The sequence below is a fragment of the Lucilia sericata genome, unplaced genomic scaffold (assembly GCF_015586225.1).
Source record: "Lucilia sericata isolate MDLA Ls3-8-SP2 unplaced genomic scaffold, ASM1558622v1 Contig000711F_arrow, whole genome shotgun sequence".
NCBI classification, from domain to species: domain Eukaryota; kingdom Metazoa; phylum Arthropoda; class Insecta; order Diptera; family Calliphoridae; genus Lucilia; species Lucilia sericata.
Window position 1 is genome coordinate 108,399 of NW_023994714.1, and position 72,089 is coordinate 180,487.

The 72,089-nt window shown below is 31.2% G+C and overlaps 10 protein-coding genes across 10 annotated transcripts; 9 read left to right on the plus strand and 1 right to left on the minus strand.

The window, feature by feature from the left end:
• The first annotated feature begins 3,026 nt into the window (after window positions 1–3,026).
• Window positions 3,027–5,368, plus strand: LOC119607585 (UDP-glycosyltransferase UGT5-like). The gene is made up of 2 exons (XM_037961548.1): window positions 3,027–3,378; window positions 3,549–5,368. Exons 1-2 carry the CDS (start codon window positions 3,135–3,137, stop codon window positions 4,850–4,852), a joined length of 1,548 nt encoding a protein of 515 aa, XP_037817476.1. The 5' UTR covers window positions 3,027–3,134; the 3' UTR covers window positions 4,853–5,368.
• A 2,282-nt stretch (window positions 5,369–7,650) lies between these two features.
• LOC119607584 (UDP-glycosyltransferase UGT5-like) lies at window positions 7,651–11,186 on the plus strand. The gene is made up of 2 exons (XM_037961547.1): window positions 7,651–8,920; window positions 9,854–11,186. The coding sequence occupies exons 1-2, from the start codon at window positions 8,665–8,667 to the stop codon at window positions 11,155–11,157; spliced, it is 1,560 nt and encodes a 519-aa protein (XP_037817475.1). The 5' UTR covers window positions 7,651–8,664; the 3' UTR covers window positions 11,158–11,186.
• A 1,526-nt stretch (window positions 11,187–12,712) lies between these two features.
• LOC119607583 (UDP-glucosyltransferase 2-like) lies at window positions 12,713–16,548 on the plus strand. Its single transcript, XM_037961546.1, has 2 exons — window positions 12,713–13,073; window positions 15,181–16,548. Exons 1-2 carry the CDS (start codon window positions 12,818–12,820, stop codon window positions 16,482–16,484), a joined length of 1,560 nt encoding a protein of 519 aa, XP_037817474.1. The 5' UTR covers window positions 12,713–12,817; the 3' UTR covers window positions 16,485–16,548.
• Window positions 16,549–16,662: 114 nt separating this feature from the next.
• On the plus strand, window positions 16,663–18,899 carry LOC119607580 (UDP-glucosyltransferase 2-like). Its single transcript, XM_037961542.1, has 2 exons — window positions 16,663–17,439; window positions 17,506–18,899. The coding sequence occupies exons 1-2, from the start codon at window positions 17,184–17,186 to the stop codon at window positions 18,828–18,830; spliced, it is 1,581 nt and encodes a 526-aa protein (XP_037817470.1). The 5' UTR covers window positions 16,663–17,183; the 3' UTR covers window positions 18,831–18,899.
• A 3,824-nt stretch (window positions 18,900–22,723) lies between these two features.
• On the plus strand, window positions 22,724–24,494 carry LOC119607579 (UDP-glucosyltransferase 2-like). The gene is made up of 2 exons (XM_037961541.1): window positions 22,724–23,031; window positions 23,101–24,494. The coding sequence occupies exons 1-2, from the start codon at window positions 22,776–22,778 to the stop codon at window positions 24,429–24,431; spliced, it is 1,587 nt and encodes a 528-aa protein (XP_037817469.1). The 5' UTR covers window positions 22,724–22,775; the 3' UTR covers window positions 24,432–24,494.
• Window positions 24,495–26,172: 1,678 nt separating this feature from the next.
• Window positions 26,173–27,971, plus strand: LOC119607578 (UDP-glucosyltransferase 2-like). The gene is made up of 2 exons (XM_037961540.1): window positions 26,173–26,476; window positions 26,547–27,971. The coding sequence occupies exons 1-2, from the start codon at window positions 26,218–26,220 to the stop codon at window positions 27,875–27,877; spliced, it is 1,590 nt and encodes a 529-aa protein (XP_037817468.1). The 5' UTR covers window positions 26,173–26,217; the 3' UTR covers window positions 27,878–27,971.
• Window positions 27,972–29,794: 1,823 nt separating this feature from the next.
• Window positions 29,795–31,590, plus strand: LOC119607582 (UDP-glucosyltransferase 2-like). The gene is made up of 2 exons (XM_037961545.1): window positions 29,795–30,086; window positions 30,156–31,590. The coding sequence occupies exons 1-2, from the start codon at window positions 29,843–29,845 to the stop codon at window positions 31,475–31,477; spliced, it is 1,566 nt and encodes a 521-aa protein (XP_037817473.1). The 5' UTR covers window positions 29,795–29,842; the 3' UTR covers window positions 31,478–31,590.
• A 2,997-nt stretch (window positions 31,591–34,587) lies between these two features.
• On the plus strand, window positions 34,588–36,263 carry LOC119607576 (UDP-glucosyltransferase 2-like). The gene is made up of 2 exons (XM_037961538.1): window positions 34,588–34,887; window positions 34,945–36,263. Exons 1-2 carry the CDS (start codon window positions 34,629–34,631, stop codon window positions 36,261–36,263), a joined length of 1,578 nt encoding a protein of 525 aa, XP_037817466.1. The 5' UTR covers window positions 34,588–34,628.
• A 12,338-nt stretch (window positions 36,264–48,601) lies between these two features.
• On the minus strand, window positions 48,602–50,234 carry LOC119607581 (UDP-glycosyltransferase UGT4-like). Its single transcript, XM_037961544.1, has 2 exons — window positions 49,974–50,234; window positions 48,602–49,919 (listed from the first exon to the last, which is right to left on the minus strand). Exons 1-2 carry the CDS (start codon window positions 50,230–50,232, stop codon window positions 48,604–48,606), a joined length of 1,575 nt encoding a protein of 524 aa, XP_037817472.1. The 5' UTR covers window positions 50,233–50,234; the 3' UTR covers window positions 48,602–48,603.
• A 5,065-nt stretch (window positions 50,235–55,299) lies between these two features.
• On the plus strand, window positions 55,300–64,915 carry LOC119607577 (succinate dehydrogenase cytochrome b556 subunit-like). Its single transcript, XM_037961539.1, is given in 3 exon segments — window positions 55,300–55,308; window positions 64,224–64,483; window positions 64,485–64,915. Coding segments are annotated over 3 exon segments (495 nt in total). The 3' UTR covers window positions 64,711–64,915.
• The last annotated feature ends 7,174 nt before the right edge of the window (window positions 64,916–72,089 follow it).

Below are 72,089 nucleotides of genomic sequence, written 5' to 3' on the forward strand. Positions count from 1 at the left end.
TAAATAAGATTATCATAACATCGTAAACGTTATTAAATAATTTCTTAATAAAATAATTTATTTGCAACTACTAACAATTACATGATAATGACACTGCAAGTTTGTATATGTAGAAAGTGGACGCAGTATGTGATCAATTTTAGAAAATAATTAGACAAATAATACATGTCATTTTTTGTTTGTTTAATTTGCGGCATCTAAATTTTATTAACCCTCTAATAATGATAATTTTGAAATAAAACTGGTTAGTTTCATGACAGCCGCACAAATTTATAACAAGCTTTTACGCTACACTTAAAAGAAAGTGCAAACATGTGTTAGTAATGTTTGTAACAATTTAAGTGGATTTTATGAATTTTCTATTAAAAGTGTTTGAAAAAGATCAAATATGTTTGGTATAATTAAAAGCTTGATTTACATAACAGATAAATTAAATAGTAACTAGTTCTCTTGAATAAAATTTTGTTATTTCAAATAATATTGTGTTATTTTAAATCTTGTACGGCATTCTTTAGTCGTTGTTTATCTTACTTTCTACTTATTGTATGCAATTGTTTGTTTTCTTTTGTATTTGAGTTGATAAGTTGCCACCATGATAGACAATTTAATGAATATTTGTTTTGTTCTCCAGCAAACTGCGAACGAATGTTAAGGTTATTAACCTACTAAAAGTGATTAGGGGACAGAAATTTTAAACAAATTTTAAAATTGAAAACATTAATCTAATCTTAAATTAAATTAAGTACATACTATTTATAATATTTTTTAACTGTGTCACTGTGATGAAATCAAACACTTATATTTCACCTGTTCCTAAAATGATCTAATCTTAAACTAACTGTTTACTATAAAATGAAAGTCATATTAAATATAATAATTACCTTATCATTAAAATTTAAAATAGAAAAAACTTAGTTGATCGCTAACTATTATATTTAAAGTGATCTTTATGAACAAGAAAATACTGATGAGTTTCACACTTTCAAATTTAATTGATCATTGTTTGGCTAAACAAATGTCATACAACATTAAATTCAAAGATTACTATAGATTATTTGTAGAGAAACTTTTACGATCAGTGATATTTTTAACGATCATTGAACAATTTTTATAAAGAATTTTCGTATAAAAAATTAATCGTGGAAAAAAGAAGAGACAATTTTAAAGAGATTAATAAAATGTTATATATTGAGATCATTGCAAAATTTTCCATTTAGAGAAAATTCTAACAAGATCACTATTCAATTTTTATACCCACCATCAAAAAAGATGTGGGGGCATATTGATTTGGTCATTCCGTTTATAACACATCGCAATATTGGTCATAGACCCCCAAAAGTATATATACTCTGGGTCCTTATAAAATTCTAAGACGATCTAGCCATGTCCGTCCGTCTGTCCGTCCGTCCTGTCTCTCTGTCTATTGAAAGCACGATAGAGTCTGAACGGAATAAGCTAAAAATTTTCTACAAATCAATCTGCAAATATTGTCTATAGACAAGGTTTGTTTGGTATTGAAAGTGGGTAATATCGGTCTACGTTTTCGGATAGCTCCCATACAAGTGGATCCTATAGCGATGAAATTCTAAGTTTCCTATGAGCCAAAATCTCATTACCAAATTTAATGAGGATCGGTCCATAATTGACCATATAAGATCCCCTTCAGATCGGTCAATAATTGACCCTACCCCCCATATAAGGTCCCCTTTAAAAAATGGCATTAACCTCATTACTAGCTTAAAAATACGAGTATAGCTATGAAATGTTACACACATAAGTTCCATGCGAGCCAAAATCTCTCTATCAAATTTTATATAGATCGGTCCATAATTGATCCTATCCCCCATATAAGGTTCCCTTCAAAAAAGGACTTTAACGCTCAATACTGGCTTAAAAATACAAGTATAGCAATGAATTTTGATATAAGTCTCTTACGAGCAAAATTCTCTTTACTAAATTTTACATGGACTGGTCCATAATTGACCTTACACCCCATATAAGGTCCCTTTCATATATGTAATTACTTTTACGCTCAAAACTGGCCTTAAAGTACGACTATAAAGATGAAATATGAGTAAGTTTCTTACGAACCAAAACCTAAAAAACTTTTATAGGAACGTAAATCTTCCTACCGAATTTCATGCGGAAAGTATCGGGAAGTGATATTCGCTGTAAACATGTTTTATATAAACCAAAAACGGTCTAAAAAATTTTATGAAAATAAGTAAATAATTCACCCTACCTCTCATATAAGGTCCTCTTCAGTAAATTTGATGAGTAATATCACCCTTTTACGGCATACGGTTTAATGGTGGATATATGAGATTCGGCACAGCCGAATATAACACTCTCAATTGTTAGTTTTATAAAACTGATCTTCAATGTAATAAAATGTTCGAAAGCAAATTGAATAACTGTTAAATTTCTTAAGGAAAATTTTTACAATCAATAAATATAAATTTGTTTTTATTTTTGATTTGTTTATTGTTTTCATATCAATAATGTTCTAATAATGTTATCTAAATAAGTCCCTCAGTAGGTTAAACATTAATATTAGACACAAAAGAATAACATGCACAAAAATTAGTACATCCCAAACAGACATACATACACATGCATATAAAAATGCAAAATAAGTAAATGTGTTTCTAATTTAAAGCACGTAAGCGACAGCAGTCAGAGATGAGCGACTTACTTGCACTTTACATTAATCCCCACATCGCTATAGTAGTAGGAATGCTCTGTATAAAAGTTAACTTCAGCTTACTTTTTTAATTGCTTTAATTATAACATTTAGTTCATCTAAAACAAAACTTCCAAAAATCTCTTGTTGCTAGGCCTGTTACTAAACCAACCCTTTACATATAGTCGGCCATGCCTGACTATAATTTCTTAATTATTATTTTTTTTCCCATTACAAACGTCAGCTTAAACGTCTAGTATCCTAATCATCTATTATAATGGTGTGAGTAATAAATAGTTAATCTTTATTTGAGAAATTTTGAATAAAGATCAGTTACAAATATTAGATTGTATTGAGAACTTATCCAAAAGTATACAACGGAATAAATAAGAAGATTTTAATAAATTATTAAGAAAAAATAAATAAATAAATGAAATAAGCATAAAATAAAATGAATTTCCTTATAAAGCCTTTGTACTTGAGTTTATTATGTATTTTACCTTATATAGAAAGTGCTAATATTTTGGCTGTGTTTCCATTTCCGGGTCCTTCGCAGTACATTTTAGTGCAACCGTATTTAAAGGCTTTAATAGCCAAAGGTCATAGTCTAACAGTGATCAATGCTTTTCCTCAAAAACAACCAATTGCAAATTTTCGAGATGTAATTGTAACCGAAGTTCACGATAATTATGCGGGTAAATGTGAAAGGAAAATTTATTATAGAAAATTTTTAAATATTTTCAAAAAGTCAAGCCAATTAAGATCCTTAAAGGTCCTAAAAGTATTGAAAAAATAATTTTTATTCTTTTTAATTTGTAATCGATACTTTTCCTTTAAAAGTAAATTACTAAATCTTCTCTTTCAGATCTTATTCAAGGTGCCCAATATGAACGCAACAAATGGGATGAAATGACATTTCTATGTGATTTTTTCTCGAATGTCACTGAAACGGTTTTGAAAAACGCTCGAGTACAAAATTTGCTGAAAACCGAAAAATTCGATTTAGTTATATTAGAAGCTCTGCACACTGATGCATGGTATACATTTGGGCGACATTTCAAAGCACCCATGATTGGCCTATCCTCCTTCGGTACCGATCCCATAATAGATGAGCTAATGGGAAATATGTCGCCGTTATCATATGTACCCTTAGTAACTGCTGGCTTAACGGAACGCATGACCTATGGAGAACGTTTGAAGAATTCCCTCTATTCATTAATGGAACAATTACACGTTAGAGTGGTACATTTGCCACGTCATAGAGATCTGATTAAGAAATATATGCCTCATATGAAAGATGATATCTGGGATTTAAGAACAAATTTCTCTTTAATGTTATTAAATCAACATTTTAGCTTGAGTTTTCCACGTCCTTATGTACCCAGTATGATAGAAGTGGGAGGTTTTCAAATACACTATAAACCCCAGCCATTGCCCAAGGAAATGTTGGATTTTATTAATTCCTCCTCTGAAGATGTTATTTACTTTTCCATGGGTTCTAATGTAAAATCAAAAGATTTTCCTCCCGAACGTTTGCAAATGATTAATGAAGTTTTTGCCACTTTACCCTATAAAATAATGTGGAAATTTGAAAATCCCATTTTGCCAGGTAAACCCGATAATGTGTTCATCAGTCCCTGGTTTCCTCAACCCGATATTTTGGCACATCCTCGTGTTAAACTTTTCATTTCCCATGGTGGCCTGCTGAGTACCACAGAAGCTATATATCATGGCAAACCTATGTTGGGTTTACCCGTCTTCTACGATCAAGCCATGAACATAAGAAAAGCCATACAATCTGGTTTTGCTTTAGGCTTAAATTTTGAAACCCTACCAAGAGATGAATTTAAGTCTAGCATATTAGAAATGATGCATAACTCAAAATATATTAATAATGTTAAAACCATATCGCGCATTTATCATGATCAACCTATGAAACCCTTAGACGTGGCCATCTATTGGACGGAATATGTTTTAAGGCACAAGGGAGCTCTACACCTACAAAATCCTGCTCAAAAAATGAGTTTTATACAAAAACACAGCATAGATACGGTGGGAGTTTTGATAGCAGCTGTTATTTTGGTAGCTATTTCAGTGCTAATTGTGATAGTGAAAATTGTTCAAATAATTTTAGAGAAAAATTCAGTAAATAAAGAGAAAGTTAATTAAATGTGTTTAGGTGAAAAAAATTTAGTTGAATTTAAACAAATTCATGTTATTTTTATCATCTGAGGTAGTATTTTTTCCATATCTTGATATTAAATTATAACTTATGTAGATAAGGTTTGACTAAGATATTTATCACTTAAGACATTATTATTAGTTTATTTCAGACACTTCTCTCAAACACTCAATTTATAAAAATCTTCAAAAACATAATAAAATAAATACATACACAGAAATGTGTGTGAGATTTTTATGACCACAGAGAGATGGGGCTATGTATACTACTTTTGTCATGCCCTCTGTAACATTTAGAAGAGTACATCGTCGTATCCCCATTAGCAAGTATTTCTGTTATTGTGGAACTAAAGCTCTTTAACTCATAAATTACGCGGACTCGACTTATAACTGTAAATCTATACTAAAGTCAAGACCATGGCCCTGACTATAGTCGTGACCACACTTAAGACTATAGTCTATAATATAGTGAAGAATATAGTCTTTACTATAGTCAAGAATAAAGTCTATACTATAGTCAAGACTATAGTCTATGCTATAGTCAAGACTTTAGTCTATACTGTAGTCAAGACTATAGTCTATACTATAGTCAATACTATAGTCTATACTATAGTCAATACTATAGCCAATACTATAGTCATGACTGCAGTCAAAACTATAGTGTATACTATAGTCAAGACTACAGTCAAGACTATAGTCAAGACTGAAGTCTATACTATAGTCAAGACTAAAGTTTATACTATAGTCAATACTAAAGTATATATTATAGTCAAGACTAAAGTCTATACTATAGTCAAGACTAAAGTCTATACTATAGTCAAGATTAAAGTCTATACCATAGTCAAGACCAAAGTATACTATAGTTAAATCTAAAGTCAACACTAAAGTCAGGACTTTAGTCTATACTATAGTCCGGACTATAGTATATACTATAGTCAAGACAAAAGTCCATACTATAGTCAGGACTATAGTCAGGACTATAGTTAGGACTATAGTCTATACTATAGTCAGAACTATAGTCTATACTATAGTCAGGACTATAGTCTATACTATAGTCAGGACTATAGGCTATACTTTAGTCAGGACTATAGGCTATACTATAGTCAGGACTATAGTCTATACTGTAGTCAGGACTATAGTCTATACTGTAGTCAGGACTACAGTCTATACTGTAGACAGGACTATAGTCTATACTATAGTCAGGACTACAGTCTATACTATAGTCAGGACAATAGTCTATACTATAGTCAGGACAATAGTCTATACTATAGTCAGGACTACAGTCTATACTATAGTCAGGACTATAGTCTATACTATAGTCAGGACTATAGTCAGAACTATAGTCAAAAATATAGTCTATACTATAGTCAGGACTATAGTCAGGACTATAGTCTATACTATAGTCAGGACTATAGTCTATACTATAGTCAGGACTATAGTCTATACTATAGTCAGGACTATAGTCTATACTATAGTCAGGACTTTAGTCTATACTATAGTCAGGACTTTAGTCTATACTATAGTCAGGACTATAGTCTATACTATAGTCAGGACTATAGTCTATACTATAGTCAGGACTATAGTCTATACTATGGTCAGGACTATAGTCTATACTATAGTCAGGACTATAGTCTATACTATAGTCAGGACTATAGTCTATACTATAGTCAGGACTATAGTCTATACTATAGTCAGGACTATAGTCTATACTATAGTCAGGACTATAGTCTATACTATAGTCAGGACTATAGTCAGAACTATAGTCAGGACTATAGTCAGAACTATAGTCAAAAATATAGTCTATACTATAGTCAGGACTATAGTCAGGACTATAGTCTATACTATAGTCAGGACTATAGTCTATACTATAGTCAGGACTATAGTCTATACTATATTCAGGACTATAGTCTATACTATAGTCAGGACTTTAGTCTATACTATAGTCAGGACTATAGTCTATACTATAGTCAGGACTATAGTCTATACTATAGTCAGGACTATAGTCTATACTATAGTCAGGACTATAGTCTATACTATAGTCAGGACTATAGTCTATACTATAGTCAGGACTATAGTCTATACTATAGTCAGGACTATAGTCTATACTATAGTCAGGACTATAGTCTATACTATAGTCAGGACTATAGTCTATACTATAGTCAGGACTATAGTCTATACTATAGTCAGGACTATAGTCTATACTATAGTCAGGACTATAGTCTATACTATAGTCAGGACTATAGTCTATACTACAGTCAGGACTATAGTCTATACTATAGTCAGGACTATAGTCTATACTATAATCAGGACTACAGTCTGTACTATAGTCAGGACTACAGTCGATACTATTGTCAGGACTATAGTCTATACTATTGTCAGGACTATAGTCTATACTATAGTCAGGAACATAGTTTATACTATAGTCAGGATTATAGTCTATACTATAGTCAAGACTATAGTCCATACTATAGTCAAGACTATAGTCCATACTATAGTCAAGACTATAGTCCATACTATAGTCAAGACTATAGTCCATACTATAGTCTATACTATAGTCAGGACTATAGTCAGAACTATAGTCAGAACTATATTCAGAACTATAGTTAGGACTATAGTCAGAACTATAGTTAGGACTATAGTCAGAACTATAGTTAGGACTATAGTCAGAACTATAGTCAGCACTATAGTCAGAACTATAGTTAGCACTATAGTCTGTACTATAGTCAGGAACATAGTCTATACTATAGTCAGGATTATAGTCTATACTATAGTCCATACTATATTCAAGACTATAGTCTATACTATATTCAATTGTATACTATAGTCAAGACTATAGTCTACCCTATAGTCAAAACTATTGTCTATGTTATAGCCAAGACTAAAGTCTAGTTAATACTATAGTAATATACTACTATAAATGCTACAATCAGACTATAACCTATGCTGTTGAAGGACTGTAGTATAAGCTATAGTCAGACTTTAGTCTATGCCTTATCCAGGCGTTATGTTATAGTTAGAGAATAATCTATGCTATAGTCTAGTATAAGATATAGTCCGCTGTAATCTATAATATAGAAAAAATAATTAAAAATTAAAATTTAATTTTACAATAAAACTGGGTTTGATAGTTTGTCATAAACATTTTTTATTTACAAACAAATCGTAAAATCTCTTTGTATTATTTTGTTAATATTTCATTTAATACAATGTTTTATATTTGCGTTAGATTTAGATTTTCTCTTACCCTTTATATTATTAATATATTTTGTCATGTATAAAAGGTGTGTTAAACTTTTTTTCAAAAGTCGATATTATAAATCATTTAAATGTGTATATAAAAATTTTACAAACTTAAAAAGATTTAAATATAAATAAAAATGTAAAGTCAACAAATTAACACGTGATTAAAGTTTTTACAACAATTTAACTTGTGAAGGTCGGTTAAAGAAAATGCAAGCCAGTGAAGGGTTAGTATAGTAAGTAACTCGATAAACTTTTTACTGAATTACTAGTTAAAAAAGTAGGGTACTAGACAATTGAAATTTACCACATAATTTCTTCTACATTGTATTTACTTTTCTTATGTACTCTTATCTACAGTTCATCATAGTGGATAAATTATTAATAAAAATTAGTTGAATGAATTACATTCTCGATAACAAGTTGAAAAATCTTAAACTATAATTTTACGGAAGATCAGTTACAAAGATTAGATCGCCTTGAGAGCATCTTCAACCGCGTAAAAAAACCAAAATTTAAATAAATGACAAAGGATAAAAAAGCAGCCAAATAATATAAAAATGAAGTATTCTATAACGACTTTGGGCTTAAGTTTAGCGTTTATTTTATCATTTACTTTACAATTCGCTGAATGTGCCAAGATATTAGCTGTCTTTCCATTTCCTGGACCATCACAGTATATTCTAGTGCAACCATATTTAAAAGCTTTAGCCGCCAAAGGTCATGAGATGACAGTGATTAATGCTTTTCCTCAAAAAAAACCGATTGCTAATTTTCGAGATGTGCCCGTAATAGAAGTGCATGATAATTATGCGGGTAAATATAAGTTAAGATCATAGTCCATAATATAAGTAGTCAAGACTAATGTGTAAAATTTAGTATATAGATATATAAGTCTATAGTATAAGCAATATAGTCACTGTAGTCTATATTATAATCAAGACAATACAATACTATAGTTAATACTATAGCCTAAGTCAAGACTATAGACCATAATATAATCAAGATTATAGTTCAGACTATAAACTATATTAAAAATTATAGACTACATTATAGTCAAAACTATAAACTGTACTATAGACTAAATATTATAACATAAACTAGAGTTATTCTATTCTATAGTCTAAACTATGGCCTACACTATAGTCTTAACTAGAGTAAAAGCTATACCTATAGTATAGAATTTAGTTTATAAAAACTGTAGTCAAGACTATAGTTAATACTATATATACATATTATAGTCAATAATATAATGTAGTCAAGACTATTGTCTATACTATAGTCATAACTATTGCCCATACTATAGTCAAGACCCTTGCCGATACTCTAGGAAAGACTATAGTCTATACTATAGTTAAGACTATTGTCTAGATTCTAGCCAAGACTATAGTCTATTCTATAGTCAAATCCATTGTCTATACAATAGTCATGACTAACGACAATTGTATATACTATAGTCTATACTCTAGGCAATACTATAGTCATGACTATTGTATATACAATAGCCAAGACTATTGTCTATACTCTAGACAAGACTATAGTCTATACTATAACCAAGACTTTTGTCTATACTATAGTCATGACTATTGCCTATATTATAGTCAAGAATATTGTCTATACTCTAGGCAAGGATATAATCTATACTATAGTGAGATTATTGTATATTCTATAGCAAAGACTATTGTATATAAAGACTATATACAGTCATTAGTAAATTTGTTATTAAATACATTATTTATCTTCTTACAGAATTAGTAGAGTCAGCCAAAGTTAAACGTAACAAATGGGATGAAATGACATTTTTGGCTGGATTTCTTCTTAATCTCACCGAAACCGTTGTGAAAAATCCTGGTGTACAAAAATTACTCAATAATGAAAAATTCGATTTGGTTATAGTAGAAGCATTACACACAGATGCTTGGTATGCATTTGCTCGACATTTTAACGCACCTCTGATTGGTCTCTCTTCCTTCGGTACAGATCCCATTATTGATGAGCTAATGGGTAATATGTCACCACTTTCCTATTCGCCTCTAATAACAGCTGGCTTAACAGAACGCATGACCTATGGAGAACGTTTAAAGAATGTTATTTTATCATTTTTGGAAGTATTGCATGCACGAGTTCATACTATACCGCGTCAAAGAAAGCTAATAGAAACTTATTTGCCTCATATTAAGGAAGATATATGGGATTTGAGAACAAATTTTTCTCTAATGTTGCTGAATAATCATTTTAGTTTAAGTTTTCCCCGGCCTTATGTACCCAATATGGTGGAAGTTGGTGGTTTTCAAATATCCTATAAATCCAGGCCTTTGCCTCAAGATATTATGAATTTTATTAATTCCTCTGCAGAAGATGTAATCTATTTTTCCATGGGCTCTAATGTTAAATCAAAAGATTTTCCTCCTGAAAAATTGCAAATGTTAAATGAAGTCTTCAGTTCATTGCCCTATAAAATATTATGGAAATTTGAAAATCCCACTTTACCGGGCAAACCTAATAACGTGTTCATTAAATCCTGGTTTCCTCAACCCGATGTTTTGGCTCATCCCCGTGTTAAGCTGTTTATATCCCATGGTGGTTTACTAAGTACCTCAGAGGCTGTCTATCATGGCAAACCTATGTTGGGTTTGCCAGTATTCTACGATCAAAAGATGAATATTAAGAAAGCTGTACAATCTGGTTTTGCTTTGGACATCGATTTTCATACACTACCACGTGAGCAGTTTAAATCGAAGATTTTGGAAATGATGAATAATCCCAAATATTTGAATAACGCTAAAACTATATCGAACATTTTTCATGATCAACCCGTTAAACCTTTGGAATTGGCCATATATTGGACGGAATATGTTTTGAGACATAAGGGAGCAGTACATTTGAGAAATCCTGCACAAAAAATGAATTTTATACAAAAATATAGTATTGATACGGTGGGTGTTTTAGTGGGAGCCGTAATGTTGTGTGTTAGTTTTATTATAATTTCTGTGTTAAAAATTGTAAAATTAGTTTTCGGGAAAAAATCTGCTAAGAAAGTGAAAGTTAATTGAATAAAGAAAATAAAATTTATAGAAATTTATTTATTTGTTAGTTGTTTTATTTATTAGGTGAATGAAAGTAAGTTTTTTGATAAAAAAAATCCCCCGAAGTCTAAGTTTGAATTTAAATTCCCCAGTATATCAAACCAAAGCTGAAGTTTATACAATAAAAGACTATAAAAACTTTAGTCCATTTTATAGTCAAGTCTATTGTCTGTACTATAGTCGAGACCATAATCTATAATATAGGCCATACTATGGTCAGTTGGTTGGATTTACTGACGGACGGTATTGTACATTTTTGCTGATACTCAGAAATATTGGAATTGCCTTGAAAGCATTTTCTGAGTTCATTAAGTTATGGAAGATATGAACTTGGTCAAAGAGCAAAGTCCAATCAGTAGACTTAAAGCTAAAATTTTAAGCTCTTACACATCAAATATTTTTTCCGAAAAATAGTACAATTTTTAGTACATTTCAACTATGGCTAAAAAATCTGATACTCTGTTGAAAGCGCTTCTCAAAGACCTTTCACATGATATCAAAGTTTCATAATATTCTTGCGTTAAAGATGAAAAAATTAAAACCGTAAATTGTTCTTCAAATTTTTATGAGAATTGATCCGTATTAAACCCTAGACCCCATATAAAGACTTAATTGATATTGTGATACAATTTCATATACACAAATAAGTTTGGAATGACTTACATTGACAAGCAATGAGTTAAAAAGCTGTAAAGCAGTTTTTAACTGCTTCATTAGCATTAATAAAATAATTAATTAAATTTTAACACGGTGATGACATCGGAGTCAAATAACTACTTAAATAAGTGCTACAAATAAGGAGTTAATAATATATGAAAATAAAACTGTAAAACACATAATAAAGAACGTGCGTGCCTGATTATATGGAAGTTATTATGATAGTACTTAAAAGTAATACAGACGGTATGTAGTAGTCATTGAAAAGTGGTTGTGAAAGTATAAATCATTAACGAGTTTTTGCTTAGATATTATACCAAAAACAATTTTATAATGTGTAGGTTATTGTACGGCCGGGCATAACCGAATGTTGTATATGTGCTCATCTACATGTTTAAAAAATTTTTCTTTACCCCTTTTGTAATGTTGATATTTGTTGTAGTGAATAAAAGGCGTGTTGAATTTTTTTTAAAAAAGTCATCATTATAAAACATTTAAATTTTTTACAAGATTATATGCAAGTTGAATTAAATATAACTCAAATATAAAAATATAATAAAAATCAAAAACAAATAATACAATTGTTAACACGTGCTACAATTGACTGAACGAGTTAAGTTGTAAACTAAATGCAAGTCATCGAAGGAGTAACTCGATAACTGGGCTATAGTCTCCAGTAATAGAAATTATTTCTATTAAAGAAAGTAGTGTACCAAGCAGTTGAAATTTATTTTTAAAATTCCTTTACGTCGTATTTACTCTTATCTACTGTTAATTAATAAAAAATTACATTCTCAATAAAAGTGCATACTTGGCATACACAAACAAAAAACTGTAAATAAATATATTTAGTTAAAAAACTATTTTTACGGAAGATCAGTTACAAACACTAGATCGTCTAGAGAACATCTGAGGTAGCAGTAAACGGATATATCTTTAAATAAATTTGTCAGAATTAAAAGAAATAAAAATGAAGTGTTCAATTACATCTTTGTGCTTAAGTTTAGTAATTATTTTATCAATTACTTTAAAGTTTGTTGAATGTGCCAAAATTTTAGCTCTTTTTCCATTTCCTGGACCTTCGCAGTATATTCTAGTGCAACCGTATTTAAAAGCTTTAGCTGCTAAAGGTCATGAGCTGACAGTAATCAATGCTTTTCCACAAAAGCAACCAATCGTAAACTTTCGAGATGTGCTCGTAATGGAAGTGCATGCTAACTACGCGGGTAAGTATTTATTGATGTGACTATAGCCAGAACTATTGTCTATACTATACTCAAGACTAAAGCTTATGCTACAGTCATGACTATAGTCTATGCTATTGTCAAGACAATAGTCTGTTCTATAGTCAAGGCTAGAGTCTATACCATTGTCATTCTACTTATAGCCAGAACTATAGTCTATACTATACTCAAGACTATAGTTTATACGACAGTCACGAATATAGTCTATGCTATAGTCAAGACATTAGACTATACTATAGTCAAGACTATAGTCTATACTATAGTCAAAACTATAATCTACACTATAGTCAAGACTATAGTCTATACTATAATCTATACTATAGTCAAAACTATAATCTACACTATAGTCAAGACTATAGTCTATACTATAGTCAAGTCTATAGTCTATACTATAGTCAAGACTATAGTCTATACTACAGTCAAGACTATAGTCTATACTATAGTCAAGACTATAGTCTATACTATAGTCAAGACTAAAGTCTATACTATAGTCAAGACTATAGTCTATACTATAGACAAGATTATAGTCTATACTATAGTCAAGACTATAGTCTATACTATAGTCAAGACTATAGTCAAGGCTATAGTCAAGATAGTCTATACTACAGTCAAGACTATAGTCTATACTACAGTCAAGACTATAGTCTATACTACAGTCAAGACTATAGTCCATACTAAAGTCAAGACTATAGTCTATACTATAGTCAAGACTATAGTCTATACTATAGTCAAGACTATAGTCTATACTATAGTCTATACTATAGTCAAGACTATAATCTATACTGTAGTCAAGACCATAGTCTATACTATAGTCAAGACTATAGTCTATACTATAGTCAAGACTATAGTCAAGATTATAGTATATACTATAGTCAAGATTATAGTCTATAATATAGTCAAGACTATAGTCTATACTATAGTCAAAACTATAGTGTATACTATAGTCAAGACTATAGTCTATACTATAGTCAAGACTATAGTCCATACTAAAGTCAAGACTATAGTCTATACTAAAGTCAATACTATAGTGCATACTATAGTCTATACTATAGTCAAGACTATAGTCTATACTTTAGTCAAGACTATAGTGTATACTATAGTCAAGACTATAGTCTATACTATAGTCAAGACTATAGTCTATACTATAGTCAAGACTATAGTCTATACTATAGTCAGTACTATAGTCTATACTATGGTCAATACTATAGTCAAGACTATAGTCTATACTATAGTCTATACTATGGTCAATACTATAGTCAATACTATAGTCTATACTATAGTCAAGACTATAGTCTACACTACAGTCAAGACTACAGTCTATACTATAGTCAAGACTATAGTCTATACTGTAGTCAAGACTATAGTCTATACTATAGTCAAGACTATAGACTATACTATAGTCAAGACTATAGACTATACCATAGTCAAGACTATGGTCTGCACTATAGTCAAGACTATGGGCTATACTATAGTCAAGACTATAGTCTATACTATAGTCAAGACTATAATCTATACTATAGTCAATACTATAGTCTATACTATAGTCAATACTATAGTCTATACTATAGTCAATACTATAGTCTATACTATAGTCAATACTATAGTCTATACTATAGTCAAGACTATAGTCTATACTATAGTCAAGGCTATAGACTATACTATAGTCAAGACTATAGACTATACCATAGTCAAGACTATAGACTATACCATAGTCAAGACTATAGACTATACCATAGTCAGGACTATGGTCTGCACTATAGTGAAGACTATGGGCTATACTATAGTCAAGACTATAGTTTATTATTATGGTCAAAATTTTAATCTATTGTATAGTCAAAACTATAGTCTATTCTATAGTAATGATAATAGTCTACACTGTAGTGAGTTAGTCTATTCTATAGTCATGAATATAGTCAATGCTAGTTGCAGTCAAAACCGTTATGGTTTATACTATAGTTATAGTCAAGACTATAGCCAAGACTATATTAGTGACCAAACTATATATTTTATTCAATACTACTTTAATTATATTTTTTACAGCTTTTTGAATATTTAGGTCGACAGCTAATCTTAAACCATTTTCTTACAGAATTTGTTGAATCAGCCAAAACCAAACGTAACAAATGGGAAGAAATGACATTTTTGGCTGGATTTTTTCTTAATCTTACTGAAACCGTTATGAAAAATCCTGGTGTACAAAAATTACTCAATAATGAAAAATTCGATCTTGTTATAGTAGAAGCCCTTCATACTGATGGCTGGTATGCCTTTGGCAGACATTTTAATGCACCTTTGGTTGGTCTTTCCTCCTTCGGTACAGATCCCATTATTGATGAGCTAATGGGTAATATGTCACCACTGTCCTATTCGCCCCTAATAACTGCTGGATTAACAGAACGCATGACTTATGGAGAACGCTTAAAAAATGTTATTCTATCATTTTTGGAAGTATTACATGCACGAGTTCATACCATACCGCGGCAAAGAAAACTGGTACAAACTTATTTGCCTCATATTAAGGAAGATATATGGGATTTGAGAACAAATTTTTCTCTCATGTTGCTGAACAATCATTTTAGTTTAAGTTTTCCACGGCCTTATGTACCCAATATGGTGGAAGTGGGTGGTTTTCAAATATCCTATAAATCAAAGCCTTTGCCTCAAGATATTATGAATTTTATAAATTCCTCTACACAAGATGTGATCTATTTTTCCATGGGCTCTAATGTTAAATCAAAAGATTTTCCTCCTGAAAAATTGCAAATGTTAAATGAAGTCTTCAGTTCATTGCCCTATAAAATATTATGGAAATTTGAAAATCCCACTTTACCGGGCAAACCTAATAATGTGTTCATTAAATCCTGGTTTCCTCAACCCGATGTTTTGGCTCATCCCCGTGTTAAGCTGTTTATATCCCATGGTGGTTTACTAAGTACCGCAGAGGCTGTCTATCATGGCAAACCTATGTTGGGTTTGCCAGTTTTCTACGATCAACAAATGAATATTAGAAAATCCGTACAATCTGGTTTTGCTTTGGACATCGATTTTCATACTCTACCACGAGAGCAGTTTAAATCGAACATTTTGGAAATGATGAATAATCCCAAATATTTGAATAATGCTAAAACTATATCGAACATTTTTCATGATCAACCCGTTAAACCTTTGGATTTGGCTGTATATTGGACGGAGTATATTTTAAGGCATAACGGGGCTGTACATTTGAAGAATCCTGCTCAAACTATGAATTTTATTCAAAAATATAGTATTGATACGGTGGGTGTTTTAGTGGGCGCAGCAGTGTTGTGTGTTATTTTAGTGATTGTCGCGGTTTGGAAATTTGTTAAATTGATTTTAGAGAAAAAATCGATAAAGAAGGAGAAAGTTAATTAAATATATATTTACAGATGTTTTATATATTTTGTGTTTGATTTAAATAAATTCTTGCTAAAATTCAGTGAATAGTATTTTCCTATATTATGTCAGAATATTGCCTTGGAATAATTATGGACAGATTCTCATGATTTAAAAAATTATGAAATTTGTAAGAGTTTTTTCAAGGGTTTAGAGGTTTTAAAGAAGTTTTTTCAAGTTTAAGTTTTAGAAAATACGAGCAAACAGTAAGAATCTGTTAGAGGAAACATATAGATACACAGACAGACAGACAGACAGACAGACAGACGGACAGACGGACAGACAGACGGACAAACAGACGTACGATCATACAAAAAGACAAACATAAAGACATCTGAGTGTCAAACAAATAAACAGATGTACGTACGGACGGACATACAGAAAGACAGACGGACAGAACATATGTTTATGAATTTATGATGTTCTGCCGTAATTTGGACTTTAAAGTAAAAATTGTTCATACTGCTTTTTAAAACAAAGTACCATTAGTATATACATAGTTTGACCATCAGATTTCATATCTCACAATTGAATCATAAACTAATTTGTATATTATGAGATAAAGTACTTATTAAGTTATTATATGCATTCTTGAAGTCTTATCATTAGAGCCAAAATAATATGTTTAGTTAACAAAAAACTTTCCTGTTAAATACTACTAAATGTTTCGGTATTAAAATGAAAAAAAGTTTAATTTTCAAAACATTTCTCACTTACGCAACCTTAATATGCTTGATTTCTCCTACAAATGGAGCAAAAATTTTGTCTATATTTGGTCTACCAGGACCCTCCCAGTACATAATGGCTTCTGCTTTATTAAAGGGTTTAGCCGAAAGAGGCCATGAGGTTACCTCCATATCGACATTTCCACAAAAAACTCCAGTTAAAAATTTTCGAGATATAGCGGTAATGGAAAATTCTAAACTATTTGAGAGTAAGTAAAATAAAGTAAACAAATTTTCGAAAAAGTTTTGCCATAATTTTGTTTATCTTTATTAAGCCTTAATGACAGAAGCTGTGGAGGAAACTAATGAAAAAGGTTTCTTTAGAGAAATGCGTGAATTTGGCGAGACAGGCTATAAAATGGTCAGCAATGTCTTGGAACATCCAAAAGTTAAACATATTATGAAAACTGAAAAATTTGATTTGATCATAGTCGAGACCATACTAAGTGAAGCTCTCTATGGTTTGGGTGAATATTTTCAGGCTCCTATGGTGGGTGTTTCCACCTTTGGTACTATCAATTTTGTGGACTATTTAGTGGGCAATGTCTCGCCCATGTCGTATATACCACATATTTCTTTACCCTATGAAAATCGCATGAGTCTCAAGGAAAGAATCCGTAATGTGGTAACGCATATCGTAGATGATTTGCATTACAATTATATAATGCTACCACCCCAAGAGAAACTTTATAAGAAATATTTTCCCTCAGCCAAACTAACATTGGATGAGGCCCAAAGAAATTTTTCTTTAGTGCTGATAAATCAACATTTTACTTTGAGTTATCCCCGACCATATGTATCCAATATGATTGAGGTAGGAGGTTTGCATATAAAACAACAGCCAGATCCTTTACCTCAAGACCTGCAAGAATTTCTAGATAATGCTCAAGAGGGAGCCATATATTTCTCCATGGGTTCTAATTTGAAAAGTAAAGATATACCAGCTGAAACTTTAAAAGTATTTTTGGACACATTTAGAGAATTAAAAGTAAAAGTTTTATGGAAATTTGAAGCTGAATCATTAGCCCAGAAACCGGACAATGTTTTCATTAAAGCTTGGTATCCTCAGCCCTCGGTATTGGCTCATCCTAATGTTAAACTCTTCATTTCCCATGGTGGTTTCTTGAGTACAACTGAAACTATATTTCATGGTAAACCCATATTGGGTATACCCGTTTTTGGGGATCAACCCATGAATGTTAAAAATGCTGTTAAGGCAGGTTATGCTTTATCCTTGAAATTAGATGAAATCACTAAAGAATCTTTTAAATCGACTATAATGGAACTTTTAACAAACGAACGTTATACCAAGAGAGTACAACAGTTGTCTAGACAATATCGAGATCAACCGCTGACACCTTTAGAAACAGCTATATATTGGATTGAATATGTTTTGAGACATGAAGGTGCCGTACATATGCGTAATGCTGGTCAGGATTTGAACTATTGGCAACGTAATAGTATCGATGTATTTGTGATTTTGTGTGGCGGTTTAGTGATTGTTATTATAACTTTAGTAATTGTATTAAGATTGCTAATAAAACTATTGTGTGGTATTAATAAGTTTAGGAATGCTATACAGAAATCTAAATTAAATTAATTTTGTGTTAATAAAGCAATAAATAACACTTTTGTATTAGAGTTCTTACTTTTTATTATTTTCCTTGACTAGTAGTCTTATTATTGATCTATTTGTAATTTCATCAGAAATATTAATGGTTTCTTCCATTAGTTATAAATTTTTTATATAGATACTAAATATAGTAGTATAGTATAGTATTAAAAATTATCAAAACATAACTACTAAATTATAAAAGTGATAAGATTGTAAATAAATTGCTTGAGAGATTTTATTTATTTTAATTTGATAAGTAAAGTTTTTTTTGTAAACAGTTAATTACTAGCTATGAACAGTACTAATAAAGAGCTAAGCCGAAACTTAAATACCCTCCACCTCAAACAGATTAATTAAAATTATTTTAATATTATTAAAAAGAAATTAAAATTTTGGTTCATAATTTCTTATGGTAATGTTTTGGTAAAAACTTACTTTTCAATGACTACTGCATACCTTCTGCATTATTTATAAAAAGTGAATTAATCGTTTACAAATAACTACATACGTAAGTACATACTTTTTATACCCTACACCACTTTAGTGGGGAGGGTATATTGGGTTTGTGCTGATGTTTGTAACGCACAATAATATTGGTCCTATACCCACCTTAATATACCAATCGGCTCAGAATCATTTTCTGAGTCGATTTAGCTATGTCCGTCCGTCTGTCCGTCCGTCCATGTAAACCTTGTAATCAAACTACAGGTCGCAATTTTGAAGATAATTCAATGAAATATGGTACATGATCTTCTATTGTCCCAGGGACGAAGCCTATTGAAAATGGTTAAGATCGGTCTATTATTTCACCTAGCCCCCATACAACTGAACCCCCCAATAGGGCTTGTAATCCTTGTAATCTAACTACAGGTCGCAATTTTCGAGATAATTCAATGAAATTTGGCACATGATCTTTTATGGTATCGTAGACGAAGCCTATTGAAAATGGTTAACATCGGTCCATTATTTCACCTAGCCCCCATACAACTGAACCCCTCGAATAGGGCTTTTAAAACTTGTAATCAAATACAGGTCGCAATTTTGGAGATAATTCAATGAAATTTGGCACATGATCTTTTATGGTACCGTAGATGAAGCCTGTTGAAAATGGTTTACATCGGTCCATTATTTCACCTAGTCCCCATACAACTGAACCCGCCGAATAAGGCTTTTAAGTTCATAATTATGTTTAATATACTCATATCTCGACAAAAAGCTGCAATAACCAAGTTGTATACAAGACTTGATGACCCTCACGAATTCCATAATAATAGGTTCTCATATGACCCTAGCCCCTATGAAAAGTCCCCATCAAAATTTCACTTAAATGTCCACAATTTTATTCAACAATAAACGGCTTAAGTATGTATATCTAAGGCAAGGTACAATTCAACTTAAATGCTTTATTGTGGCAATTAAATCACATTATATTTTTGTCAAAGGTGTAGGGTATTATATGGTCGGCCTCGCCCGACTATAATTTCTTACTTGTTAGCATTTATATTTTGTTTTAGAATTTTATTATTTACTCAAACAGAACAAAATTGTAATTTTATGCCGTTATTAGCAAGCGATTGTATTAAGTACTTTGTAAGCCATCTCGTTAATTACTTGGCTCCACTGACATCACCGTATAAAAGTAATTACTGAAAGTGCTATATTGTGTAAGTAAATTTTAGCATTTTAGCCCTTTACTTGATAATGCAAATTTTTGATGTGTACAACTCAAGAGGTAAGCATATATGTATGTGTACATTAGGGCGGCCCCGTTTTTATGGTGAAAAATAAGGTGGGCTTTTGATTTCGGCGGAAATATCAGTGCCGAAATCAAAAGCCCACCATCAAAAGAAGACAACAGATACCCCACAGAGGAGTGACTGTGAGACTAAGCGTTGGAAATGAGTTGATGTTAATTTTATATGATACAGGATGAATTCGGGCCTTGCCCACTCGTATACCTAGAATAAGTGTGTTGTGTGTTGTTCTCTTATAAGTGTGTCGGATGAATGAGAAGTGTGATGGGTTGAATGATGATGGATGAAAGGTGATACTATTGAATTTTCCCTCCATTTCCAGGTATATTCAGAGTAAACTCTGTTCATGTCAGAATTATCACAGTGCGTCACTGTGAGTACTTCATACTTCGGTCTACCGGTTATGTCTCTAGGTGCTGTTGCCGACTCAACAGAGGCTATCCCATCTTCGTGGTTCTAAACGGAAGTGATGTTTTGTAACTCGGAATTAAGCAACGGAGCAGCAATGGTCAGAGATTAGATAGCTCAAGTACTTGAGCAAAGTGCACGTATACTGGACCGGAACATCCATATATAAATTGCCACCTGCGTGTAACAAGCGCAATGGGGCGGTGGTGAGTCGTCACAAAAGCTCACCCACTGGTTGAAAAAGACCACCGTGAAATAAGCCAACACGGCCGTAAAATAAAGAGCATTTCGTTAGGTTCCCCTTATTTTGGTTCATAATTGACTTCTTCACTCGTACTCGTATTTGTAGTAGGTAATAAATATTAAAACCATTTTCTAAAGTGGACTGGTATAGTTAACGACTGAACCTTCTCAAATTTTAATGTTTAAGCCAGTAATGATTATTAAAATCATTTTGAGAAGGGAACTTTATATGGGAGATAGGGTCAATGGTGGACCGAAAACTTTGGTAGGAAGATTTCAAGTTTTATAAGCTTGATTATGTAGAATTGTATCGCTGTACTAGTAATAATAGACAGTAATGAACTAAGTTAAACTTATTTTCTGAAGAATGAAATAATGAACTTTGTTCTTATTTTCTGAAGAACAAAGTTTTCTGTAAAAACTTGCTCATGTCTAGAGCAAAGCGTTCTATTAAAACTAGCGGTAGTCTAAAGCTAAGTTTTCTAAAAAAAATTTGCTTTAGTCTAGAGCAAAGTTTTTTGTAAAAACTTGCCCTAGTATAGAGCAAAGATTTGTATAAAAACTTGTTCTAGTCTAAAGCAAAGTTTTTTATAAAAACTCGCTCTAGTCTAAAGCAAAGTTTTCTATATAAACTTGCTGTCGTCTAGATCAAAGTTTTCTATAAAAACTAGCTCTAGTCTAGAGCTAATTTTCTATAAAATCTTGCTATAGTCTAGAGCAAAGTTTTCTATAAAAACGTGCTCTAGTCTAGAGCAAAGCGTTTTATTAAAACTTGCTGTAGTCTAAAGCTAAGTTTTCTAAAAAAATAGCTTTAGTCTAGAGCAAAGTTTTCTGTAAAAACTTGTTCTAGTCTAGAGCAAAGTTTTCTATATAAACTTCCTGTGGTCTAGAGCAAAGTTAGTTATAAAAACTTGCTTTAGTCTAGAGCAAAGTTTTCTATAAAAACTTTCTCTAGTCTAAAGCAAAGTTTTCTATAGAAACTTGTAGTTTAGAGAAAAGTTTTGTAGAAAAAAGACTCAATAGACTTAGTACTTGGTCCAAAAATGTCGTATGCAGCTTGTGCACAAGGTGGTGTAGGGTATTATATTGATGGGTTTTACCGAATATACTATTTTAATTGCTTTTATTAAACTTCAAAGACTTAAACCGTTTATGGTTGAATGGTTTCGGTTTTGTATGCTAGACACATTTTTGGATGCACTATTGTTAGGCAATTTTTTCTTTTAAAATAACGTCATTTAATACAAAGTATATTATTAAACATGCAATTCAATTTAGTACCATTTATGGTGCAAAAGTACTTTAGGCTCTTGAACCTAGTACCATATATTGCGTAAAAGTACCTTTTTCGTGAGTAATTATTTCTACCTTTTTATTACACTTAGATTAGAACAACAATCTTTAGTTTGTTAAGATAAGAAAATAAATGTTTAGTATATTTACCGGCTTGCAACTTGTATACATTTACTCAGTTTATATTTAACCTTACACATAAACACATCAGACTAATTATAAGGGCGCTGAAATGAAGTTGTTTTTAGTTTTTAAAATATTACTATTTTGCACTATATTTACAATACTTTTATGCGAAACAAATGGAGCAAAAATATTATCAATATTTGGATTTCCAGGACCCTCACAATATATAATGGCTTCAGCTTTATTAAAAGGTTTAGCTGAACGAGGCCATGAGGTTACCTCCATATCAACATTTCCACAAAAAATGCCAGTGAAAAATTTTAGAGATATAGCGGTAATGGAAAATGCTAAACTGTTTGATGGTAAGTTATATTGATTTACAAAACAGAAAAACTTAGTTAATTTTATTAAATTTCTTTTCAACAATAAAGCTTTCACTAATGAGGCGGTGTGCGAGGAAAAGAAAGAAACTAATTTCTTTGAAGAGTTTGCAGAATTTTCTGAAATTGGTGTTCAAATGGTGCAAAATGTTCTAGAAAATCCAAAAGTTAAGGATATAATGAAACATGAAAAATTCGATTTGATAATTGTGGAAGCTTTATGTGATGCTTTATATGGTTTTGGTCAACATTTCAATGCCCCTATGGTGGGTGTATCCACGTTCGGTACAGTTAACTTTATAGATGTTTTAGTAAATAATATATCACCCATGTCGTATATACCACACATGGGTTTACTTTATGACAATCATATGAGCCTAACTGAGAGACTGTGGAATGTTATTTTCCATATAATAGATGATTTACATTTCAATTATATAAGGCTGCCACCTCAAGAGAAACTTTTCCATAAATATTTCCCAGAATCCAAACATACTTTCGATGAAGCGCGAAAAAATGTCTCTTTGGTTTTGTTAAATCAACATTTTACCTTAAGTTATCCCAGACCATATGTTACTAATATGGTTGAGGTGGGAGGTTTACATATAAAACAAAAACCTGATCCTTTGCCTCAAGATCTACAAGAATTTCTAGACAATGCCACCGAAGGGGCTATATATTTCTCTATGGGTTCTAATTTGAAAAGTAAAGATATTCCAGCTGAAACTTTAAAGGTATTTTTGGACACTTTTAGAGAATTAAAATTAAAGGTTCTATGGAAATTTGAAGCTGAGACATTACCCAATAAACCGGACAATGTTTTTATTAAAGCCTGGTATCCCCAACCCTCCGTGTTGGCTCATCCTAATGTTAAGCTGTTTATTTCTCATGGCGGTTTCTTGAGTACCACCGAAACTATATTCCATGCTAAACCCATATTGGGTATACCCGTTTTTGGTGATCAACCTATGAATGTTAATAATGCTGTAAAATCCGGTTATGCTTTATCTTTGAAATTGCATGAAATTACCAAAGAATCATTTAAGTCTAGCATAATGGAACTTTTAAGTAACGATCGTTATACTAAACGTGTTCAACAATTATCGAAACGTTATAGAGATCAACCGCAAACTCCTTTGGAAAAGGCCATTTACTGGATTGAGTACGTTTTGAGACATGAAGGCGCAGTTCATATGCGTAATCCCGGTGTGGATTTGAATTATTTCCAGCAATATAATATTGATGTTTTTGCCATCTTAGTTGGAGGTTTAGTGCTTATAGTTATGGTTATTGTTATTGTCATACGTTTTGTGGTGAAATTGTTGGGTGGTAAGAAAAAATCAAAGAAAAGTTCGAGTAAAAATAAGCCTAAACGTAGTTAATTTTATAAATAATACTTGTGTGATTTTATACATTTAATAAAATAAAGAATTTTTTTAAATACATGATTTAATTGTTTTCATTTGTGATCACGTAATATTTGTTTATTTGTTTTACCATGAGATCTAGGGCGGTATCTTAATGTTATCATTTTGTTTGTAACATATTGTAATATTGAGCGATCAGTAAGTAAATCATTTAAATTTTATGCCGCCCGTCAATATAATGACATATACATACATATGTACATACATATGTTTCTCAGTCTGTTTGTCTGTTTATCTGTATGTGTATTGGTTTGTATTTCAGTTTTACTGTCGGCCTATTGAAATCACAATAGATTCTAAACAGTAGAAGCTGGAAATCTGAAATATATATTTTCTCATTTGATATTGTTTGTTTATTGTCTGTCTGTCTGTCTGTCTGTCTGTCTGTCTGTCTGTCTGTCTGTCTGTCTGTCTGTCTGTCTGTCTGTCTGTCTATCTGTCTGTCTGTCTGCTTTTCTCTCTGTCTGTCTGCCTTCCTCTCAATTGTATATTTCTTTTGTCTTTTTATTTACTCATTGAAAATATGACAGATTTGATATATTTGATATATTCTCTCAATTTATAAGATTTGTTTGCTACAGAGAATATAGAAAAATTACAACCTAATAGCTGAACTTTGGAATAGCAAAAACATTTTGTATTTAAATTATAGACTAATGAAAATTTCAAACAAGTTCTCTTTGCATTAGTAAACAAATGATGACATTGTAAAATTATAAACAAAAATACATATGTACATACTTGGAAAAAAATATATATTTTGTTTGTTTTGTTTTTAATCGTTAGAAACCGGGGTTGTTTATATATAAGGGGTCTGATTCATGAACATTTATCAAAGGTTTATAAAGAAATTATCATACAAAATTGATAAATTGTTATCAATAAATCTCAAAATATATACATACAAGTATTTGTTTGAGATGCTTGATTTGTGATTCTGTTTTAAAAGAGTTTAAAAATATTATCGAATAATCTAATCAACTCGAGAATTTTAAATTTAATTTGAGATTTACAAAAAAATATATAAATGCATCTGGTTTAGTTGGGTAAGCAATTTTCTATTGAAAGAAATCCAATTTGTACATATAATTCTTAGCATTCATGCATACATACATATATTTTTGTATGTACATAAGTATATGTATGCATATCTCTTGAGTTGTACCCGGCATAAACTTTCATTACCAATTAAAGTGATAAAATTAGAATATAGAATTTTATGACATTATTTCAACACGGTGACGACATTAGAGGCAAGTACTAAGCACGCTCGCTTACAAATAGGTAGTTAAATAAGTACATACTACGATCGCTTTCTGAGAAGGACTTAAGTAAGTAGTTTTGTTGAAACTACAAACAAAATTTCAAGGCTAAAAAGGAAGTACATACTTACAGTCATAGTTATCTGTAAGTTATTCCTAGACTCATTCGAAGTAATGCACAAGGTATGTAGAAGCCAATGACAAGTAAGTTGTTGGGTAAGTGCAAGTTTTTGCTGGGTATGTATTGTACATATTAATTTAAAAAGTATAAACGCACCGAAAAGTAGCATTTCTCTGAGTAAAAGTTGTATTTTTTTGTTTGCTTTGTTTAATAAAAAAATCTAAATAAATTTAAGCACAAAGTAAATTTCTATTAAACAATTTATTAAATTTGGTCTGATGGCGCATACATTTTTGAAAACATTTTTAGTTTGTTCAAACAATTGCATTCGTTCGCACTTAACTCGCGCGTTAGTAAAATGAAATTATTTTTATTTATTAAATTATTTACTATATCTACAATAATATCTACGACATTGATAATACAAACAAATGGAGCAAAAATATTATCAATATTTGGTTATCCCGGACCATCACAATATATAATGGCTTCAGCTTTACTAAAAGGTTTAGCTGAACGAGGTCATGAGATCACTTCTATATCAACATTTCCCCAAAAAACTCCAGTGAAAAATTTTCGGGATATAGCAGTTATGGAAAATTCTAAATTATTTGAGTGTAAGCTTTAAAATTAAGCGAATTATATAAATTAATTCTATAACATAATAATTAATCTTATTTCGTTTAGCTTTAATGTCTACTGCAGTTGGTGAGAAGAAGGAGAAAACTTTCTTTCAAGAATTATTTGAATTTTCTGAATTTGGTTACCAAATGGTACAGAACATAATGGAAAACTCTCAAGTTAAAGATATTTTGAAAAATGAAAAGTTCGATTTAATTATATTGGAAGCTCTCTACTGTGATGCCTTATATGGTTTGGGTCAACATTTTAATGCTCCTATGGTGGGTGTATCCACTTTTGGTACTATAAATTTTGTTGATGTCTTGGTAAATAATATATCACCCATGTCCTATATACCACACATGTCTTTGTCCTATGACAATCATATGAATCTTCAAGAGCGATTGACTAATGTAATCGCCAGTATTACAGATGATTTTCTTCATAATTTTCTAATGCTGCCTCAACAAAAGAAACTTTTCGAAAAATATTTTCCCTCCTCGAAGCTGACATTCGAAGAAGCTCGTAAGAATTTCTCTTTAGTTTTGTTAAATCAACATTTTACTTTGGGTTTCCACAGACCTCTGGTACCCAATATGATTGATGTAGGTGGTTTGCATATAAAGCAAAAACCTGATCCTTTACCACAAGATCTACAAGAATTTCTAGATAATGCCTCAGAAGGAGCTATATATTTCTCAATGGGTTCAAATTTAAAGAGCAAGGATATACCAGCTGAAACCTTAAAAGTTATACTAGACACTTTTAGGGAATTAAAAGTAAAGGTGCTATGGAAATTTGAAAATGAGTCACTAGCCAATAAGCCAGATAATGTTTTCATAAAATCCTGGTATCCCCAGCCCTCAGTATTAGCTCATCCTAATGTTAAACTATTCATATCTCATGGCGGCTTCTTGAGTACCACAGAAACTATATTTTATGGCAAACCCATACTAGGCATACCCGTTTTTGGCGACCAACCTATGAATGTTAAAAATGCTGTTAAAGCTGGTTATGCTCTGTCCTTAAAGTTGGATGAGTTAACTAAGGAGTCCTTTAAATCCACCATTGTAGAACTTTTAACAAATGATCGTTACACTAAGAGGGTCCAGCAGTTATCGAGACGTTATAGAGATCAGCCTCAAACTCCCCTGGAAACGGGCATTTATTGGATTGAATATGTTTTAAGGCATGATGGTGCTCCTCATTTAAGGAATGCTGGAATGGACTTAAATTATTTGCAGCAATATAATATTGATGTGTTTGCTATATTAGGTGTAGTTTTCCTTGTGATTATTATAGTTTTTGTAATTTTTGTACGTTTATTGTTTAAGTGTCTCTGTGGCAGTGGTAAATTAAAGAAAACTACTGGCACAAATAAAGTGAAACGTAATTAATAAACTAGATTATAAATGATGAGATTGATTTTTAAAATTTGCTGATATATGTAATTAAAATAAAAACATTGTGTAATTTGAAATTTTGTTAAAATTTAAATGTTTTTTTGTGCGCAAATTGTTGAATTAAACATAAAATCCTAAAGAAACCATATCTTTGAAAATATGTTAACTAACTAACTAACTAACTAACTAACTAACTAACTAACTAACTAACTAACTAACTAACTAACTAACTAACTAACTAACTAACTAACTAACTAACTAACTAACTAACTAACTAACTAACTAACTAACTAACTAACTAACTAACTAACTAACTAACTAACTAACTAACTAACTAACTAACTAACTAACTAACTAACTAACTACTAACTAACTAACTAACTAACTAACTAACTAACTAACTAACTAACTAACTAACTAACTAACTACTAACTAACTAACTAACTAACTAACTAACTAACTAACTAACTAACTAACTAACTAACTAACTAACTAACTAACTAACTAACTACTAACTAACTAACTAACTAACTAACTAACTAACTAACTACTAACTAACTAACTACTAACTAACTAACTACTAACTAACTAACTAACTAACTAACTAACTAACTAACTAACTAACTAACTAACTAACTAACTAACTAACTAACTAACTAACTAACTAACTAACTAACTAACTAACTAACTAACTAACTAACTAACTAACTAACTAACTAACTAACTAACTAACTACTAACTAACTAACTAACTAACTAACTAACTAACTACTAACTAACTAACTAACTACTAACTAACTAACTAACTAACTAACTAACTAACTAACTAACTAACTAACTAACTAACTAACTAACTAACTAACTAACTAACTAACTAACTAACTACTAACTAACTAACTAACTAACTAACTAACTAACTAACTAACTAACTAACTACTAACTAACTAACTAACTAACTAACTAACTAACTAACTAACTAACTAACTAACTAACTAACTAACTACTAACTAACTAACTAACTAACTAACTAACTAACTAACTAACTAACTAACTACTAACTAACTAACTAACTAACTACTAACTAACTAACTAACTAACTAACTAACTAACTAACTAACTACTAACTAACTAACTAACTAACTACTAACTAACTAACTAACTAACTAACTAACTAACTACTAACTAACTAACTAACTAACTAACTAACTAACTAACTAACTAACTAACTAACTAACTAACTAACTAACTAACTAACTAACTACTACTAACTAACTAACTTACTACTAACTAACTAACTTACTTACTTACTAACTAACTAACTAACTAACTAACCAACTAACTAACCAACTAACTAACTAACTAACTAACTAACTAATTAACTTTCTTGTTGTAGAATTTTTAATTGTAATGTAATGAACTTTCATAACATTGGAAAACATAATGTTTCGTATTATTGAATAAATTATCGTAAATATTACGAAAAATGTAGTTACGAAATTTTTTTGTAAAGTTAAGCATGGATTGTTTTCAGTGTAATAAAAGTGCATTGTTGATGGAATCTGATCTAATTAAAAACGTTTTGATAATGTAATATTAAAACTTACAAATATTCAGGAAGAGTCTATCTTTCGAATCGAAACGCATTGTTCTCAAATAGTTAATAATCTTTTACCTAGTTTTCAGATATTGTATATAATGAGTGCTACTTTAAATCTTTGTTTTGCTTGCTTTCATTAAAAAGTTCTCTACTATCGCGACAATGTTTCTAAATATTTCATCACTAAATGTCTGAATATATTTACTATAAAATGATTAGAAATTAACTTTATAGATTTCAAGATAAGACAAATATAAAAAGCTTTTCGAACAAGTAGGTACCTATCTACCTCACAATATTTTTACTTTGTGTAATAAGTATTTATTTAGTTCCTACTAAGTGCTGCCCTTAAACGGTTGTGAAATGAAATTAAATATATTTCTCATTTGTGGCATTTTTACTTTATTTTTAACTCAAACAAATGGAGCAAAAATATTATCAATATTTGGCTATCCAGGACCCTCACAATATATAATGGCTTCGGCTTTATTAAAGGGTTTAGCTGAACGAGGCCATGAGGTTACCTCCATATCAACTTTTCCCCAAAAAACGCCAGTGAAAAATTTTAGAGATATAGCAGTAATGGAAAATTCTAAACTCTATGAGGGTATGAAGTTTACTAAAATTTTATTTGTAAGGGTAATTGATGATATTTTATTCATACTTTTAATTCCAGCTACAATGACAGAAGCGGTTGGTGGTGAGGAGAAAAAGAAAAGTTTTTTCGAAGAGTTATTTGAATTCACTGATTTTGGCGTACAAATGGTAACGAATGTGCTGGAACATCCAAAAGTAAAGGATATTATGAAAAATGAAAAATTCGATTTAATAATTGTAGAGGCTTTATTATGTGATGCTCTATATGGTTTGGGACAACATTTCAATGCTCCCGTGGTGGGTGTATCCACTTTTGGTACCATCAATTTTGTTGATGTTTTAGTGAATAATATATCGCCCATGTCGTATATACCTCATATATCGCTGCCTTATGATAATCGCATGAATCTTCAAGAAAGACTGGTCAATGTTGTCTCCACTGTTTTTGATGACTTTTTGTATAATTTCCTAATGTTGCCGCCACAGGAAAAACTTTTTCATAAATATTTTCCCTCCTCTCAAATGACATTTGATGAGGTGCGTAAAAATGTTTCTTTGGTTTTGTTAAATCAACATTTTACCTTAAGTTATCCCCGACCATATGTTACCAATATGATTGAAGTGGGAGGTTTACATATAAAGCAAAAACCTGATCCTTTGCCTCAAGATTTACAAGAATTTCTGGATAATGCTACTGAAGGGGCCATTTATTTCTCTATGGGTTCTAATTTGAAAAGTAAAGATATACCAGCTGAAACTTTAAAGCTATTTTTGGACACTTTTAGAGAATTAAAAGTAAAGGTTTTATGGAAATTTGAAGCTGAGACATTACCCAATAAACCGGACAATGTTTTTATTAAAGCCTGGTATCCACAACCTTCCGTTTTGGCTCATCCTAATGTTAAGCTATTTATTTCTCATGGCGGTTTCTTAAGTACCACCGAAACCATATTCCATGGCAAACCCATATTGGGTATACCGGTTTTTGGTGATCAACCCATGAATGTTAAAAATGCTGTAAAATCTGGTTATGCGTTATCTTTGCAACTGAAAGAAATTACTAAGGAATCGTTTAAAGCCAGTATTATGGAACTTTTAACTAATGAACGTTATACCAAAAGAGTTCAACAATTATCGAAACGTTTTAGAGATCAGCCTCAAACACCCCTGGAAACTGCCATTTACTGGATTGAGTATGTTTTGCGGCATAAAGGCGCTGTTCATATGCGTAATCCTGGTGTTGATTTGAACTATTTCCAACAATATAATCTTGATGTTTTCGCTATATTAGCAGCAGGTTTAGTTGTGGTTACAACAGTGTTAGTATTAGTTGTCCGTTTATTGGCTAAATTGTTGAGTGGCACGAAAAAAACGAAGAAAAATAAAGTAAAGCGTAATTAATGAAAAAGATAAGTATTGCATATTGAAAAGTTGCTAATTGCTATAGAATATATATTAGTAGATAGTAAAATTAAATTAAATAAATATTTTTTTTATAAAGTACTTTACTGAAAGCAGCCATTTTTATTATCAGTTTTTACATATTCGAGGTAACTTATATATCAATATTCATGTAAACAAGATTGTTGTCTTGTCATGGGCACTTAGGTCAATTATGGACCGTGATATGGATCTACTATACGATACCAGTTCTTATAAGTGAATTATTTACTTTCAACTTCCTTTCTGCAGGTTCAAATGAGGCCCGATAATTACGAAAATCGGTAGTAACTTATTTAGACTTATAATAAATTAAGTTTTGCCGATTTTTTTAAACTTAAACATATAACATAATTATGCGCTCAAAAGTCATTGAGCTTTCTGCAAAAGAACGGCAGACAGATAGACATATAGAGAGACAGAGAGACAGGCGACAGACAGACAGACTGACGAAAAGACAGAAAGACAGACGGACAGACAGACAGACAGAATGTCCGTCTTTAATCTACTCAGAAAGTGGCAAACTAATAATACCATCCCACTATAGTTGTGTAGGGTATAAAAACGGTTATGAAATTCATAGGAACATAGGAAAAATCTTCTTGTAAACTTCTACGATTACCGGTTCATAATTGATCCTAATCCCCATATAAGGTCCCTTTCAGAAAAAGACTTAAAGAAATTAAAACAAACATCAAAATGATTCGTTATTATAAATATATAACTTATTCGAAAACTAAAGAGTTCAATTGATAAGTGAGCCAAGTCCCTATAAAAGATTCTGTTCCGAAAAACACCCTGCTCATATTTATAACGATATATGATAAGGTTTTGACAGTGGTATAGTCTAATGTACAGCATAACTATTTGAATAGGTAACTAGGCTAGTCTATTGATTAGTGCGTAGACTTGTCCATAGCATAGCTATTTGACTTTTTAAGCGACTAGTCCCTAGTGTATATTCTCCATACCAGATTAAATTTATATTACTTATTTCTCATTTTCTAAGAGAATGTTCTAACAATTTAAATCAGCGATCGGTAGATAGTACTTAATAAGCTCTCTGATTGTTTTCTATATTTTTATACCCTCCGCCACCATCAGTCGTGATAGGGGGTATATATAACTTTGTCATTCCGTCTGTAACACCAAGAAATATTCATCTGAGATCCAACAAAGTATATACATATTTTCTGGGTCCTTATCAAATTCTGAGTCGATTTAGCAATGTCCGTCTGTCTGTCTGTGTAAAACACGCTCACGATAAAACGAAGCAGTAGAATTTAACAAAATTCACCCAAAATGTTCTCCATTTTACTAAATTACTTGGTATTGAAAATGAGCAAAATCGGTTCACATCGAGAAAAGTTATGAATCAAAGTTTTAAACAACTCCGAAAAAATAAGCAATTTTACACATTCTGATGTAATTTTCACGAAAAAAATGCGATATAGTTTTATGAAAATCATTATACATCCATTTCTACACGAGAGCTTGATTCCTGTTGAAAATTGGCATCTGTGTACAATTTCATATACCTCCCATACAAAAGTACATATTTCCGGAAAATTAGTTTATTGTTAATAACTTCCGTCAGAATATTGATATCTTCACAAAATTTTACAAATTAAAATCTTATGTCAATAGAATTCATTCAGAGAAAAAATTTTCTGGATCGGTCGATAATTGGACATAGCTCCCATACAAGGTCCCCTTCCGAAAATCACTAGTTGCATTATCAATGAGACTCTATATATATTTTGTATTTCCTTAAATCTTTCACACACATACATACATTTAAATTATTAACAAGTAAGAAAGTATAGTCGGGCGTGGCCGACCATATGATACCCTACACCAGTTATGAATATTAAATGTGATTTATTTTTCATAATAAAGCATTTATCTTCAATATTCCCTTGTTCCCATACATTTAAGCAATTTATGGATGAAAAACTAATTTTCTGAAAGAGGCTTTATATGGTGCTAGGGGCAAATATGGACCAATCCCGATAAAATTTTGTGAATATATTTATATTTACATAATATTTTATTGTGCTGAATTTCATCGCGATATTTGTGTTTATAAGATAATTTGGGACATTTAAGTAATTTTCTGAAGGGGACTTTGTATGGGAGCAAATGTGGCCCGATCTTTATGAAATTTGGTAGGGTCATCAAGACTTCTATAAAACTTAGCTGTGCCGTATTTTATCGATATATCTGTATATTTAACATAATTATGAGCTCAGAAGCGCTTTTCGGGGGGTTCTGTTCTATGGGGGCTAGGTGAAATAATGGACGGATTTTAACCATTTTCAATAAGCTTCGTCCTTGGGTCAAATAAAACGTGCGTGCCAAATTTCATCCAATTATTTTGAAAATTGCGACCTGTACCTTGCGCACAAGGTTTACATGGACAGCCAGCCAGCCAGCCAGCCAGCCAGCCAGCCAGACGGACGGACGGACATAGCTTAATCGACTCAGAAAACGATTCTAAGCCGTATACTTTAAGGTGGGCCTAGGACGAATATTTTTGTATGTTACAAACATCACAAATCCAATATACCCTCCCCACTAAAGTGGTGTAGGGTATAAATATCGCTAATGGCTAAATGGCGCTATAAAAATACAAAAGAAAATGATGTTTGTAATGTTCAATGAATCTTGTAATAGATTTAAGCTGTTTAAATCTTGGGGTTTTCCTATTTAAGACATGAGAAAACTTATTTCTACAAATATTTGATCAATTAAAAAAATATTAATATTAAAGTAGCTGGTGGAGGGTATTTAAGACACGGCTCAGCCGAATATAGCATTCTAACTTGTTTTTGTTTCAAATGTATGAGCTTACTTACCTACATACATTGCGAAAGCGAAAGCACAAGAAAGCTTATAAGATTTCTCTTAGTGTATCTCTCTAATTTACATTTGTCAGTTCTCTTTATAAAACAAATCCCTTTATTAAGAGTAATTTCTTATCGTAATGCATTTCATTGATAATATGTTGGCATTATCAGATATTGTAGTTACTCTTAACGTTAATAGAGGCAAATAAACAAAATCACTATAGAAAACTTTCATTAGCGCTTCAGCGATTAAAGGCCATAGAATGTTTAAATTGAATTCAATTATAAATTTATTAATTGTATTATATCTATGGCAAACACCTAAACAACTGGAAGCAGGAAGAATTCTGGGCATTTTTGCTCTACCACAACCGGCCAAATATACAGTGACAACATCTTTGGTAAATGCCCTACATGACAGAGGTCATGAAATAACGTTAATTATAAGAAGTACCAATCAGCTGCATGTTTATGCTAATATACGAAAAATAGTTATAGAAGATCAGGAGCAAATTGCAAAAGGTTAGTTGCTTGAGTTTTGAAGTGAAAGATTTTTTTTAACGAATTTTTGTTTTGTAGAGTTTTCTACATTTTCTAGTGAAAATGTAGATCAAAATCTTTTCACCAAAATGCAGACTATTTTTGGTAAAGGAGCGCGAATAAACTCAAATATTTTCAATAATCCTGAAGTTCGAGAGATAATGAAAAACGAAAAATTTGATATGATAATGCTGGATACGTTTATGACTGAGGCTTTATATGGTTTGGGAGAATATTTTAATGCCTCAATGGTGGGTATTTCCAATTTTGGATCTCTAACCTCGTTGGATACAATGGTGGGCAATGTCTCACCTCTATCGTTTATACCTTCAATATTTATACAACATACATTCGAGGTGACATTTTGGCAGCGTTGCTTAAATGTTGCCTTATATGTGGTTGATATAATGACATATGAATTTATACATATGCCGCTGCAGCGTACAATTTATGAAGATATATTTCCTAATGCTACTCTCACATTTGATCAGGCTTGTCGTAACTTTGCTTTAGTTTTACTGAATCAACATTTTTCTTTAAGTTTTCCTCGTCCCTATGTACCCAATATGATCGAGGTGGCAGGTTTGCATATTAAGGAAGAATTGGATCGACTGCCCACAAGTGTTCAACAATTTTTAGACAATTCTCCTCAAGGTGTTATCTATTTTTATTTGGGTGTTAGTGAGGAAGCATTTAACTTAAATCCCAATAACTCTTTAATGGTTTTACAAACGTTAAAGGATTTAAATTATAATATTATTTGGAACATGGACTATATGCCCGTGAAAGCCCGGAAATTTAGCAATATTTTACAAGTCCATAATGTTTCGCATTACTCAATATTGGCTCACGCTCATGTTAAACTATTTATAACCAATGGTGAGTTGCTCAGCGTTATAGATGCCGTTTATTATGCCAAACCTATTTTAGGTCTACCCATGTTTTCCGATCAACATATAAATATTTATATGGCCATTAAAAACGGCTATGGTCTCGGTTTAAACCTAAAGCAACTCCATGAATCTAAATTGAAACAAACTATTTTAGAACTTCTAAATAATTCACGTTATACCAAGAATATCAAAGAATTATCCGATGTTTTCCATGATCAACCTATGAAACCTTTAGACAAATCTATTTATTGGTTAGAATATGTCTTAAGACGCAAAGGTGCTAAACACTTGCGTGTCAAAGGTCGTTTTTTGAATTTTTGGCAATTTTATAATATTGATGTTTTCTTAGCATTCTTATTCGTATTCGCTTTAATTGTATTTATGATTTGGTTTATAATGAAATATATACATTTGTTGTTACATAGAAGTAAACAGAATTTACAGACAAAATTTAAAAGAAATTGAATATAAAAATTGTTACATATTATATTTACATACCTATGATGATTTTTGTATATTTGGTTTTTGAATAAACTAAATTTCCCAGAATCTAAAATAATAAAACTAAAATAACTTTGCTGTTATTCTTAATTAAATATGTATCTTAGGGTGTCCCGTGGATCATTTTTATACTCACCATCAAAAAAGATGGGAAGGTATATTGATTTTGTCATTACGTTTGTAACACATCAAAATATTGGTCATAGACCTACAAAAATATATATTTTGGGTCCTAATTAAATTCTAAGACGATCTGTCCGTCTGTCCTTCTGTTCGTCTGTTAAAAACACGATAGAGTCGGAACGGAATGAGCTAGAGGGTTTAAATTTTCCAAATTATATTCTCTATAGGAAAGGTTTGTTTGGTATTGAAAATGGGCCATATTGGTATGTATATTAGGGAGTCCCGTGGATCATTTTTATACCCACCATTAAGAAAGATGGGAAGGTATATTGATTTTGTCATTCCTTTTATAACACATCGAAATATTGGTCATAGACCCACAAAAGAATATATATATATTATGGGTCTCTATTAAACTCTAAGACGATCTAGTCATGTCCGTCCGTCTGTCCTTCTGTCCTCCCGTCTGTCTGTCTGTTGAAAACACAATAGAATCCGAACGGAATGAGCTGGAGAGTTGAAATTTTCTGTATAGGATAACATTTGTTTGGTATTGAAAATGGGTAATATCGGTCCATGTTTTGGTATAGCCCCCTTACAAGAGGACCCCCAAAAAACAGCCTTAACGGGCATATATGTTTTAAAAGTGTTAGCATAGCGATGAAATTCAACATAAATAAGTTTCATAGGAGCCAAAATCTTAATTGATCCTACCCCCATATAAGGTCCCCTTTAGAAAGTGACTTTAACGCTCATTACTGGATTCAAAATACGAGTATAGCGATGAAAATCGACTGAAGTAAGTTCCTTTCGCGCTAAAATCTCTTAACCAAATTTTATGTGTATCAGTCTAAAATTGATCCTATCCCCCTATAAAGTCCCCTTCAGAAAATTGCTCTAACGCTCATTACTGACATAAAAGTTCGAGCATTGAAATGATATTCGACATAAGTAAGTTTATTATCAACCAAAACCTCTCTACAGACTTTTATGAGAATCGGCATATGATTGACCCTATACTCCATGAAGAATTCAGAAAATTACGAGTATAGTAATGAAAAGTGACCAACTTTAAGAAGCTGGACCCCATTTCACCATACCTTCAACTGTAAATCAATTTGAAAACGAAATTGCAATACGATATCTCCTTAATAGTTCTCGCGATATCGAATAATTTTCATAAAACAGTTTCTGAACTTGCAATTTGTAATTTGTGTCTGTATGAACTTTTCAATAAAGTATTCCTAAAAATCGTCATCACCAAATATATTCCTATAATTTGTTGTATTTTTAATTTTTCTCTCAGTTTTAATTAGTTGGCAGTTTTTGTGATATTTTTTGTCTTTTACAGTTGGTTTCATAAATTTTATTGTTTTTCTCGTTTATTTTTTGCTACATATTTGTGTGTATTACTTCGTAATGGCTTAGGGCCTTTTTATTGTTGTTACTACTATGAATATTGGCTGAAATTTATATACACAAACATGTACAGTGTACATTATACACACACACATACATAAATAACTATGGATATATTTAGCTAAATCAGCAAAATATTCAACAAAATATTTACACAGTCTTTTGAATAATAAAATAAACTATGGTTGTATTTAGTTTACATGTAACATTAATGTACATACGTATGTATGTATGTATATATGGTCAATATATGTATGTACATATGTATAAATTATATAAAACATACGATATCACAACCATTGGCTATTTACCATATGGTCCATATACAAACATTCAATGATGTTTATGATGATGACAACAACGATGATGTTAGATAGTTTTAGCTTCAATATTATTGAAGTAATAGTGATGTATTTGTTTAGACAGTATTGCCATTTTATGAAAAACAAAAGAAAAAAACCTTTGATTACAATTTGGGAAAAGTTAATTAAAATACTAAAATATGGAGGAGAAAAATTGTTAACAGAAATATCATGTAATAGATACGACTTAATTTTCGTAATTTGATTTTTTTTGATATCAAAAACAATTGTTCGAAAATATCAATAATGCAAAGCTTATTACTTCCTACTATCCTACTTTAGCACTTACAGCATTGGAGTCCACTACTCGAGCCAGAAAAAGTAGAACTGAACTAGAACTGAACTAGAACAGAACTAGAACTGAACTAGAACTGAACTAGAACTGAACTAGAACTGAACTAGAACTGACCTAGAACTGAACTAGAACTGAACTAGAACTGAACTAGAACTGAACTAGAACTGACTAGAACTGAACTAGACTGAACTAGAACTGAACTAGAACTTGAACTAGCCTAAAAATAGAACTGAACTAGACTGAACTAGAATCTGAACTAGAACTGATACTAGAACCTGAACTATGAACTGAACTAGAACTGAACTAGAACTGAAACTAGAACTGAACTAGATGAACTAGAACTGACCTAGGAACTGACTATAACTTGAACTAGAACTGGACTAGAACTGAACTAGAACTGAACTAGAAACTGAACTAGAACTGAACTAGAACTGAAACTTAAACTGACTAGAACTGAAATAGAACATGAACTAGACTGAACAGAGAAACTGAAACTAGAACTGAACTAGAACTGAACTAGCACTGAAACTAGAAACTGAACTAGGAACTGAACTAGAACTTGAACTAGAACCTGAACTAGAACTGAACTAGAACTGAACTAGAACTGAACTAGAACTGAACTAGAACTGAACTAGAACTGAACTAGAACTGAACTAGAACTGAACTAGAACTGAACTAGAACTGAACTAGAACTGAACTAGAACTGAACTAGAACTGAACTAGAATGAACTAGAACTAGAACTGAACTAGAACTGAACTAGAACTGAACTAGAACTAACTGAACTAGAACTGAACTAGAACTGAACTAGAACTGAACTAGAACTGAACTAGAACTGAACTAGAACTGAACTAGAACTGAACTAGAACTGAACTAGAACTGAACTAGAACTGAACTAGAACTGAACTAGAACTGAACTAGAACTGAACTAGAACTGAACTAGAACTGAACTAGAACTGAACTAGAACTGAACTAGAAAACTAGAACTGAACTAGAACTGAACTAGAACTGAACTAGAACTGAACTAGAACTGAACTAGAACTGAACTAGAACTGAACTAGAACTGAACTAGAACTGAACTAGAACTGAACTAGAACTGAACTAGAACTGAACTAGAACTGAACTAGAACTGAACTAGAACTGAACTAGAACTGAACTAGAACTGAACTAGAACTGAACTAGAACTGAACTAGAACTGAACTAGAACTGAACTAAAAAATATTTTTTATTATAAATTGTCATTCGTTTTAAAAGATACCTATAAAAATAATCCAGGTATCCCCTAATATTGTTAAGTTCAATATTACTTACATGTTTAAAAACTTCAACGCTTCAAATGTCACATTTACTTTATAAAATTAATTTTCCCCAAAACTCCCATCACTGAATATTAATTTCCCAGTAAGTTTAACCAAAATCAAAACCTGTTGATAAGAAAAGAACCACAAACATTTACTTAATTAAAAAAATCTATAAAATTTGATTTGCACAAATGTATTGTATGCCTAAGAAAATAATTAGAGATTTTATATGAAATGCCATAAAAATCAAATAAAATAATTTTAACAATTTTACTGCCTTTATAGCTTTTCCCCATAAACTATTTATTAATGCAAAGCAACATACTTATGTAACAAATTGAGTAGATAAAATTTACTAATGCCAGCATTAAATATCTAGAAACTCTTAAAAAACTATCTAACCTTTTAATCATATTAGAAATTTTTGGAAACTAAAAACCCTCAATAAATGTAGTCAATTTGTATTATACCCAGGCTTTTATTGTTTAAGTTTTTTTCTCCCCCTCATTGCTGCTGTGTCTGCTTTTGTCTATTGTTTGTTAAATTAGGGAAATCTAATGAGTCAACATGGGCAATAGGAAAACCTCAAACTATTTGGCCACACTCTATGTTGTTTTTGATAGTAAAATGCCAACCGAAAAATGATTTTAATTAATTAGGCTTTTATGAGGCATGCAACCCAGATACGAACACACACTCATACTTGCGTATGTATACATAAAACATAGTTTTACAGACACACATACAGATATATATTTCTATACAAATAAATATAAAACTAAAATAATACATACATGCTAATAAAATGTACCAAATAGTTAGCAGCAAAAAATAAAATCACACACATAAATTTATTTCTCGCCATGTTTGTTAATACTCGTGTTGGGAAGTTAAATTTTAATATCAAAACATGAATGTAAGAGCAGTCGCACAAGTCCCATCATTTTATATCGTACGAGATAATTCGACATTTTCAGTTCTAGTTCTCGTTCTATTTCAGTTCTAGTTCAGTTCTAGTTCAGTTCTAGTTCAGTTCTAGTTCAGTTCTAGTTCAGTTCTAGTTCAGTTCTAGTTCAGTTCTAGTTCAGTTCTAGTTCAGTTCTAGTTCAGTTCTAGTTCAGTTCTAGTTCAGTTCTAGTTCAGTTCTAGTTCAGTTCTAGTTCAGTTCTAGTTCAGTTCTAGTTCAGTTCTAGTTCAGTTCTAGTTCAGTTCTAGTTCAGTTCTAGTTCAGTTCTAGTTCAGTTCTAGTTCAGTTCTAGTTCAGTTCTAGTTCAGTTCTAGTTCAGTTCTAGTTCAGTTCTAGTTCAGTTCTAGTTCAGTTCTAGTTCAGTTCTAGTTCAGTTCTAGTTCAGTTCTAGTTCAGTTCTAGTTCAGTTCTAGTTCAGTTCTAGTTCAGTTCTAGTTCAGTTCTAGTTCAGTTCTAGTTCAGTTCTAGTTCAGTTCTAGTTCAGTTCTAGTTCAGTTCTAGTTCAGTTCTAGTTCAGTTCTAGTTCAGTTCTAGTTCAGTTCTAGTTCAGTTCTAGTTCAGTTCTAGTTCAGTTCTAGTTCAGTTCTAGTTCAGTTCTAGTTCAGTTCTAGTTCAGTTCTAGTTCAGTTCTAGTTCAGTTCTAGTTCAGTTCTAGTTCAGTTCTAGTTCAGTTCTAGTTCAGTTCTAGTTCAGTTCTAGTTCAGTTCTAGTTCAGTTCTAGTTCAGTTCTAGTTCAGTTCTAGTTCAGTTCTAGTTCAGTTCTAGTTCAGTTCTAGTTCAGTTCTAGTTCAGTTCTAGTTCAGTTCTAGTTCAGTTCTAGTTCAGTTCTGTTCAGTTCTAGTTCAGTTCTAGTTCAGTTCTAGTTCAGTTCTAGTCAGTTCTAGTTCAGTTCTAGTTCAGTTCTAGTTCAGTTCTAGTTCAGTTCTAGTTCAGTTCTAGTTCAGTTTCTAGTTCAGTTCTAGTTCAGTTCTAGTTCAGTTCTAGTTCAGTTCTAGTTCAGTTCTAGTTCAGTTCTAGTTCAGTTCTAGTTCAGTTCTAGTTCAGTTCTAGTTCAGTTCTAGTTCAGTTCTAGTTCAGTTCCAGTTCAGTTCTAGTTCAATTCTAGTTCAGTTCTAGTTCTAGTTCTGTTCTAGTTTAGTTCTAGTTCAGTTCTAGTTATTCTTGATATGGAAAGTAAAAAACCCCTAATTAGTATTTATTTAATAAAAATTAAATTTATAAAATGGATTTCTTTAATATTGAAGAAAAAGAATATCTCATAACTGCTTAGCTATTCATTTTATTGGGTCATTGTCATGATTTCATTTAATTTTGTCTCATTTGGTCCTTTTGTTTTTATTTTATGTATGCGAGTATGTGGTTGCCATTCTCGTTGCATTTATTTTGATGACGATGACACTTTGCAACTTTAATATAAATAAAAGAAAAGCGATAAATGCTTGTCCGGTTTTACAGCTGAATTTGTGGAAACATAAAAACGTGTAGTTATAAAGGATCGTTGTTAGAAATTTTTCACTTGTCCTGTAAACTTTTGTGCGAAAAGTGTGAGAAATGCTGGGGTAAAATAAAATTAGTTAGCTTTACATTTATGGACCATAATTTCCCTTATGACTTTTAGTATAAAGTTTAGACTTACACACATTCACGTAGTAAAAACAACACTTATCTGACTTAAATTTTGCAATTACCAGTTGGATTAATGGATACAAACATTTTGAAGCATTTAATAATAATAATAATAATAATAATCAAATAAGAAAAAGTTGTCTTAAGAAATAAGTAATAAACTTTAATTAAATAAAAATATGTTAAATATATATAAAACAAGTTAGAGTGCTATATTCGGCTGAGCCGAATCTTAAATACCCTCCACCAGCAACTTTTGTATTAATACATTTCTAATTAATAAAATATTTGTAGAAATAAGTTTTCTCATGTCTTAAATAGAAAAATCCTACTACAATTCCAAGATTTATTGAACATTAGAAACGCCACTTTCATTTAAATTTGTATAGCGCCCTAAGATATGCTTTAGCGATATCTCGTATTTGCATGTATGCATGTGTGTGAAAGATTTAAGGATTTTAAAAATACATACCTATATATAATTTTGTTCTACACAAATTGATAATGCAAATAGTTAAATACGGTTAAAGCGCTTTTAGGGGCAGGACCTAGTATGAGAGATATGACCAAATATAGACCGATCGTGAAAAATTTTTCAAATAACATTAAGTGCTTTTTGCATTACAAAATAGTATTTATGAACAAAAATAGTATTTATTTATATCATTATTTGGTAATGAGTTATGTGCCTTTAAGTGTTTTTCTGAAAGGGACCTTGTATGGGAGCTATGATCAATTATGGATAAGATAGGAAAACAATTTCACAGTAATATTTCTCTATATATGAGCAATATTTCTGCCAAACTTTATATGGATACCTTAATTTAGTAATGAGTTATGTGCGTTTAAGTGATTTTCGGGAGGGGAACTTGTATGGGAGCTATGACCAGTTATGGACCGATCGGAAAAAAATTATCTAAAATATTTCTGTGCATATGAGTAATATTTGTACCATATGGGTATCTTAATTAAGTAATGAGTTATGCGCGTTTAAGTGATTTTCGGGAGGGGACCTTATATGGGAGCTATGATCAATTATGGACCGATCGGAAAAAATTTTCACAGTAACATTTCTATGCATATGGGCAATACTTATACTAAATTTTATATGGATATCTTAATTTAGTAATGAGTTATGCGCGTTTAAGTGATTTTCGGGAGGGGACCTTGTATGGGAGCTATGACCAATTATGGACCGATCGGAAAAAAATTTCACAGTAATATTTCTGTGCATATGAATAATACTTTTACCAAACCTTATATGGATATCTTAATTTAGTAATGTGTTATGCGCGTTTAAGTGATTTTCGGGAGGGGACCTTGTATAGGAGCTATGACCAATTATGGACCGATCGGAAAAAAATTTCACAGTAATATTTTTATGCATATGGGCAATACTTGTACCAAATTTTATATGGATATCTTAATTTAGTAATGAGTTATGCGCGTTTAAGTGATTTTCGGGAGGGGACCTTGTATGGGAGCTATGACCAATTATGGACCGATCGGAAAAAAATTTCACAGTAATATTTCTGTGTATATTGGCAATACTTGTACCAAATTTTATATGGATATCTTAATTTAGTAATGAGTTATGCGCGTTTAAGTGATTTTCGGGAGGGGACCTTGTATGGGAGCTATGACCAATTATGGACCGATCGGAAAAAACTTTCACAGTAATATTTCTATGCATATGGGCAATACTTATACCAAATTTTATATGGATATCTTAATTTAGTAATGAGTTATGCGCGTTTAAGTGATTTTCGGGAGGGGACTTTGTATGGGAGCTATGTCCAATTATGGACCGATCCATAAAATTTTTCCTCTGAAAGAATTCTAATGACATTAGATTTTGATTTGTAAAATTTTGTGAAGATATCGACATTGTGGCGGAAGTTATTAACAAATAACCCATTTTCCGGGAATATGTACTTTTGTATGGGAGGTATATGAAATTGTGGACCGATTCTGGCAATTTTCAGCGGGGTTGATCCCCGTGCAGAAACGAATGTATGGTGATTTCCATGGAATTATCTTGCATAGTTTTCGAGAAAATTACATCAGAATGTGTAAAAAATGCTTATTTTTTTCCGAGGTTGTTTTAAATTTTGATTCATAACTTTTCCCGGTGTGAACCGATTTTGCCCATTTGCAATACCAAACAACTTAGGAAAATGAAGAACATTTTGGGTAAATTTGGTTAAGCTCTCTTGCTTCGTTTTATCGTGAGCGTGTTTTACACAGACAGACGGACAGACGGACATAGCTAAATCGACTCAGAATTTGATAAGGACCCAGAATATATATACTTTGTTGGGTCTCAGATGAATATTTCTTGGTGTTACACACGGAATGACAAAGTTATATATACCCTCTATCACCACTGATGGTGGTGGAGGGTATAAAAAGATTTTATCCAAATAAAAAAAAATATTTAATATAAATGTCAACATTAATTTAAAGCCCAGAAACGCCCTCACATGTAAAAATGAAATAAAAATTAACTATAATAATTCAATTCAATACCGCCATTAAAATATTGTTTCAATTATAGGATCTTATTTTTCATTCTTTGTGAATGTATTATTTATGTTTAGTATGTATATCCGTGTGTTTTCCATTTTAGCCAACCTCTTTAATTTGCCCTTTTTTATAGCAATTTTTTGGTTGTCCCTAAAGTTTTTTTTTCAGTTTTGATTAAGTCTTACAAGTGTGTGGATTTAAAAACGAGTGTGTGTGTGTAATCATAATTGATCAATTGAGTGTAAATGTGGGCGGCGAATCATGAACCACAAAAGGGAAAATCAAATACATAAGGATATAGAAAAATTATAAAATTGTTGTAGTAATACATGCATGTATTGAACATGTACGGGTTTTAAATAATGAAGGAATCAAATTGGCTTGTCTGCTTGATTGTAGCAAATTTTTGTGGTCTTCTTAAAATCAATTTGATTTTTTCTATAGCATACAGCATATTATGGTTAAATTATAACATCAACAAGTTAGAGTGCTATATTCGGCTATGCCGAATCTTAAATACCCTCCACCAGCAAACTACTTTTTATTGAAACCCATCTAACTATCTAATTTTTAGATAACTTGCCGAAATTTTTTTGTCGAACTAATTTTGATTAGGTCCAGGAAAATGTATATTAATACGCCAGTTCGAAAACATTTTAATAGAATGATGTATCTATACACAGAATATGGGAGTTGTGACCAATAATGGACTGATCAGGAAACAATTTCGTATAATGATTTATATGCAGACAAAGATCAGGTCTAATTTTACTCCAATAGCTTTATTAATCAATGAAATATGTGCGTTTAGGTGACTTTAGGAAGTGGACCTTATATAGGAGCTATGAGCAATTAAGGGCCTATCCGGAAAAATTTCGCAGAGTGATTCATATGTGCACAAATCATATTTTATCAAGATATCTTTATTTGATAATTAAATATGTGCGTTTAAGGGATTTTTTGAAGTGGACCTATTACCAAATATGGACCGATCCAGAAAAAATTTGGTACAATGTTTTATATGCCTATCCGCAAAAAATTTCGTAGAGTGATTTATGTAAAGACAAAATATATTTGTATCGAATTTTCTCAAATTAACTTTATTTGACAATGAAATATGTATGTTTAAGTGATTCTCAGAAGTGGACCTTATATAGGAGCAATGACCAATAATGGACCGATCCGAGAAAAAAGTGGTAGAATGATTCATATGTACACAAAACTTATTCAAGTCGAATTTTACCCCTATAGCTTTAGAATTCAATGAAATATATGTGTTTAAGTGCTTTTCGGAAGTGGACCTTATATGGGAACTATGACCAATTATGGGCCTATTCGGGAAACATTTCGCAGAGTGATTCATATTTGGACAAAACATGTTTGTGTCGAATTTTATCAAGATAGCTTTATTTGATAATGAAATATGTGCTTTTAAGTGATTTTCGTAAGTGGACCTTATATGGGAGTTATGACCAATAATGGACCGACAGGTAAAAAATTTATAAAATGATTTGTACGTCCACAAAACATATTCAAGTCGAATATTATCCCAATAGCTTTAGAATTCAATGAAATATATGCGTTTAAGTGATTTTCGGAAGTGGACCTTATATGGGATCTATGACCAATTATGGACCGACTGAGATCTACGTCGACAGTATGATTTCTGTTCATATTATATTTACATGTACAAAATTTCGTGTTGATACCGATATATTTGAGGGAGTTATTAACGATAAACTAATTTCCGGGAATATATACCTTTGTATGGGGGCTATGGGAAATATTGGATCGATTGTAAAGATTTTGAACATAATTGATCACTACTCCGAAAAAATAATGTATGACAAAATTCATCGAAATATCTTTGGTAGTTTCTGAGAAAACTTCAAAAGAATTATGAAAAAAACGTAATTTTTTTCGAGGTAGTCTGAAATTTTTACTCATAACTTTTTACGTTGTGAACCGATTTTGCTGATTTTCAATACCAAACTGCTTAGGATAATAACAAATATTTTAGGTGAATTTGGTTTATTTCCTTTGATTAGTTTTAACGTGAGCGTGTTTTACACAGACAGACAGACAGACAGACAGACGGACAGACGGACATAGCTAAATCGACTCAGAATTTGATAAGGACCCAGAATATATATACTTTGTTGGGTCTTAGATGAATATTTCTTGGTGTTACACACGGAACGACAAACTTATATATACCCTCTATCACCACTGATGGTGGTGGAGGGTATAAAAAGCTTATTTGTAGTTGAAAGCTGTTTTGTAAATTGGTGAATGGGAGCTAAACGAGTGACGTTATATCGAATGAGTAGAAGATTAAGAAGTAAGCTGAATCGCTATGCTGAATCGTATATATCCACCGCCAGAACATGAGATGTGAATTTTGGGAATTTTGCTATCGCAATTCAAGTTTGAGTTGAAGAACACTTTGCTTGCCACCTCTTAAAGGTGGCAGTCCGATAACAGTGGTTTGGCTTTCCACAGTTTTTACTTTGCAAAGCTGTTCCAAGTATTATGTTTTGACAAGTGGAGGCCATACTCAGACATACCCTCTTAAATATCCATTTAAACTGATGGAAAACTTAGAAAATCTAACCCCATACAAAGTCCCCGTAAGAAAATGATTTGAACTTCATATAGAAATACTACATTAACCAATGCTCTGAAAATATTGCAATATATCCTTTTAATCGAAATAGGTATGAGGCGGCACTCACAGCCGAGCGACTCTTAACTCTAGACGTGTCATCAAAGTATACTTGTCTTGTTGGACGGTTTTATATAAATATCAGGCGCGTTCGATTGCATAAATATGAATTATCAGGATCCAGAAAAGAGTTTGTTGTCAAGCAGAACATTACATGGAAAATCCGTTGTTACAAGGATGTTTTTAAACAATGATATAAAACCGACAACCGAGCTATACTACCGCCTTCTTAATCACAACACTAGCTTTCGAAACAGTGGCTTATATCCTGATCGATAGGCATATAGCAAGTAGGACGATATCAGTGGATAAAGTTAAATCTACAACTGTATTGGATTGTAAGAGAGCCGAATGTACTTGCTATATAGAGATGCCTCTTGGAATAATGGGACTAAAATCCTATTGAGTGAACCTAGCTATAGCATGAAGAGATATCTTTTATGGCCAAGGTTATCATAATGGCATGTATTGTTTGCATTTTTGTTCATATCTCCGTTATTTATGGATCGATTTTGATAATTTTAAATAGGAAACAAAAGCATATTTGAAAGAATTATTTGGATCCCTAAATCCCTAAAATATCTAGGGTTTTTAGAAAATTGATTTCTACATACAGAATGACAGACACTAAGACAGACAGACAGACAGATAGAGAGACAGACAGACAGACAGACAGACAGACAGACAGACAGACAGATAGAGAGACAGACAGACAGACAGACAGACAGACAGACAGACAGACAGACAGACAGACAGACATACGGACATACAGACATACAGACAGATAGACAGGCAGACAGACAGACAGACAGACAGACAGACAGACAGACAGACAGACAGACAGACAGACAGACCTTTGAATGAACATTTTTAATGTAATTTTGATGAAAATTTTATCTTTTAATAAAAAGTTGAAATTTGTTAATTTCAATAAAGAATTCGTTTTTTAATTTTATTAATTTTCAATTACTTTTAACTTTTATTTGTAAATTTATCTTACTTCTACACCATAGAAAATACATACATTTCATTAATATCCAAATGCAAAATACAATTAAACCAAATGCTCCCGTAAAGGCTAATATAACATCCACATTATAAAATTGCCAAAAATTCAAAAATCGTCCTTTATTCCGCAAATGCAGGGCACCGTCATGTCTCAACACATATTCAATCCAAAACAAGACCGTCTCTTTAGGTGTCATGGGTTGATCACGAAAAACTCTTGATAATTCCTTGACTTTTTGAGTATAAAGAGGATTATTTAAAAGTTCTAAAATAGTATTTTTCAGCATTGTTTCATTGAGTTGTTGTAGTTTTAGACCCAAACCATAACCCATTTTTATGGCCATATTAATGTTAAAATGCTGATGGGCAATGGTGGGTATGCCCAAAACTGGTTTTGCAAAATAAACCGTATCTATTACATTTAATAAATCACCAGTTATTATAGATAATTTCACATTAGGATGTGCCAATATGGAATGATGAGAGGTATTTGAAATCTGAAGAATATGTTTATATTGTTGTTTCTCTTGAGGTGGCTTATTGTCTATGTTAAAGATAACTTTAAAATTTAGATTTTTAAAAAGGTTGAGTAGTAGGGCAGAGATATTGAGATCCACATTAAAGGTTTGCTCTCCCCAATAAAAATAGATGACACCCTGAGGAGAGTTATCTAAGAAGTATTGAACATTTAAAGGCAATAGTTCTAATTTACTGTCTATATGTACACCAGCCATTTCTATCATATTGGGGACATAAGGCCGAGGAAAATTTAAAGAAAAATGTTGATTTACTAACACCAAAGAAAAATTACGATTTACCTGTTCAAATGTTAGAGTAGCATTAGGAAAGTGTTCTTCATAGAGTCTACGCTGATGTGGTAGATATAATATATCAAAGATCATTCTATCAACCACATTTAAAGCCACATTTAAACAGCGATGCCAAAAAGTCACATCAAATAAATGCTGTATGAATAGTGTGGGTATAAAAGATATGGGTGATATATTGCCCACTAAAGCGTCTAAGGCGGTAGTAGTACCAAAACTTGACATACCCACCATGGGAGCATTGAAGTATTCTCCCAAACCATAAAGGGCCTCGACCATAAATGTTTCAAATATTATCAAATCAAATTGTTCATGTTGCATAATCTCCTTAACACTGGGATTATTAATGATATCCGCAGTTATGAAAATACCTTTTCTAAATAAGCTTTGTAGATTTTTAAAGAAACTTTTATCCAAAATACTCGTGGAAAAAGCTAGAAATTCTGGAAAAAATAACACAAATTAGTTATTATTTTAGTTTTACGAAACTAACCTACCTTTATAGATTTCTTCATTTTCTCGTATCAATATTTGACGTATATTTTCATGTAGTTGAGCGTGTTTAGTATTTCTTATAACTAATGTTATTTGATGGCCTTTTTCATTGAGACCATTTAGTATGGAAATTATGGCAGCATATTTATTTGGTTGTGGTAGTCCTGAAATGGCCAAAATTTTTGCGGTTTCTACTTCTATAGGTGACCGAAAAAAACATATTATTATTATTGAAATTATAATTAATTTAATTTTTAGCATTCTGCTGCCTTAAAACCTTCAGTTGTTAATGAAAGTTGTTTGTAGTTATTTTGTTTGTTGATTTCCCTTGTTATCGTAATGAGTAAATATAAACTCTGATAACACTTTCAACAGCTCTCAAGCTAATGCAGTTAGATAGGAATTTACTCTTGATTTATAGAAGAGAAATATATAACAAGGTAGTGAGTTTGTAAAATACTCTTTAAATTGCAAATAAATTAGAGACTAATCATACATACAATTATCAAATTAGTTATATCAAACAAGTTTTGCTCCTATCAACAAAATTATGATATAAATTATCGCATACGTAAAAAAGTAAAAAAATACTTTTCGTTCCATTTCAAGAAATAATCATAATAATTAGGGCCCTATTCATAAGAATTTATCAAAGTTTTATAAGATAGTTTTTCATACAAAATTGATTCTATAAACCTTTGATAACTTATTATGAATAAGGCAGTTAAAATCAAATTAACTAATTGCATAAATGAAATATTTAATGAAAATAAAATATAAAATTAATTAATTTATTAATTTAATTAATGAAACAGTGTAGTTGAAAATTTATTAAAAATCAGTGAAGTAAATGAGACAGTCAAAGTATTAATTGAATACTCACAATTTTAAAGGAATAGTTTACAGTCTATTATCTAGCCAATAGTCTAGTCTATAGTCTAGCCAATAGTCTAGTCTATAGTCTAGTCTAGTAGTCTAGTCTAGTCTATAGTCTAGTCTATAGTCTAGTCTATAGTCTAGTCTATAGTCTAGTCTATAGTCTAGTCTATAGTCTAGTCTATAGTCTAGTCTATAGTCTAGTCTATAGTCTAGTCTATAGTCTAGTCTATAGTCTAGTCTATAGTCTAGTCTATAGTCTAGTCTATAGTCTAGTCTATAGTCTAGTCTAGTCTATAGTCTAGTCTATAGTCTATTCTATAGTCTAGTCTATAGTCTATTCTATAGTCTATTCTATAGTCTAGTCTATAGTCTATTCTATAGTCTAGTCTATAGTCTAGTCTATAGTCTAGTCTATAGTCTAGTCTATAGTCTAGTCTATAGTCTAGTCTATAGTCTAGTCTATAGTCTAGTCTATAGTCTAGTCTATAGTCTAGTCTATAGTCTAGTCTATAGTCTAGTCTATAGTCTAGTCTATAGTCTAGTCTATAGTCTAGTCTATAGTCTAGTCTATAGTCTAGTCTATAGTCTAGTCTATAGTCTAGTCTATAGTCTAGTCTATAGTCTAGTCTATAGTCTAGTCTATAGTCTAGTCTATAGTCTAGTCTATAGTCTAGTCTATAGTCTAGTCTATAGTCTAGTCTATAGTCTAGTCTAGTCTATAGTCTAGTCTATAGTCTAGTCTATAGTCTATTCTATAGTCTATTCTATAGTCTATTCTATAGTCTAGTCTATAGTCTAGTCTATAGTCTAGTCTATAGTCTAGTCTAAAGTCTAGTTTATAGTTTATAATCTAGTCTGTAGTCTAGTCTAATCTAGTCTGTAATCTAGTCTGGTCTATTCGAGCCTAGTATTGTCTCGTTCGTAGTATTATGATGAATTCATTAAATTATTTTCAGTAGTTTTTGAGAAAACGACTCGAGTATAATGAAAAAATTTACTTTTTTTCTTAGTATTCTGAAATTATGGCGAATATTTTCACTAAATTTGTTTGATTTCATTTGCTTAGTTTAAACATGAGCGTGTTTTAGGCAGACAAATAGACGGACATATATAGATCGTCTTTGAATTTCATAAGGAACCGCAATATACATATATACTTGGTTGGATCTCAGGGGAATATTTTTTACTGTTACGTTATAAATATATCTTTTTTTTCATATAGGCATTTTTTATTTTTATTAATCTAAGTATGAATTATTTATAAAATATGATTATGTATTTTAAAAATCGTAATTTTTTTAAACACTTCTATTCAATATTTACAATTATGGCTTTAAAATACTGACCACATACACATACATACGTAAAATCCTCTATAACGCAACAAATAAACGGTGTAAAATAGACAAGTTTCCGTGATATGAAATACACGTTTAAATATGTTTGTGGTTAAATTGTTAAACAAGCATCATCATCAATAATTAGTTAATATTATTGAAAATGAAATTTATAATTCATACTCGAAATAAACCACTCAATCATAGATATGAATGCAAATAATACACTATTTTAAAGAATGTGGTTTATGCAATAAAAACCAATAAAATATTTAAACAATGTGAATATGGATATACATATGTATGTATATGTATGTATAATAGAGGAAAAACCACAGTTATGGTTACAAATTAAATACTCTTCATAAATATATATATTCTAATATAGATGTACAATGTACATACACTCATACATGCATAAGTATTTATTTCAAATAGTTACATATACATATACTTTTTAAAAGGACTTCAATATAAGGATGCAAAAAAATTTAATTGAAATTATTTAAGAATCCTTGGTTAATCGAAAGATAATACTTTATAAGAATAACCTCTTATGATTGGATCTTTATTAAAATTATTATTTTTTATATTATTATATTAAACTTAAATTTCTGATAAATCTGAAAAAAAAATTATACATAAATTTCAAGTTTACTTTTTCTTGGTCGTTCTGTTTGTTTATAATTATGTCTGTATATGTAATATATATACATATATTTATGTATGTATGTAAGTTTTTGCTACAAGAATGCATTTTAATTAAAACTATTCTTTGGACAGTGAGTATTGCTTTCATCATTCACATCCGCATCGCTTGCCATAACTACTCATACAAACTCATTCATATCAGAAAATATGATGGAGAATATTTTATATTATTAACAAGTAAGAATTTTTAGATGGGCGTGACCGACCATATGATAACCTACAATTGTAATATACTTTTTATAATAAAGCAATTATATTAAATTTTAACTTGCCTCCGATATATTTAAACAATTTATTGATGATAAATTAATTTCAAGTGGAAAGTTTTAAATAGTGAAATTGCATTGATTTTATTAACGACACCTGTACGTATACGTGTTATACGTGATATTACAAATATTAAGTATACGCCTAATTTAGAAAAAGACAAGTAAAAAATTTATTTTTTAAAAGTTGAAAATCAAGTTTTTTATATGTTCAAAATTTTTGTTCTATATGACAAGAGCTAAAACTTTGCCTCAGAGAGTAAATCAAAATTCCAAACGGTTTGGAAGATATGAGATATGAAAAAATGATATGGACTGGACTATGGCAATGGTACAATCGACTCAGGAAATAACTCTTACCCAATTGGTATACTGTTAGGGACATTACAAACATCAGCACAAATCCAATAAACCCTTTCCACTAAAGTGGTGTAGGGTATAAACATGAGTTAGATATACGTTTACCATTCAACTAAGTGAGTTTATGTTTAAGTTTAAAATTAAAGCTAAATAATGTAATAGTTAATAAATAATTTTATTCACAACTTTCCGTAAGTATGTATGTCCCTCTTAAAACTATGTGCATGGCGGTCAGTATGTCTGTCTACCTATTAATACCCTACACCACTATAATAGGGGGGGGGGGTTGTAGTTTATGCGTTTGTGCTGTTGTTTGTAACACCCAAAAATATTGATCCTACACCCACCTTAAAATATACCAATCGGCACATAATCACTTTCTGAGTTGATTTAGCTATGTCCGTCTGTGTGTCCATGTAAACTTTGTGCGCACGCTACAGGCCGCAATTTTTAAGATAATTTAATGAAATTTAGCACCTACGCCTAATTTGGGCAAACGCTATTGAAAATTGTTGAAATCGGTCCATTATTACACCTAGCCCCCCTACAACCGGACCACCGGAATAGAGCTTTTGAGCTTATAATTATGTTAAATGTTAAAAAATTGGCAAAACTGAGTTTTATGTAAGTCTAAATAACGATTTTCGTAGTGATCTTAAAAAAATATTACAATTTAATAAACTTAATGACTTAAATATTATCTACTACAAATAAAATGATGTGGACAATTAAGATTTAAAGTGCCAATAAAAAATTTTTCAAAATTAAATATTTACATTTATTAAACTTCGTTTTTATAGTCCGTAAAAAATCACTAGAAATTCTTGCCTTTAATTTATGTTCCTTCTTTTTAGTATTTATTCATAGGACACCTTATCAGTTGTCACTTATACTTGGAATAAATTCTTTAATTTAGTGTCATTAAAATGCCAACAAATATTTTGAATATTTTTTTTTCTTCATTTTCACTCACTCTAATACTCACACTTTTCTATGGCGTATGTATACTATATACATACATACATAGCTACATCATTATTTATGCGCCTCATTGACTTTTCCACTCATTATTTTGTTGTTGTTTTGCCACATTAATACATTATCAAAAGTAATGCAAATGTTTGTTTTAAGCTTTTAGATTTTTAATTAAAAGTATTTTTTTTTTGTTTTAGATTTTTTCCTTAACTTTACTTTACTTTGTTGTAAAATGCAAAATCATTTTATTTAATTAACATTTATAAACTTTGATTACTTGTCCACGGATGTGGTAACACAAAAAAAGTTCTATGTACTACATAATGTAACCCACACATCAACATTGAAAATTTTCCACTGTAAATACTGTCACATACACTTGTGTACACAGATGTAAAAAGTCATTCTGCCACTAGAAAGTGATTTCAATAAACGAGTGTAGGTTTTGGTTTTATTTAGATTTACCTGATAATAGTATTTTACTCTTAAAGTCCATAAATAAATGTAGAAAAAAAAACTGTAGCTAAACAGCAGTATAATAAAGTAATTAAAATGAAGTTATCCCTGATGGAATAGATAAAAAATATTGATAAAAATGTATTTCTTGAATGCTATTTAATGTTAATTAAGCTTAAAAACAAGTTCTTCTTACAAATATTTTAAAGGTAACATTCCCTTATTTGATGTTAAAAGACAATCTATAGCTGAATTTCATAAATTTCAATTTAATTTTTCAAAAATTAAATAAAAATTTACGCAGCAAGATATTAAAAAAACGCTTGTTTGGTTTCTATACAAATATGACCATGGTAATGGTTGTCTAATTACTTTTTTGCATTGAACTTAAAAACAAAGCAAAGTACACCACTCTGTCTATTTAATGTTTCTAAGGTCTTTACAATAACACACCAGCCCCTCCTCCTTGAAATCTGTAGTTTCATTTAACATTATTGCTACATACACACTTTTCTTTACCAACTTTTCAAAGGTAAGTGTTATAAAATCTGATTAGTTGACATTTAATCGAAATTGTTATAATGAAAGTCTACAACAAATATTTTAATGTCAACTAACAATGTAATACAATGAACAGTGGAATGAACTGAATTATTTTATAGAAAAAAATCTAAAATACAGATCCGATAGTAGATAGATAGATAGATAGATAGATAGATAGATAGATAGAGATAGATAGATAGATAGATAGATAGATAGATAGATAGATAGATAGATAGATAGATAGATAGATAGATAGATAGATAGATAGATAGATAGATAGATAGATAGATAGATAGATAGATAGATAGATAGATAGATAGATAGAGATAGATAGATAGATAGATAGATAGATAGATAGATAGATAGATAGATAGATAGATAGATAGATAGATAGATAGATAGATAGATAGATAGATAGATAGATAGATAGATAGATAGATAGATAGATAGATAGATAGATAGATAGATAGATAGATAGATAGATAGATAGAAGATAGATAGATAGATAGATAGATAGATAGATAGATAGATAGATAGATAGATAGATAGATAGATAGATAGATAGATAGATAGATAGATAGATAGATAGATAGATAGATAGATAGATAGATAGATAGATAGATAGATAGATAGATAGATAGATAGATAGATAGATAGATAGATAGATAGATAGATATTTCTATTCCTCTCAACCATTTCTACTGTATCCCCCTCCCAAACTTTGCTTATAATCGGCTTTTGTCCGTGTTGCTGCCATTTTGTATGTTTTGTTTATTAAATGTTTTTCCGACCATTGTGTTTCAGTTAAATAAATCGATTTAGTTTTATCAACATTTGCCTTTGTCATTATTTAATTAAAAATTCAGGTAATTTTTTTTTTGAAGTCATCTTGACAATGTTGTTATAGGAATAATAGAAGGACATAGTTACTTTTAAATTTGAAATTATTATAAAAGAAAAAATCATTAACAACAACAATAGAAAGGGTCGTTATAGAATTTTTTTGAACACCAAAATTTTTCGTCATTATTTTAAAATTATCCTTTTATTAACTCCATCTCTAGGCATTACCGAAAGTAAACGATTTTGTAAAGTTGTCAATAATTTGTTCAATAAAGTATGAGTGAAAGGTTTACTGATTGTTATAAAATGTTGCATGTTGTACATACATACATACATACATATTTCTATCTAAATTTAATACATAAATGTTTGTTTTTGTTAAATTTTAATTAAAATCACTAAAGTGACAATATTGGCTGATTGTCTTAAAGGAGTAAGTAAATTAATTATTTTATATACGAGTATGTATGTATGAATAATAAACGTATGTGTGTTTTTGTGTGTTAGAAAATATAGATTTGATTGGATTTTAAAATAAGGAAGAAGTATATATTTAGGCAGAAGGAATTTTAATTAGATTTATAATTGCTTCGCCTTATGTTCATCTAGTAGAAAATGTAGCGTGAATTTTTTTTATTTTTTTCTATTAGGATTAATTCAGTTTTTTAGCTCAGTTCTATTTCAGTTATCCGAAAATGTTATCTTTTATGTTATAATTTTGAACATGTAAAAATTGTTGCTGCAGTGTCAGGATTTACATAATGAAAACCATTCATATGTTTTTATACCCACCATCAAAAAAGATGGGGGGTATATTGTTTTTGTCATTCCGTTTGTAACACATTGAAATATTCGTCTAAGACCCATAAAAGTATATATATTCTGGGTCCTTATTAGATTCTAAGACGATCTAGCCATGTCCGTCCGTCTGTCTGTTGAAAACAAGATAGAGCCCAAACGGAAGTAGCTAGAGAAATTTTGCATAGATACTTTTAGTTGATGCAGTTCATTTGGTATTGAAAATGGGCAATATCGGTCCACGATTTCGCCTAGCCCTCATATAAGGTCCCCTTCAGAAAACGACTTTAACGCTCATAACTGACTAAAAGAAGCACCTATAGCGATGAAATTCGACATAAACATATTTTATAGGAACCCTAAAATCTTTGTAGATTTTTATAAGGATCGGTCCATAATTGACCCTACCCCCATATAAGGTCCCCTTCAGAAAACGACTTTAACGCTCATAACTGTCTAATAGAAGCTTCTATAGCGATGAAATTCGACATGAACATATTCTTTATAAACCTAAATCGCTTTGTAAAATGTTATAAGGATCGGTCCATAATTGACCCTAGCCGCCCTATAAGGTCCCCTTCAGAAAATGACTTTAACGCTCATAACTGTCCAAAAGAAGCATCTATGGCGATGAAATTCGACGTGAACATATTTTATAGGAACCTTAATCGCTTTGTAAAATTTTATAATGATCGGTCCATAATTGACCCTACCCCCCATATAAGATTCCCTTCAGAAAATGACTTTAACGCTCATAACTGTCTAAGAGAAGCATCTATAGCGATGGAAATCGACATGAACCTATTTTATAGAAACCTAAATAGCTTTGTAAAATTTTACGAAGGTCAGTCCATAATTGACCCTACCCCCATATAAGATCCCCTTCAGAAAATGACTTTAAAGCTCATAACAGCCTTAATGAAGCATCCATGGCGATGAAATTTGACATGAACATATTTTATAGGAACCTTAATATCATTGCAAAATTTTATAAGGATCGGTCCATAAATGACCCTATCCCCCATATAAGCTTCCCTTCAGAAAATGACTTTAACGCTTATAACTGACTAAAAGAAGCATCTATAGCGATGAAATTCTACATGAACATATTTTATAGGAACGTAAATCGTTTTGTAAAATTTTATAAGGATCGGTTCATAATTGACCCTTCCCCCATATAAGGTCCCCTTCACAAATGGCTTTAACGCTCATTACTAGCCTAAAATCGATCTATAATTGACCAAACCTCACCTGTTGCTGTTTGGTCAACTAAATGTATTTGTATTCGAGAGCGTTTGTATTTTAAAGAGATTTTAAGCTACACCATTTATGTTTTATATGTATGTATATGAATATACATACGTACTCACTCATATACACTACATATTTCGTTGGTTATAATTTTGTTTAATTCTTGTTTTTTTGCTTTTATAAGTTTTGTAATGTTGTGAAAATATTTTGATTTTTTTTGTTACCACGTATTTGTGTATTTAAATTTGTGTGTATGAGTCCGTTTTTACCTCTGTCAGGTTTTGTCACGTCGGTGTGTTTCGTGGTGCTATTGTTGTTACAACTTCTTTTGCAACTGTGAAGTTTTGTTATAACAGTTGTTAAATATGAGCAATATTTTTGCTTCATTTCCGTTTCCTGCCACAAGCATATACACTTGTTAAGGTTCAGATAAATTGTGCTGCAGCTACTGCAACAGTATTTGTTGTCTACAAACATTACAACATTTGTTGATGGACATATTGTATTTGCAAGAAAAAATCGTTCTTGTTGTTTTCTCTTACTCTTTCTACCTCTCTCTATCTGACTGATTTACCTGCATTCGCTGGTATTTTCATACTTTAACAAATGCATGTGCCACACATAAATAACTTCATATTTGCAACACCAGATAAAAGTAAAAAATCATCATGACCACTTTGATCATCATCCTCTTCGTCATCTTCCTCAGAAACATTAACTTTTACATATATGAATACACGAAATATTATTAAAAATCCAACATAAATATAAAATGTGAAAAGTTAATTTAAAGAGAGAAAAAATCTCGTTTTATATTCAGTCACTGCACCAGCCATGTTTTCTGTGTTTACCTTTTTATACCCACCATCAAAAAAGATGGGGGGTATATTGTTTTTGTCATTCCGTTTGTAACACATAGAAATATTCATTTAAGACCCATAAAAGTATATATATTCTGGATCCTTATTAAATTCTAAGATGATCTAGCCATGTCCGTCCGTCTGTCCGTCTGTCTGTCCGTCTGTCTGTTGAAAACACGATAGAGTCCAAACGAGCAGCTAGCGAGCTGAAATTTTGCACAAATATTTTATATTGATGCAGTTTGTTTGGTATTGAAAATGGGAAATATCGGTCCACGATTTCGCCTAGCCCCCATATAAGGCCCCCTCAGAAAATTACATTAACGCTCATAACTGACTAAAAAAAGCAGCTATAGCGATGAAATTCGACATAAACATATTTTTTATAAACCTTAATATCTTTGTAGAATTTTATAAGGATCGGTCCATAATTGACCCTTTTGACATTAACGCTCATAACTGACTAAAAGAAGCAGCTATAGCGATGAAATTCGACATAAACATATTTTATAGGAACCTTAATATCATTATAAAATTTTATAAGTATCTGTACATAATTGACCCTACCTCCAGATAAGGTCCCCTTCAGAAAAATATTTTAAGGCTCATAACTGTCTAAAAGAAGCATCTATAGCAATGAAATTCGACATAAACATATTTTATAGGAACCTTAATATCATTGTAAAATTTTATAAGGATCGGTTCATAATTGACCCTATCCCATATAAGGTCCCCTTCAGAAAATGACATTAATGCTCATAACTGACTAAAAGAAGCCGCTATAGCGATTAAATTCGACATAAACATATTTTATGGGAACCTTAATATCTTTGTAAAATTTTATAAGGATCGCTCCATAATTGACCCCATATAAGGTCCCCTTCAGAAAATGGCTTTAAGGCTCATAACCGTCTAAAACAAGCATATATAGCGATGAAATTCGACATGAACATATTCTATAGAAACCTAAATTTTTTATAACGATCGGTCCATAATTGATCCTTCCCCCCATATAAGGTCCCTTCTAGAAAATTTGACGAGGATCGGTCCATAATTGACCAAACGTCCCCCCTAAATAAGGTCCCTCTCAGAAAATAACTTTAACGCTTTTTACTACCTTAAACATACAAGTACAGCGACAAAATTCGACAAAAATTTCTCTATACATAAATGTAATAAATGAGAAAATTGTTTTGATAATAACAAAAGCATTGATTCTTAAATATCAAAGCATTATATCATTCCTTTTTGGCAATGATTTGATGGTGGGTATACAAGATTCGGCACAGCCGAATATAACACACTTACTTGTTTATTTTCGTCCATTTTTGTAAATATTTTTACACAATTTCTACATAACAAGGTGCGTGTGTGAGTTTCATCTACGTGTTTTTTCTTATAAAATTTCATATTTATTTTGAGTTTAAAAATACTTGTCATAACCAGTTAAAGAGGTAATCAAATATTTTTACATAAACAAGATCTTTGGACAAAAATGAAGAAAAGATCTTCTTGAAATGAAAAAGTTAAAAAAATCAAAAAATAAATTACTGATCTCTAATCAATTGAAATGAAACAGAGAAACAGAGCTAGAACTGAATTAAAAACTAAACTAGAAATAAACTATGAACTGAACTAGAACTAAAATTATGAATAAACTGAACTAGAACTGAACTAGAACTGAACTAGAACTGAACTAGAACTGAACTAGAACTGAACTAGAACTGAACTAGACTGAACTAGAACTGAACTAGAACTGACTAGAACTGAACTAGAACTGAACTAGAACTGACTAGAACTGAACTAGAACTGAACTAGAACTGAACTAGAACTGAACTAGAACTGAACTAGAACTGAACTAGAACTGAACTAGAAACTGAACTAGAACTGAACTAGAACTGAACTAGAACTGAACTAGAACTGAACTAGAACTGAACTAGAACTGAACTAGAACTGAACTAGAACTGAATTAGAACTGAACTAGAACTGAACTAGAACTGAACTAGAACTGAACTAGAACTGAACTAGAACTGAACTAGAACTGAACTAGAACTGAACTAGAACTGAACTAGAAACTAGAACTAGAACTAGAACTGAACTAGAACTGACTAGAACTGAACTAGAACTGAACTAGAACTGAACTAGAACTGAACTAGAAATGAACTAGAACTGAACTAGAACTGAACTAGAATGAACTAGAACTGAACTAGAACTGACTAGAACTGAACTAGAACTGAACTAGAACTGAACTAGAACTGAACTAGAACTGAACTAGAACTGAACTGAAACTGAACTAGAACTGAACTAGAACTGAACTAGAACTGAACTAGAACTGAACTAGAACTGAACTAGAACTAACCTAGAACTGAACTGAACTAGAACTGAACTAGAACTAGAACTGAACTGAACTAGAACTGAACTGAACTGAACTAGAACTAGAACTAGAACTGAACTAGAACTAGAACTGAACTAGAACTGAACTAGAAACTGAACTAGAACTGAACTAGAACTGAACTAGAACTGAACTAGAACTGAAAGAACTGAACTAGAACTGAACTAGAACTGAACTAGAACTGAACTAGAACTGAACTAGAACTGAACTAGAACTGAACTAGAACTGAACTAGAACTGAACTAGAACTGAACTAGAACTGAACTAGAACTGAACTAGAACTGAACTAGAACTGAACTAGAACTGAACTAGAACTGAACTAGAACTGAACTAGAAACTGAACTAGAACTGAACTAGAACTGAATAGAACTGAACTAGAACTGAACTAGAACTGAACTAGAACTGAACTAGAACTGAACTAGAACTGAACTAGAACTGAACTAGAATGAACTAGAACTGAACTAGAAACTGAACTAAGAACTAGAACTGAACTAGAACTGAACTAAACTGAACTAGAACTGAACTAGAACTGAACTAGAACTGAACTAGAACTGAACTGAACTGAACTAGAACTGAACTAGAACTGAACTAGAACTGAACTAGAACTGAACTAGAACTGAACTAGAACTGAACTAGAACTGAACTAAACTGAACTAGAACTGAACTAGAACTGAACTAGAACTGAACTAGAACTGAACTAGAACTTAACTAGAACTGAACTAGAACTGAACTAGAAACTGAACTAGAACTGAACTAGAACTGAACTAGAAACTGAACTAGAACTGAACTAGAACTGAACTAGAACTGAACTAGAACTGAACTAGACTGAAACTGAACTAGAACTGAACTAGAACTGAACTAGAACTGAACTAGAACTGAACTAGAACTGAACTAGAACTGAACTAGAACTGAACTAGAACTGAACTAGAACTGAACTAGAACTGAACTAGAACTGACTAGAACTGAACTAGAACTGAACGAGAACTGAACTAGAACTGAACTAGAACTGACTAGAACTGAACTAGAACTTGAACTAGAACTGAACTAGAACTGAACTAGAAACTGAACTAGAACTGAACTAGAACTGAACTAGAACTGAACTAGAACTGAACTGAACTAGAACTGAACTAGAACTGAACTAGAACTGAACTAGAACTGAACTAGAACTGAACTAGAACTGAACTAGAACTGAACTAGAACTGAACTAGAACTGAACTAGAACTGAACTAGAACTGAACTAGAACTGAACTAGAACTGAACTAGAACTGAACTAGAACTGAACTAGAACTGAACTAGAACTGAACTAGAACTGAACTAGAACTGAACTAGAACTGAACTAGAACTGAACTAGAACTGAACTAGAACTGAACTAGAACTGAACTAGAACTGAACTAGAACTGAACTAGAACTGAACTAGAACTGAACTAGAACTGAACTAGAACTGAACTAGAACTGAACTAGAACTGAACTAGAACTGAACTAGAACTGAACTAGAACTGAACTAGAACTGAACTAGAACTGAACTAGAACTGAACTAGAACTGAACTAGAACTGAACTAGAACTGAACTAGAACTGAACTAGAACTGAACTAGAAACTGACTAGAACTGAACTAGAACTGAACTAGAACTGAACTAGAACTGAACTAGAACTGAACTAGAACTGAACTAGAACTGAACTAGAACTGAACTAGAACTGAACTAGAACTGAACTAGAAATGAACTAGAACTGAACTAGAACTGAACTAGAACTGAACTAGAACTGAACTAGAACTGAACTAGAACTGAACTAGAACTGAACTAGAACTGAACTAGAACTGAACTAGAACTGAACTAGAACTGAACTAGAACTGAACTAGAACTGAACTAGAACTGAACTAGAACTGAACTAGAACTGAACTAGAACTGAACTAGAACTGAACTAGAACTGAACTAGAACTGAACTAGAACTGAACTAGAACTGAACTAGAAACTGAACTAGAACTGAACTAGAACTGAACTAGAACTGAACTAGAACTGAACTAGAACTGAACTAGAACTGAACTAGAACTGAACTAGAACTGAACTAGAACTGAACTAGAACTGAACTAAAACTGAACTAGAACTGAACTAGAACTGAACTAGAACTGAACTAGAACTGAACTAGAACTGAACTAGAACTGAACTATGAACTGAACTAGAACTGAACTAGAACTGAACTCGATGAACTGAACTAGAACTGAACTAGAACTGAACTAGAACTGAACTAGAACTGAAACTAGAGCTGAACTATAATGAATTCGTAAACAATTAAAGAAATCGTAAACAGGCGAAACATAGGTGTGTTGGGTTTGCATGATTTTTATTTCGTCAATAAATAAATTAAAAATAGAAGGCAAAATAAAAAATAATTTTCTGAAGTAAAGGATGTGAGTGTGGTAACAATTATTTAGTTGTGAAGAAAATTTTGAACTTTGTCTATTTTTCAGGAACATTTCACTCAAACACTTAACTACAAAGTCAACATGCCTTTTATCGCTAATCAAACACTTTGTGGAATCTAAATCGTCTGCAGTTTGTTTCCTGTAAGTCCACCTCCGATTAGAAGAAAATTATACCAGCCACCTCGCATAATACCCAAGAACTTATATTAACAAAAAGTGAGGATTTAAAACGTGCTCTTTCACCTCATTTAGCCATCTACAAGCCACAAATGACCTCAATAATGTCTATTACTCTGAGAATGACTGGTATGTCTTTGGGCGTTATGGCCTGGGTGGTGGGTCTAATTGTTCTAGTAACCGATCAAAATGTTGATTATTTTGTTAGTGAATTGAAGAAACTTGAATTGGATGATTGTTACTGGACGTCTGCAAAAAACTGTTGTGACATTTCCTTTTGCTTTTCACTTTGTGGCCGGATTACGCCATTTGTTGTTTGATACTTCCAAGTTTTTGGAGAAACCGCAATTCTATGCCACTGGTTATGCAGCCATAATTATTGCTTTTCTGTTATCAGTATGTTTGGGTACAATCGAAGATATACGTGAGAAGTTGGACGAAATGAAAAAGGAAGAAACAAAGGAAAAATAAAATGTTACTTGTTAGTGAGATAGTTGTAGTTATTTAATAAAATAGACCATTTTTTAATGGTCAAAATTAAATTTGCTACTGGTTCATCAATTCAAAAAAACTCTTGACAAATATTTTCAAACGCTGTTTCCAGGACATTTTGCTTTAAATTTGTTAATTTGTATCAAAAACTTGATAAATAAATTGTAATCGATTTTTAAAACATGCTAAATCACAACTCCATTTAAATTTAATCCTAAAAATCAATGATCATACATGTATAACTACAGAAGTATGGACAACAAGATTATATATACAAACTCACATATTATGCTTATCGGCAGTACAAAACCCATATCAACACATATGTATGTATGTTTTTATGGTTTTTTGTTTATGAAAATTCTACATATTTTTTCTCCACATTTTCTCGATAAATTGTGATGATGTGCTACAAAGTGGAAAATTAGATTTTTTATGGTTGTATGTATATGTTTATTTCAATGTACAGTGAACAACTATGAACATAGTTCACCAATAACATACACAGAGATGAAAACTGAAATGACAACAACATATTCAAAAATTCAAATATTAGAAAAGAAAAAATATATATTAAATGACATATGTTTTAACTGACCTATAAGCAGACAGGAGGCAACACTGAAAGAAAACTTAGGAAAAAAAATACTCCAAACGATTTAACTGTGTATGTATTTATGTATGAGTAAATTACGTAGAAATTTAAACATAAGCCTCTACTACCTTAATTTTAAATGAACAGAAAAATAAAGGAATATATAGTTGGCCTTGTCTAATCACACTCTTTGAGTTGATTTAAAGAGTTTTTGAGGTTTTGAACTAGAACTGAACTAGAACTGAACTAGAACTGAACAAGAACTGAACTAGAACTGAACTAGAACTGAACTAAAACTGAACTAGAACTGAACTAGAACTGAACTAGAACTGAACTAGAAACTGAACTAGAACTGAACTAGAACTGAACTAGAACTGAACTAGAACTGAACTAGAAACTGAACTAGAACTGAACTAGAACTGAACTAGAACTGAACTAGAACTGAACTAGAACTGAACTAGAACTAGAACTGAACTAAGAACTGAACTAGAACTGAAACTAGAACTGAACTAGAACTGAACTAGAACTGACTAGAAACTGACTAGAACTGAACTAGAACTGAACTAGAACTGAACTAGAACTGAACTAGAACTGAACTAGAACTGAACTAGAACTGAACTAGAACTGAACTAGAACTGAACTAGAACTGAACTAGAACTGAACTAGAACTGAACTAGAACTGAACTAGAACTGAACTAGAACTGAACTAGAACTGAACTAGAACTGAACTAGAACTGAACTAGAACTGAACTAGAACTGAACTAGAACTGAACTAGAACTGACTAGAACTGAACTAGAACTGAACTAGAACTGAACTAGAACTGAACTAGAACTGAACTAGAACTGAACTAGAACTGAACTAGAACTGAACTAGAACTGAACTAGAACTGAACTAGAACTGAACTAGAACTGACTAGAACTGAACTAGAACTGAACTAGAACTGAACTAGAACTGAACTAGAACTGAACTAGAACTGAACTAGAACTGAACTAGAACTGAACTAGAACTGAACTAGAACTGAACTAGAACTGAACTAGAACTGAACTAAACTGAACTAGAACTGAACTAGAACTGAACTAGAACTGAACTAGAACTGAATTAGAACTGAACTAGAACTGAACTAGAACTGAACTAGAACTAAACTAGATCTGTAATTAATTTTCAAAATAAATCAATATCACAAAAGAATAATTATATGTAAGTATTAACCATGATACATATGAACCATGATAGTTTAATTGATCTACTTAAAAATATGTTTTAAGAAACAAAACAAAATTCAGGATAAATATTAAAAATGTGCTAACTCCTTTTATTGTTGAAATTAATTTTTGTGGCAAATAATTTTTTAAATTTATTCCCTATATACATATGTAATTAATATTAGGGATTACTTTAGTTTTAACGAATTTAAAGCACTTACACAAAATTGTTGGCATTGTTTCTCGGATAAATTGTAATTCTGAATTTAGTATTTTTCGTACAAAAGATTTGATGGGTATACATATAAACATACATAAATATAGATCTTTATAATATGTACTGCATATTGTCCAAATAATCAAATGATTTTGTCCTCAAGTATATTCTTATTTTCAAAACAATTTGGCAAATATTCAGCGAATAGAAAACAAAAAACAGCAAGCAGTGAAAAAAAGATGAAAATACCAAATTATATATACATATCCATAAAATACTCCTTAAGCAAAATTGATGATGTTGATTTTATTTAAACAAACACACACTTCGATATTTTTATGTATCGAGCAAAAAGAGTAGCCAAAGTAAAGGAAAGTAATTTGGCAAGGATTTTTATATTTAAACATACAATTTCATTGTTCAAAAGAAAGTCGAAAAAAGAAAACAAGTCATAAACTACATGAAATTGTACCAAATCATATAACAAGAAAAATAAAAATCAAAATCGAAATCTAAATAATAATAATCGTAAAAAATGCAGAAAATAAGACGCAAATCAACACCCAGCTAAATATGGAATTCTTAAAGAGCAAAAAAAAAAAGAAAAATAATATAATAATAAAACTGAAGGAAAGAAAAATTGTCATCATCTTTAAATTACAATTTGAATATTAATAAATCATAAAAAAATGTGGAGAAATTGTCAATAATAAAACGGCAAAACTCTAAGAAATACCAATGCTCCTGTAATCAGAATTCGGAATTTATATTGGATAGGACGTCAATAAGGCAAATCAAATAAGTTTTTATAACTTCAAAAAATGTGTTATAAATAATTAGGGAGGCCCCGATAAAAAAATTAAAAATTAGAACAGCACTACAAATAGTTCAGATAATTTTCAGTTCTAGTTCAGTTCTAGTTCTAGTTCAGTTCTAGTTCAGTTCTAGTTCAGTTCTAGTTCAGTTCTAGTTCAGTTCTAGTTCAGTTCTAGTTCAGTTCTAGTTCTAGTTCAGTTCTAGTTCAGTTCTAGTTCAGTTCTAGTTCAGTTCTAGTTCAGTTCTAGTTCAGTTCTAGTTCAGTTCTAGTTCAGTTCTAGTTCAGTTCTAGTTCAGTTCTAGTTCAGTTCTAGTTCAGTTCTAGTAGTTCAGTTCTAGTTCAGTTCTAGTTCAGTTCTAGTTCAGTTCTAGTTCAGTTCTAGTTCAGTTCTAGTTCAGTTCTAGTTAGTTCTAGTTCTAGTTCTAGTTCTAGTTCAGTTCTAGTTCAGTACTAGTTCAGTTTCTAGTTCTACTGAATCAAACCGTAATCAAGATAAGTCTACTTTTGGGATCACCCTAAAAACCGTTTAAAGGCACGTTATTACCCACTTGTACCTCTGACTTTGTACGCAGTTTTGCTGCTGTGTATGGCGCTTGAATGACAAAAGTGGTCAATATATTTGTTTTGGGATTTGTTTTCTTTTTCGTTGTCTGTTGGTGTTTTCGTTTTGTGTTTTTATTGTTTGAAAAGAAACAAAATATAAAGAATTTCTGTATTTCATTATTTAGCATATGGCTTATTTAACATTATATTTTTTGTTATACATTTTATGATCTTGTTACGGTAACATTGTTAAATAAGATACAAAATATTTGTCGTCTTAGAGCCTCATACTTCTGAAGATAATTGAAGAGAAAAGAAAGGAACTAAAAACGAACTTAAATAGCGCTGCAACAAAATTAAGAAAAGGTATTATTTTTGGAATAAGATACGCATATGACTGATTGCAAATTATCTCGCTGATTCGAGATACAAATTTTCAATTTAACTTTACTTGATTTCCGGCCTTTTCATAGCCAGCTAGTTTATTACTTAATGTAGGGCTCGCTAACAACAGTAAACAAAATTTCACGTAGTCGTAAAACAAAAAACTTTCAATATAAAAGAATCCCCTACTAGAATACTTAAATCATACTCCTATATTTATAGGCATATATAAAACATACCTCTGGGAAAGGTTTATATTGTCAATACCCACCACTAACATAAAATATAAAATTTACACAAAACCAAAAAAAACAAGTAAGAGTGTTATATTCGGCCATGCCGAATCTTATATACCCACCATCAAATCATCCTTATAAATAAACTTTGATATTATCGATCTATGTTGAATCATATGTCGATATTATTATGAACATCAGGGAAATATTTGGAAGAGGGAATTTAATAAAGGCTTAAGCATGGACCGTGCTCTTCCGAATTAAAAATATTAATTTTGTTTGATCCAATATTTATAACCATAAACTCATACAAAACTTGTTTATGTGAAATTTCATCGCTGTAGTCGCATTTGAGCGTTACAGCCAGTAACGAGCGTTACAGTCACTATCTGAGGGGGACCTTATATGGAGGGTGGGGGTCAGTTATAGACCGATCCCCATAAAATGCGATAAATAGTTTTTGGCTAGTACAAAACTTGTTTACGTAGAATTTCACTGCTGTAATAGCATTTTTGAGTCAGTAATGAGCGTTAAAGTAATTTTCCGAAGGGGACCTTATAGGGGGGTATGGTCAATTACAGACTGATCCTCATAAAATTTAGTGAGAGATTGTAGCTAAAATTGTAGCGAAAATTGTTCATGTCGTACTCAGTACTCGCAGTTTTAAGCTAGTAATGAGCTTTAAAGTCATTTTCTGAAGGGGACCTTACAAGGGGGATAGGGCTAATTAAGGACCGATCCTTATAAAATTTGATAAAGAACTTTTGGCTCACACAAAACTAGTTTGTCCCTTAAAGTCATTTTCTGAAGGAGACCTTATATGGGGGGGTAGGGTCAATTATGGACCCACCCTCATAAAATTTAAGAAAATGATTTTAGTTCCTATAAAAATTTTTTATGTCGAATTTATTGCTATATATATGCACATATGTTTCTTAAAGTCAGATATGAGCATTAAAGTCATTTCTGAAGGGGCCCTTGTATTGGGGGTAGGGTCAATTATAAACCGATCCTTATAAAATTTTACGAAGAGATTTAAATTCTTATAAAACATGTTTGTGCCGAATTTCATCGCTATTGATGCTTTTCTTAGCCAGTCATGGGCGATAAAGTCATTTTCTGAAGGGGACTTTATATGGGGGGTAGGGTCAATTATGGACCGATCCTTATAAAATTATATGAAGAGATTTATGTTCCCATAAAACATGTTTGTGCCGAATTTCACCGCTATTGATGCTTCTCTTAGCCAGTTATGGGCGATAAAGTCATTTTCTGAAGGGGACTTTATATGGGGGGTAGGGTCAATTATGAGCCTATCCTTATAAAATTGTACAAGAAGATTTATGTTCCCATAGAACATGTTTGTGCCGAATTTCACCGCTATTGATGCTTCTCTTAGCCAGTTATGGGCGATAAAGTCATTTTCTGAAGGGGGCCTTATATGGGGGCTAGGCGAAATTGTGGACCGATATTGCCCATTTTCAATACCAAACAAACTGCATCAACTAAAAGTATCTGTGTAAAATTTCAGCTCGCTAGCTGCTTCCATTTGGACTCTATCGTGTTTTCAACAGACAGACAGACAGACGGACGGACATGGCTAGATCGTCTTAGAATCTAATAAGGACCCAGAATATATATACTTTTATGGGTCTTAGACGAATATTTCAATGTGTTACAACGGAATGACAAAAACAATATACCCTCTTTTTTGATGGTGGGTATAAAAATGTATGAACATATAAAAACAGGTAAAGTTCAGGAATGTCGAATATTAAATACGCACCAACACAAGACGTTTTACCAAGATTTGCTCATTTATTAGATTTATGCTCAAATTTTATATCGTATATCGATTTATTTTCGGAATAGGATCTTAATGGTTTGGATCACGGACCGAGCTCTATGAAGGATATTTTAAAACAAATCATTTTTTCAAATGTATCATAATACTAAAATGTTTTAATAATTTATTGAGAATAAATTTATTTTCTGAAAGAAGATTTATATAGAGGAGAAATTACAAAACTTGCGTATTTGAATATAACCCTTATAATTCATTTGTCACATTAACATTTATATTGTTTCCTAAAAGCTCTTAGAAGTATAAGTAATAAACCTGACATCTATTCACCGAGATTATTTCAACTGAATTTTCAATAATTTGCAATAAGAATACCTTTGCTAAAGTGTTGTGAATATGACCCATAAAATTGTTTATATAAAAAATAACTAAAACTATAAATATAAAATTTTTTTCTTCCTAATTTAACCCTTTTTTAGCATTTTTAATGAATAATTAAAAGATTTGACGTCCTAGATTTTTTAAATACATATCTTTTCTGGTCTTAGACGTCCTAAACAAAGAAAACCATATAGGTTTTATATCCTAAACAAAATCGCTGTTACCTATTGTTATTAGTTAATTAATATACATATATATATATGTATATACTTATTCTTAGGGGCATTAAACAAATTTTCGAACAGGTTTTGTACCTTACCCTTTCCGATTTTGATAAAACTTGGTACACACATTCTTTGTATCAATACGAAGTTTAAAGTTCTTCAAAATTTCAAAATTCATTACGGTTAGATTTTATCAAGGTTCAAAGTTCAAATTTTTTTAAATTTTTTTCAAGAAGCATTAAATTTGATAAAATATTTATCGTTTTAGTTTCTAATTGTTGACTCAAACGGTAAGTTTTTTAATTGTGTTAGTGAAAAAAACTCTCATGTATATATGTGGTGTTAGTTTTTTTTACTAACACAATCAAAAATTTACAGTTTGAGTCAACAAATTTGATGTGTGGCCATGTCGCTTAAGGATGATGACATCAAACAACGTCCTTTAATCAATGATATCTCTATATTCCTTTACATAAGATTGCTTATAGTGTTTTCAATAAAAATTTCAGAATGGGACAATTAGGGGATCTCAAGTAATCAACTTTTAGTAAAATAATCCACATCATTTCCATACAAATTTAAAAAAATTTTAATTTTTTGCAAGGTTTCAAAAAACTGCTAATTGCAGTCGCAAATTACTAAATATTTGACTAAATTTAGTACCATGCTTAAAAAATAGTAACTAGTTAAAATTTCCCTTTACAAGCTAACTGAAGTCAGTCAACTGTGTCAACACATTGCTGCAATAACTTGCAAGTGGTTTTGTTTTTCTTCAGCAGCCACACACACAAGCAGCGGCCATGTTAAGTTTTTCAACTCAGCCGAACTGAACACAACGACTGAACAGTAAAAACAGTTTTGCGTGTGCTGCTTACGTATTGCTTAGTTCTTGGTTTCGTTTTCTACTAAGGGACGTAAAAAAAAACTGATAGTTTGACTGGTTAGTACAAATCA

Excerpts from the sequence above, each read along its gene's own strand:
- LOC119607585 (XM_037961548.1), top strand. The coding sequence starts at position 3,135 with ATGAATTTCCTTATAAAGCCTTTGTACTTGAGTTTATTATGTATTTTA. Across the intron at positions 3,379-3,548 it reads AGTTCACGATAATTATGCGG|ATCTTATTCAAGGTGCCCAA; the intron begins GTAAATGTGAAA and ends CTTCTCTTTCAG.
- LOC119607584 (XM_037961547.1), top strand. The coding sequence starts at position 8,665 with ATGAAGTATTCTATAACGACTTTGGGCTTAAGTTTAGCGTTTATTTTA. Across the intron at positions 8,921-9,853 it reads AGTGCATGATAATTATGCGG|AATTAGTAGAGTCAGCCAAA; the intron begins GTAAATATAAGT and ends ATCTTCTTACAG.
- LOC119607583 (XM_037961546.1), top strand. The coding sequence starts at position 12,818 with ATGAAGTGTTCAATTACATCTTTGTGCTTAAGTTTAGTAATTATTTTA. Across the intron at positions 13,074-15,180 it reads AGTGCATGCTAACTACGCGG|AATTTGTTGAATCAGCCAAA; the intron begins GTAAGTATTTAT and ends ATTTTCTTACAG.
- LOC119607580 (XM_037961542.1), top strand. The coding sequence starts at position 17,184 with ATGAAAAAAAGTTTAATTTTCAAAACATTTCTCACTTACGCAACCTTA. Across the intron at positions 17,440-17,505 it reads AAATTCTAAACTATTTGAGA|CCTTAATGACAGAAGCTGTG; the intron begins GTAAGTAAAATA and ends ATCTTTATTAAG.
- LOC119607579 (XM_037961541.1), top strand. The coding sequence starts at position 22,776 with ATGAAGTTGTTTTTAGTTTTTAAAATATTACTATTTTGCACTATATTT. Across the intron at positions 23,032-23,100 it reads AAATGCTAAACTGTTTGATG|CTTTCACTAATGAGGCGGTG; the intron begins GTAAGTTATATT and ends TCAACAATAAAG.
- LOC119607578 (XM_037961540.1), top strand. The coding sequence starts at position 26,218 with ATGAAATTATTTTTATTTATTAAATTATTTACTATATCTACAATAATA. Across the intron at positions 26,477-26,546 it reads AAATTCTAAATTATTTGAGT|CTTTAATGTCTACTGCAGTT; the intron begins GTAAGCTTTAAA and ends TATTTCGTTTAG.
- LOC119607582 (XM_037961545.1), top strand. The coding sequence starts at position 29,843 with ATGAAATTAAATATATTTCTCATTTGTGGCATTTTTACTTTATTTTTA. Across the intron at positions 30,087-30,155 it reads AAATTCTAAACTCTATGAGG|CTACAATGACAGAAGCGGTT; the intron begins GTATGAAGTTTA and ends TTTTAATTCCAG.
- LOC119607576 (XM_037961538.1), top strand. The coding sequence starts at position 34,629 with ATGTTTAAATTGAATTCAATTATAAATTTATTAATTGTATTATATCTA. Across the intron at positions 34,888-34,944 it reads TCAGGAGCAAATTGCAAAAG|AGTTTTCTACATTTTCTAGT; the intron begins GTTAGTTGCTTG and ends TTTGTTTTGTAG.
- LOC119607581 (XM_037961544.1), bottom strand. The coding sequence starts at position 50,232 with ATGCTAAAAATTAAATTAATTATAATTTCAATAATAATAATATGTTTT. Across the intron at positions 49,920-49,973 it reads AAATGAAGAAATCTATAAAG|AATTTCTAGCTTTTTCCACG; the intron begins GTAGGTTAGTTT and ends TATTTTTTCCAG.